The sequence below is a fragment of the Papio anubis genome, chromosome 7, assembly GCF_008728515.1.
Source record: "Papio anubis isolate 15944 chromosome 7, Panubis1.0, whole genome shotgun sequence".
In the NCBI taxonomy this organism is placed as follows: Eukaryota; Metazoa; Chordata; class Mammalia; order Primates; family Cercopithecidae; genus Papio; species Papio anubis.
Genome location: NC_044982.1, coordinates 126207946 through 126279570, shown reverse-complemented (window position 1 = coordinate 126279570; position 71625 = coordinate 126207946). Strand labels below are relative to the sequence as shown.

Genomic DNA, 71625 nt, shown 5'->3' with positions numbered 1-71625 from the left:
CCAGCGTGGGAGGAGGGGCCTCGAGTAGACCCCAATGACCCACCATCGCCGGCTCTCCAGGAAGTGCCTCGCTGGTGGCATCCAGAAGAGGTGCCCAGGTCCTGTGTCTCCCCAGGGCACACTGGGGTTTGCCACCGGGGTTAGGTTTCCTGGGGACTTCTCAATGACACTATGAAAACCTAGCTCACCTCCTTGTTGATCTTACTGTCAGACACTAGAAGGTTTCCTAGGGTACTCAGAAGTTGAGTTCAGACAATTACAATATCCTGGTCCTCTGGTGAAATCGTTAGCATTTGAGGGGCTGCTTTGCGGTTCCCTCTGTTGGGCTTGCGGCTCCTGCCTTTGTGTGTTTAACCTTTAAACAAGGGGGTCGGCAGGAGGAAGCAAGCTGCTCTGTCACAGCTGGTCCTGGCGATGCCGGAGGAGGCCCAAGCTGGAGCTTCCTAGTTAGCTTTGCCTTTCACCTAAAGAGGATTTCAGGTATAGGGCAGGACGCAGGGACCCAGCCAGCACCAGGAATAAAAGCCAAGTATCTACTCCATGCTTTTGGTTCTGGCTGGCCAGGGCATCTGACACCAGGGAACATCTTTCCTTTCACACTCTATTGTCCTGGGGCTTCAGTTACATTCTTGACTGAGAGCCCAGGAATGAGGCTAGCGGGCACTCCAGAAATTAACCTCAGAGAGGTGACTGCGTGTGTTTTTAGCCTACTCTCCTCCCTAACAATGGTGCACACCATTGGTGTTCCAGGTGGAGGGGTCACTACCCCCTCCAGTAGCTGAGCAAACATCCCTTAGCCTCACATCTGGGATTAAAAGGAAGCAGGAGGTCAGCTTCCCGCTCATTAGAGCTGGATTATCCTACGAGGGTTTGTATTGAATGCATTGACAAAAGCATGGCACCCAAAAGAATGAGAAACAGTGATAGAATTTTGCTATTTTATATTTCAAAAAAAGGCATTGGCTAAGTGTAGTGGCTCACGCCTCTAATCCCAGCACTTAGGGAGGCCGAGGCGGTAGGATCTCTTGAGCCAAGGAGTTTAACACCAGCCTGGGCAACATGGCAAAACCCCATCTCTACAAAAAATATAAAAAATTAGCTAGGTGTGGTGGCAGACACCTGTGGTCCCAGCTACTTTGGAGGCTGAAATGAGCCTAGGATCAACTGAGCCTAGGAAGTCTAGACTGCAGTGAACCGTGATCACACCACTGCACTCCAGCCTGGGCGGGCAACAGAGCAAGACCTGTCTCAAAAAAAAAAAAAAAAAAGGCATTGAAAAAGTCATTATTGGAAAAATATGAATATGTAGTCTTATTTCCACTTGTTTAATAGTTTACTGATGTTTTATCTTGAGTTACAAATCTCTTTGGTGCAAAGGATGTCTCATGCTAGCTGCACATCTCGCCGGTCTCCTAGCTCACCACCACAGAGAGTTGAGCCCTGCACAAGCCCCTGGTCTGTGCCCTTGACTCTCCCAAGGCCACCACCCCACCTTCCCCCACACTCAGAGCCATCAGCGTCACCACCACCACTGATCGTATGAAGACATGCCGACCACTTTTATACTGCATGTGCTATGTTGCAGATACTTTTGTGAATCAGCAACACTGATCAAAACCCGAGTTCAACCCTTAGTTCTTCCCAGTTAACAACTGGGGGATTTGAAGCAAGTTTCTCAGCCTTTCTGAATTTCAGTTTACTCCGCCTCTCTGAATGTCAGTTTCCTCCTCTGTAAGAGCCTGCCCCTTATAGTTGTGTTAAAGAATTAAAGCTATCCCAGCTACTTGGGAGGCCGACATGGGAGGACTGCTTGAGGCCAGGAGTTCAAGACTAGCCTGGACCATAAGCAAGACCCTGTCTCTACCAAAAAAAAAAAAAAAGTTGTTTTAATTAGCCAGGTGTGGTGGTGCATCTGCGTAGTCCTAGCTACTTCGGAGCCTGAGGTGGAAGGATCACTTGAGCCCAGGAGTTGGGGACTATCGTGAGCTATGATCTCGCCACTGCATTCCAGCCTGGGAGACAGTAGCTCTGACCCTCATCTCTAAAAAAAAAAAAAAGGAAAAAAAAGGCCAGGTATGGTGACTCACATCTATAATCCCAGCACTTAGGGAGGTCGAGGCAGGAAGATCACTTGAGCCCAGGAGTTCACGACCAGCCTGGGCAACATAGTAGACCTCATCTCTACAAAAAAAAAAATTAACAATTAGCCAGGCATGGTGGCATGCACCTGTAGTGCCAGCTACTTGGGAAGCTGAGGCGGGAGGATCGCCTGAGCCCAGGAGGTCAAGACTGCAGTGAGCCATGATTGCACCACTGCATTCCAGCCTGGGCAATGGAATGAGACCCTGCCTCTATTTAAATAAGTAAACAAACAAACAAATAAGAATAAAAGGTAAAACATGTCTGAGACCTGGTACATGGCGGACTACCTATAAATATTAGAATTATTCATGCTGTTTCTTCACTCCTGATCCGCCTAAAGAGAAGATAGAGTAGGTCCCTTCTCTAGGGAAAAGGAACCACAACCACCACCATCTCAGCTTGAGGGACTTGTAGCGAAGCTTTCCCCTGTGAAGCAACCTCGGGAGTCTCCAGCCTCCATTGCCCCACACCTTGGAAGGGAAGGGGCTTCTCTGGAGAGAGGTTTGTTCAAATGTCATTATTTTCTGAAATCATTGCCCAATTTTTCCTATTTTAGAGTCAGCCATCCGCTACGCACCAGGTGAGTGCGCCTGAGAAGCCCGTAGCTGAGCAGTCCTCGGGGAGTGAGATCATCTGGAAAGCCAGGGTCAGCCTGGAGCCTCCCTTAGTTTCAGCAACTCATGCATGTTAAGACAGGCCCCTTCCCCAAGCCCCCGTGGCTGCGAGACGGTGTGGGAGGGTGAGGAAAGGTGTAGAGGGGCACTCCCCACACTTTAATGAGCACAGGAGCCTGCCAGGGATCTTGTCCAAATGCAGATTCTGCGGTGGTGGGGGCTGGCTCCAGCCTCTGCATTTCTTGCCAGCTCTGGGTGTTGCCGGTGCTGCTGGCCTGTGGGCCACACTTTGAGTAGCAGGGCTCTGAGATATGATGTGGTATGTGACATGGGCATTACCCAGAGGGACTGTAGGTGTCACAGTGGTTGATGGCAAGCAAAAGAAACCAGTTCATTCAGCTTAGGATTCCCAGCCCTGGAAGGGAGCACCAACGGTCAGGCTCCAGGCCTCACACCAGCCTCAGCCCTGGGATGGTAAGGCCCTGGGAGGAGTCCCATCAGACTGTGTACAGTGAAAAAGAGGTCATTCCTCAATTCTACGTCAGAAAATCGGGGCATCTTAGGAAGGGGACATGAGCACGGTGTCCAAAACCCACAAATGCCCACTCCAGCGGGGATTCCTTGGAGCCAGGTGAGTGGGCGGAGAGTGAGATCTGGAGGTCCTGATGAGTCTGAGACAGCGCCACAGTGCAGTGGTATGATTGTAGCTCACTGCAGCCTCCAACTCACTGAGCAATCCTCCCTCCCGCCTCAGCCTCCTGAGTAGCTGGGATTACAGGCAGGCGCCACCACACCCAGCTAATTTTTTTTTTATTTTTTGTAGAGACAGGGTCTCACTATGTTGCCCAGGGTGGTCTCAAACTCCTGGCCTCAAGTGATCTTTCCACCTCAGCCTCCCAAAGTGCTAGAATTACAGGTATGAGCCACTGCACCTGGCCCCTTCTTAAATTTTGCAAGCTAGGTGCTTCACCTGACTCCAGCCCGGTTAGGGAAGAGTAGTCACACTTTGGTCTCCTCTTTACTCTTCCACCTGGGCAAGCTACCTCTGGGCCTCTATCTTTTCCCTCAAGCAAATGAGAACAAGGTAATAGTAAGAATGTTGCTTACCATAAACATCTTCAGAACTTATTCACCTTGAAATGGGTAGCACCTGACCCAGGGCCTGGCATGCTCAATCAATGTTTGTTCAATGAATGAATCAATTCCACCACTAACTGGAAAGGACCTTTCATTGTTTAACAGTAGTTGTCTCTCTCAGAGAGCAGAGGCTGTTCTTGCATCATCTTGCACTTAGTGTGTTCCTGGAATGTAACAGAGGTCAACAGAAGTCCACTGAACTTGATGAAGGTGAAACTCATTTCACCTGAAGGTAGAGTTAGTAGTTGTTTACAAGGTGTCAGATGAGGGATCGTCTCCAAATTATTTTCAACTCTTTTGAAATTCCTCTGTTAATAACTTATTCCTTTGACTTGCATTTTCCTTACCCACTTGTCTTGTTTTAAAATGCCAGTAGGGAAAGGTTACATTAACCAAAAACCAAACTTTAACTTCTTTGCATGTTTGCCCTGGGGAACCTCTAAATCAGAGTTTGGCAAACTGCGGTCTGTGGGCAAAATTCAGCCCACCACTGTTTTTGTACAACCTGAGAGCTAAGAATGGCTTTTTAATTTTTTAGCGGTTGAAAAAAAAAACTCAAAAGAGGAATAATAGTTTATGATATGTGAAGATTATATGAAATTCAAATTTCAGTGTTTGCAAATAACGTTGTATTGGAACATAGCTGCATTAATTCACTTACGCGGTGTCTGTGGCTGCTTTGGTGCTATGACGACAGACTTGAGAAGTTGTGACAGAGACCTCATGGCCCACAAAGTGTAAGATATTTGCTGTCTGGCCCTTTATAGAAAAAGTTTGTTGACTCTGAAGGGAAGCTGTCTCTTCTCCTGTGTTTATTCCATCAACTTGTTTTGGTATTTTTTAACAAAATCACTAGATAGAATCTCATTTTAATAGAAACGATCACTTAGAGAGATAAATAGATTCCCAGAGAGTTTATGTGTAAATAGAAGTCTTATTAATAGAATCATATTTTTACTATTCTGTTTAAAATTTTTTAGGTTAGAGAAATGAAAATGTTGTCTCTTCTAGTTTTGGAGGACAGGTTTGTCAGAAGCAGGGACTATGTTGCCCTAGAGACAGCTCCTTTTTATCTTGTCTTTTGATTTTGTTTTTGTTTTTGTTTTGTTTTGTTTGAGACAGGGTCTTGCTCTGTTGTCCAGGCTAGAATGCAGTGGTGCTATCGTAACTCACTGCAGCCTGGACCTCCTGGGCTTAAGTGATTCCCCCACCTCAGCCTCCTGAGTAGCTGGGACTATAGGTGCAAGCCACCATGCCCAGATAAATGTTTGTGTTTTTTGTAGAAACAGGGTTTCTCTATGTTCCCCAGGCTAGTCTTGAACTCCTGAGCTCAAGTGATCCTCCTGCCTTGGCCTCCCAAAGTGCTGGGATTACAGGCATGAGCCACAGTGCCTGGCCTAGTTTGTCTTTTACTGTGGGTCATTCTTGGAGCTCAGGCCTATCGGCACTGGTGCATATACTTAATCTCAGAGCCTCAGCTCACTGGAGGCAGACTGAAAGCAGGGTCTAGGGCAAGTACATCGAAGCTGTAGTTTTGAGTTATGACCCAAGCAAGGGAGAGACTTTTCCCAGGGGTAGAGAAGGACATGATTTACTGGAATAGTCCCAAGAATATGCCAGAAAATCATTTGTCTGCAGCTAAATGGTTTCCATACTGCAATGAGTAGGAGGAGTAAACAGGCAAGGATAGGAATTCCAGAAGTGGTTTTTCTCCCATTCTCCCCCACCCCCAAGTTTACTGGTAAATGTGTGATTTGTCATTTTGCCCCCTGCACCTCATATCCCCACATGTACTCTCTCCCCAAACTTATGGTTTTGTAACTGATCAACTTCAAGCAAAGTACACTTGGGCTGGGTTGCCAGCATAAGAATTTTCAAGTAGAGAAAGCTGGTGAAATCTGATCCTATGTGATTCCCCTGGTTCTATGGAATTCTAGACTTTCCCGGATTTGCCAGAGAGATTTTGTTGGTCTCACCAATATGAGCCTTGAGTGTTACAGCAGGGTAATGCATAAGAATTCCCGGGTCCATAGCAGCACGTGAGTCTTCTAGGGGCACTCTGCGTCGCTGAGAGCAATTTAAAGTCCATTCCACCGACGGGATGTGAAATGAGGGGAGTTCATGGAAGGCCTCTGCCTGCCCGCCTCTGTTGACAGTGAAGCTTTCAAACTCCCTGTTTCCATAGCTTAATGGAGTGTATGTTATGAAATGCCTTTAAACAAAGAATCCCCAATCTTTTCCTGATGTGAAGAAACTTTGAATTTTCCCAGAGTCATAAAATCAGCGATACTAGAATTGGAAGGGAGACCTCGTTTTACAGATATACGTAGAACTGAAGCCCAGATTGCACTTGCTGAAGCAAGTTGCCCAAGATCTGCAGCTAAGGGGCAGCAGGGTTCACGTTACACTCCAGGGTCCCTGACATCACATCCAGAGCATTTCCCCTTATGCTATAGTCTCCCCATGGCTGATCGGGGTGGGAAGTGGGGGCGGAACTACAAAGACACATTCTTGGTAGATGGGACCAAGTCATCCAAAAGAAGACAGGAGCTCCTATATGCCAGAGGGTGGAAGCACTGATGGCTGCCACCTCCGTCTCTGATACACACTATTGATGTTTATATATATTTTAATATATAAATATTCTATATGATATATTATTAAAACTATAATATATAAATTATATATTTATATAATAAATATATATAAATAAATATATTATATATATTTTATATAAATATATTATATAAAATATTATATATATAATATATTATATATAATATATAATACATTATATAATATATTATATAAATATATAAAATATATTATATAAAATAATATATAAATAAAATATATAATATATATAAATTATATATTTATTTGTATTTATATATTATATAATATATACCTATTATATATAAATATAATATATTTATATATATAACAAATATATATAAATAAATATATATATTTAGACAGAGTTTCGCTCTTGTCACCCAGGATGGAGTGCAGTGGCACGATCTCAGCTCACTGCAAGCTCCGCCTCCCGGATTCAAGTGATTCTCCTGCCTCAGCCTCCCAAGTAGCTGGAATTACAGGCTCTCGTCACCATGCCCAGCTAATTTTTGTATTTTTTAGAAGAGACAAGGTCTTGAACTCCTGACCTCGGGTGATCCATCCTCCTCGGCCTCCCAAAATGCTGGAATTACAGGCGTGAGCCCCCACACCCAGTGATGTTTCTTCATATTATGTAAAGCAGGAAACCACAGCTTCAGGACACTTGCCCTAGACCCTGCCAATTCTAAGCTGCCACTGGTTCTATGGGCTTTTCATTGCTTGCCTTATTTAATACAACTGCATGAGGAGGTAATATCCCCATTTTAACTGCTAACAAAATTGAGGCTCAGAAACGGGCACAGAGCTGGGAAGTGGTAGAGCTGGGATGGGAACACAGGACTGGCTAGGGGCAAAGCTCACTCTTTTTTTTTTTTTTAAACCATTTCATGCTGCTTCTCTGCTGAGAATGCTAATGAGATGCATTCTCATGAGGGGAAGAGGAGGCGGTCAGTTTGAGGATGAGTCAGGCAAGGCTTCCTAATCGACTGCCCATCTGCCCTTCAGGGAGCCCAGGGTTGAGCTGTGAGGTGGAAGTCCAAAGGAGAAAACAAGCTGCCCCCAGCTGAGAGAGCTGATCCCCTTTCCCCAGAGTGTGGCCCATGGCCTCACTTCTCCCTGTCCCTGTGATGCATAGGGCAGAGCAGTGTACTCATGCCCATACTGGCTGCTCCTGTATGATAAGAGATAAAGAGTGGATTGTATCCTAAACCAGGGCTAAGTTTTATGCTGTCCTTTTTCAAGAAGAAAAATAACTATTATATACTCTGTATGGTGTCACCTCTTAAGAAAAATCCCCCCAAAAAGGGTGGGCACAGTGGCTCACGCCTGTAATCCCAGCATTTTAGGAGGCCGAGGTGGGTGGATCACTTGAGATCAGGAGTTTGAGAACAGCCTGGCCAACATAGTGAAACCCCGTCTCTACTAAAAACACAAAAATTAGCCAGGCGTGGTGGCGGGTGCCTGTAATCCCAGCTAATCAGGAGGCTGAGGCCTGAGAATCGCTTGAACCCGGGAGGCAGAGGTTACAGTGTGCTGAGATCGCGCCACTGCATTCCAGCCCGGGTGACAGAGCGAGACTCCGTCTCAGAAAAAAAAAAAAAAAAAGAAAAGAAAAGAAAAGAAAAATCCCCCAAAAGGATTGGGCATTTGGACCCAGCACATGCTGACCACGCCAACAGAATCAGCCTTGTCATTCTTTCACTGGTTCATCTGGGTGTGTGTGTGTTGAGGGGGTGATGGGAGCTCATAGACCAGGAGGTGCCAGGTCTCTGTCCCCTCAGTAGCACCATTGTGCCATTAAATGGACTGTCACACATACATTTCAGTCCAGACACCCCTGCCCACCAGGACCATATTATCACTCTGTGGACCCGGACCCTGGGTACTGTAGCCTTCATGCATCCCTTTATGAAAAAAAATATTAAAAATCATACTTTACATCTGCATTGGTAAGAAGAAAAATAGATTTGTATTACATATTAAAACTTTGTATTTGACCTAAAAGTTATTTTTTTCTCCCGATTTTAAAAGAAATCGCATCATTTCCATGGGTCCTATTGTGGGCCCTGGGCACTGTGCCTCCTGTGGCTAATGGGGAAGCTGGCCCTCTTCCCACCCCGGCCCCTCCCCGCCCCACCCTCTGCAGCACTGTTTACTTCAACAAGCAGAGAGCTTCTGTTTGCTGAAGGAAATTCACAGCGCAGTGCATTTCTTCCCTGAAGAAAGCCGAGTAATAAAAGGCAGTCAGGGAGAAAACAGGACCTTGAGGAAGCCAGGACTGCAAGTCGAGAGGCTGGATCTCAGCTGGGGCTTTGCTACAGGGCTCCTCAGTTGTCCCATGGAGACAGAGCTCTGTCTCTCAGGGGTAGGCTGAAGGTCAAAGGAGCCCAGAGGCAGGATCAGAAGCAGTTGAAATAAAGCCAGAATTCACATTCATCTTATTACTTTCTTCTCTGTTTTTGAGACAGGGTATCTCTCTATCACCCAGGCCGTAGTGCAGTGGCGCAGTCATGGCTCACTGCAGCCTCAATTTCCCAGGCTTAAGCGATCCAGATGCCTGAGTAGCTGGGACTACAAATGTGCACCACTAAGCCCAACTAATTTTACTAGTAGTAGTAATAGTAGTAGTGGTAGTAGTAGTATTTGTAAAGACGGGGTCTCCCTGTGTTGCCCAGGCTAGTCTCAAACTCCTGAGCTCAAGCAATCCTCCCACCTTGGCCTTCCAAAGTTCTGAGATTACAGGCATGAGCCACCGCATCCGGCCTCATCTTACTACTTTTTTTATGGTGAGAACAGGCCAAAAGGCAAGCAAAAGCCTTGTCCTGAGAGATGGTGAGATCCCCATCCTGGGATGTGTCCAGCAGCAGTTCCTGCCCAGGAAGCTCTGGAAGGGATGGAGGCATCGGATAATGCTTGTGCAGAGATGCAGCAATGTTGCTCTGCAGATTCAAGGGCGATAGGGACTGCAGGCATTCCTGGCTGTTTGAAAGAGAAGCAGCCAGACAAGGGAAGTGGTTGATGTGATGCAGGCTCCCTGGAGAGCTGCCCTTGACAGGATGTGGAGTGAGAGAGGGTGGGCACTGGGAGGGAAAGGGTGGAGCCAAGCAGATGCCAGGAGCTTACAAGGTATGTAAGTGCCAGTTCTCGATGGTCCTCAGAATGTGTCCAGGTATCAACCTTATGAAATGTCCATGTAACAATGAAGGAGCTGGGCTTTGCGGTCAGTTTTGATACCAGCGGAAACTGAAACACAGGCAGATAGACACACAGGAGCAGGGAGCAGGGAATGAGAAAGAGGCTGGGAATGAGGTGAGGGGTGGGGCAAAATCTTGGGAAGGGCTCTCAGCAACCACCAGCAGAGCCATCTGGTCAGCAGGGCCCTGGGACAGGGCCTCTGGTCAATGAGCCTTTTTCAAAGGCCTGTGAAAATACGTGACATGCCAAAAAAAAAAAAAAAAAAAAAAGTTATTGTATCTAAAATATAAAGGGAAAAGTATGAAATTGAAAGGAATACATTTTAATTAAATGTCTATAAAACAAACAATGTCAACTTCATTCATGTTTAAATTTAGTGTTTCTGGATTCTCTGTTTGAAAATAATACTAAGGTTTGGTTTTCTCCCTCCACAAAACGTACTGTGCATGCACAGTGCCGGCCTGGAGAACATAGCCAGACATGTAGTCAGTGAGCAGCTAGAATTTCAAAAGCAAGATTAATAAAGTCTTTTTGATCCTTTCCACAGCAAAAATGTGACACTCAATGTGAAATATGGGCATATTCTAATGTGTTTGATATGATGTGGAATGTTGACTCCATAACTAAAAGACCCTGGGACCTGTAATGGTCTTAAACTGGCCCTGGAATTGGGGTCCAGGCTAAATTGAACCAAATCTCGGAGGAGTGAAATGAGGGCCCAGCTGATGTCTGGGTAATAACAAGATTAGATGGAACCTCAGAACCTTCCATCTGAACACAAGTGCTTTTAACCCTGAAGGGCTGTTCAGACAGATGAGCTTTTAGAGGGTGGACGTGAAGTTCTCTGGGAGGAAAAAGCACCTTTCAAGCGTGATGAACTGTTAAGTTAGGTCTCCACTAGGGCTAATGTAACTCAGGAAACAGAAAGTGAGCCAGACCAAGTGGGTGGTAAACGACTGCTTGACCGGGGGCTGGTGGCTGATGGCTACCACTCAGCAGCGGCAGGTCTCCTGACTGCAGCTGGGATGTGTCACCCACTCCAGCACTAAAATTCAACACTGATTGCCAATTCCCCTTTGAAGGGTATTATTTTCTTTAATGATTTCACTCTTCCACTTGAGAAAAGGGAGGAGGAAACAATTGCATTCTCCAGACACCTCTTGCCCCTCGTTCTCTGCCTTCGATCCTGTTCCCAAGCTTACGCCATTTCATACCCTCCCTGTCACGCCCAGGTGTGTACCCTCCCTGCCCAGCCCTCCCCAGCCAGGTTTCTTTGGCTGTGAGGCAGCAAAGGTGCCCAGCAGACAACCCTTCTGCCCTCTCTCAGGCTGCATTCAGAGTTGGGAGCAGAGAGGCCAGACGGAGGAGGATGCCACCCAGCCTGGCCGCACAGGGCCCAAGGTGACTGGGTGGACCCAGGCTTCCCTCTCACCCCACCCCAGTGGCTCCGGGCAAATGACCTCAGCCTGAAGCGACCAGTGAGGAGGCGTTTGTAGGGCCACTGGGGTCTGCTAGCTCCTCACTGGCAGATGACCTGGGGGAGGCAGTTTAATAGGTGTGTGTGCCCTTCTGTCATGCGTGTCAGTGACCAGAAAGGCAGAGACCAAAGAGCAAAGGTGAGCGGTGACCCTCTCCCAGCGAGCAGGCCTGGCCCTCCTTCCCCAAGAGCCGTCCCCAGCCCTCCCCTGCCCTCCATGACGGAGAGCACACGTGGCCACTGTGGTTTTCATAATAATGAACTCATGAGGAACTAAAATTCACCTAGCACTTTCCGGCTCCCAGAGAGCATTTCCATTTGATTTGGTAGTGACAGTGATGCTGGGAACAAAGCAGGACAGGCATCAGCACTGTCTCTGTGTAATCGGTGACAATGCGGTTCCAGGGTGCACTGTCTGTGGCTAAGATGTGGACAAGCCCAGTGAGATTCAAACCTGGGTCTTCTGACTCTAAGACCCATAGTGAGCGGGCTTCAACCCTAAGAACCAACGGTAAGCACCAGCTCTCACTGAGGAGACAACCAGGAAATGAGTGTGGATTTGGAGTTGGGATGCACACATGGTGAGTAGCCGTGACCCTAGAATCAGAATATCTGTCTCAAGAAGCTTTCAGGGCTCTTAGTGCACCCGAAGACCCAATCTGCTGAATCATTAATTCACTCAATTTAATCCATTTGTCAAATGATTAATTCACTGATTTTTCCAAATTTACTTGTTGTAGTCGTAACAGCTTGAACAGTAATGTTTTAACAGTGAAAATGTTGGCCAAACAAAAATCTGTAGAAATTAACATGTTTTGCACATGAAAGGCTACCTTCTGGGCAGAATTCCAGCCTTGAACTGTATAATTAGATTGTCTTGGGTACCTCTGGTTTCTTTACGTGCTTTTGAATGTAAGTGTATATTTTCAAACTTGAAACACTTGAAATATTTTTTTCATCAGTTTCTCAAAAGACATTTAAGCCTTAACTTGATTGAGGAAGTGTGGAGAAGTAGGTACACAGAAGAATCTGGCCCTGGAGGCAGCCCTGCCTGGTGTGTGAGCCAGCTCTGCCCCTGTCTTAGCTTTGGCACCTTGGTCAAGTGACTTAGACATATGTGATAGGAGCTCGGCCATATCGCTTACAAATACTAGGGGGAAAAAACACATCATAGCAATAACAAGGTTATTTCTAGGTGGTGGATTGTGAGTAACTTTACTTGCCTCTTAAAATACTTTTTATTATTTATTTATTTATTTATTTTGAGACGGAGTCTTGCTTTGTCGCCAGGCTGGAGTGCAGTGGCACCATCTCGGCTCACTGCAACCTCCACCTCCCAGGTTCAAGTGGTACTCCTGCCTCAGCCTCCTGAGTAGCTGGGATTACAGGCATGTGCCACCACGCCTGGCTAATTTTTGTATTTTTAGTAGAGACAGGGTTTCACCATGTTGGCCAGGCTGGTCTCGAACTTCTGACCTCAGGCAATCCGCCTGCCTCAGCCTCCCAAAGTGCTGGGATTACCGGCATGAGCCACCGCGCCCGGCTAAATACTTTTTGATGTTTTAAAACATCCGTTGAATAATTTTAAGTGTTCACTGTGGAAGAGGAACCACACCAGAGGGCTTCATATATGTTGTTTTAAACCATATATGTTGTTTTAAACTTCATATATGTTGTCATAAACCCACAAGATAGGTAATATTATCACTCATTTACAAAGAAACTGAGGTTCCAAAGCATTAAGTAACTTGCACAAATCCCACAACTCTAACGAGCCTGGTTTCCAATCTGTCTGACTTCAAAGCTCATGCTAATTTGTACTTTCTCTGGCTCAACCGGTGTCCTCCTCTATTAAGTGGGTGTAATATTTGTATCTTAAAATATGGTGGGAGGATGGAATGAAATGATAGGTATGAAAGTCCACCGCAAATGATAAAGCCTTCAACAAAGAATATTAATAACGGGTAACGTACACATAGTGTGCGCCCAGTACTGGGCTGTTCCAAGGGCTTTGTAGATACCACGTTCCCATAATCATCTCAGTGATGCTGTGAGGCAGATGGCCATTATCCCCATTTTACAGAAAGGATATTGAAGAACAGAGAAGCTAAGTAATATGCCAGGGTCAGACCACTGCACATTATACCAGTTATCCAGATGGGAGCCTTTCAATTAGAAATGACTCCCAAGTCACCTGTTTCCCAATCTTCTCCCCAACTCCTTCCCCAGGGATACACTGTACCTTACTAGGTGGTAGGTTGTCCACCTGGCTCAGCAGGAGGTCAGAGATGAGAGGTCAGACATTAGGTTTAGCGCTCGATGGCAGACATTAGGTTTAGCGCTCGATGGTATGCACAGACCTTGCTTTCTGAGGACTGCCTGGGACAACCACGCACTCCAAAGACACTGCTGCCACCTGCTGTTCACACGTTCTCCACCCAATGGCTTCTCCCCAGCACCTACATGCATGATCCTCTCAAGAACATTACCGTCTTTCCCAGACCCATTCTGCAGCCTGGGTAAAAGAATTTAAACTTTTGCTCAGTTTCAAATGCCAGAAGGGTAAACCCTGAGAAATAGAAGAGCTTGAATAAGGGAGCTGAGACACACTTCTGAGCAGTGTGACCTCAGGGCCCTTAGCCTCTTTAAGTCTGTTTCTTCATTTGTAAAATGAAGACACCATAATAACATGTGCTTCACGCAATTGTTTTTAAGATAAAATAAGATATTTTTTCCAATCTACAAGTTACTTTCCTATCAGAAAAAAAAATGTTAAATATGTAAAGGGAGCAAGGCAGGATGGGACACAATTAAACATCCTAAATACCTAAAATCATCTCTGCTTACATTACCGTTTTTAACAAATCTTTAACATTTTTTCATAATAAGGCATCTTGATTTATATTTTGCTACTGATTTTGAGCTTATCAAAGTAAATTCTGTCATTCTATTTGCATTTTATTGAGTATCTGAACCAGAAATGTGAAATGGGGAAAAGGTTACCTGATTTTTTTTTTTTTTAATGAAAAAAGGTTTCATAATTAAAATGGTCTCTTCCATCTGAGATTCTCAGAATATTTCCAAGATTCTGGTTCACAAGTTTCACATCACTTCTTTCAGGCAAATGGGCAACCTAAAACAGAGAAAATTGGAGTGGCCTTTTTCCACTGAAGTTCCCTTGGGAACTGACACAAATAGCAAAGCTAAGAGGCCTGGCTCCCGCTACGCAGCTATAAACATCACACCAGATTCTGTTTGCCTGAAAACTCCTTCTGACTGAGTCTAGATGCCAGTTGTTAGATGATAGTCAATTTGCATGTTGTAATATTCCTGGATGCTTAACTTATGTTGCTGGTTTAGAAGTTCAGTAAAACTGAAACTGTATTATTAAGTTCCAGTAAGAATGTGTAAACTATTTCAGTAGTATCCACCCTGCTGCATACCATAGACCTGGATATCATGGTTTAAAGGGGCAGATCTAGCTGCTCTCACCCTCTCAAGGGGAGGTTGAGTACCAGCTCATTCTCCTATGTCTTTGGTATGGACAAAAGGCTAACTGAAGATACTATCAGCTACCTGGATTTATCTTTCTGGTGACAAAACTTTTCCCTCTAAAAAAGTAGCCCTTGAAAATTGTCTTTCCTTTGTGGAAATAAAAATAGCATTTTAAAAGAATAGCATTTGATACCTATTAAATTAGTAAAATTTTATAATAAATTGCTCAATGCTGGAATGTTAGCAATGAGATAAAATATGTTAACGGCATCAAAATTTGTGGGGTCCTTTTGAAAAGCAATAAAAATATATTTGCAGGAACTCTAAAGAGTTTTTACGCTTTGAGCTAATAATTCTATCCTGGAGACTTTAGTTTTCAACAAAGGCAAAAAGCTATATTTAAGAAGCCAGTTGTTGTAGCATTATTTTTATTTTTTGAGACAGCATTTCTCTGTTGTTGCCCAGGCTGGAGTGCAATGGTGCAATCTCAGCATACTGCAACCTCCGCCTCCCAGGTTCAAATAATTCTCCTGCCTCAGCCTCCCAAGTAGCTGGAATTACAGGTGTGTGCCACCATGCCCGACTAATTTTGTATTTTTAGTAGAGATGGGGTTTCACTATTTTGGTCAGGCTGGTCTCAAACTCCTGACCTCAGATGATCCACCTACCTCGGCCTCCCAATGTGCTGGGATTACAGGTGTGAGCCACCGTGCCTGGCCTGTTTGTTGTAGTATTATTAACAGTAGAAAAAGAAAAACCTGGAGACAACCTACATCCTGACCCAAAAGGAATCATGATTAATTCAGTTCATGGAATGTTATTTCACCATTAAAATGATAAACACGGAGGCTATGTAGGAATGTGGATGCCTATCAAAGTATAATCACAAAAAGAAGAAAAAAGAAATGTGGAGAAATGCTTAAGTGAAAAAAGGGCAGAATACCAAAATGATATGTACATTGTAACTACAGCCTTCTTAAATTTAAGTGCTCCTGCCAACTAGGCTGTAATGGGCAAAAACACAGAGCCGTGTTAAGATGGTAGAATTCTGGATGATTTCTCTCTTTTTATTTCCAAATTCCCTTAATATGTTTTCATTATAAAAAGAAAACTGGGGGCCAGGCGCGGTGGCTCAAGCCTGTAATCCCAGCACTTTGGGAGGCCGAGGCGGGCAGATCACGAGGTCGGGAGATCGAGAGCATCCTGGCTAACACGGTGAAACTCCCGTCTCTACTAAAAATGCAAAAAACTAGCCGGGCGAGGTGGCGGGCGCCTGTAGTCCCAGGTACTCTGGAGGCTGAGGCAGGAGAATGGCGTGAACCCGGGAGGCGGAGCTTGCAGTGAGCTGAGATCCAGTCACTGCACTCCAGCCTGGGCGACAGAGCGAGACTCCATCTCAAAAAAAAAAAAAAAAGAAAACTGGCCTTTCAGGGTGTAGATATTCTGAGTTAACCTAGTTGCTCTACAGAGTACCTCTTTCTCCAATGGGGAGGCAGCCATGATCTATTTGGAAAAGCCAATGATTTCTCATTCTATCGTAGTAAGCTGCAAAATAAATCCATCAAGCACTACAGTGATCAAACATGATATATTGCAATTAGAAGAAGCAAGGCAGAAAAATATCCTCTATTAAAGAATCTTGTGCTTCTAAATTTTCAGTATGTTGATCTGGGTTGATCTGTGCTAAGGTGACACTTGTCCAGACTTGATGGAAGAATTATAAAGTGACTATGAAATATGTCAAGGCCTGTTTCAGTACCAACTTGCATGTGACTAGCACTTTATAATTGTATTTATTTATTTATTTAGAGACAGTCCCACTCTGTCACCCAGGATGGAGTGCAGTGACGCAATCTCAGCTCACACTGACATCCGCTTCCCAGGCTCAAGCAATTCTTATGCTCCAGTCTTCCAAATAGCTGGGATTACAGGCACCCGCCACCATGCCCAGCTAATTTTTGTAAATTTAGCAAAGACAGGGTTTCACCATGTTGGCCAGGCTGGTCTCGAATTCCTGACCTCAAGTGATCCACCCACCTTGGCCTCCCAAAGTGCTGGGATTACAGGCATAAGCCACCGCACCCAGCCTATAATTTCTTAAATGTTTTCACATCTTTTATCAAGTTTGAGTTTCCCAACTCTGTATGGAAGGCAGAGCATGTAGTATTTTATACATGGGGACACTGAGGCTTAGAAAACTAAGTGATTTGCCCAAGTTCACACAGCTAGTAAACAGCAGAGCTGAAATTAAACGTTAGAGAGCTGTCTGTCATAAGGGGACATGAGTAAACACTTTCAGTGAGTGTTGGCATGTAGCATATCAACTCTGAGCTACATGGATTATGGAGAAAATACTGATTGACTTTTTAAGCCCGGAAAGGAATTTTTTTTTTTTTTTTTTTTTTTTTTTAAGACGGAGTTTCTCTCTTGTTGCCCAGGCTGGAGTGTGATGGCGCAATCTCAGTTCACTGCAACCTCTGCTTCCTGGGTTCAAGCAATTCTCCTGCCTCAGCCTCCCGAGTAGCTGAGATTACAGGCATGTGCCACCACACCCAGCTAATTTTGTATTTTTTTAGTAAAGACGGGATTTCTCCATGTTGGTCAGGCTGGTCTGGAACTCCCGACCTCAGGTGATCTGCCCGCCTCGGACTCCCAAAGTGCTGGGATTACAGGCATGAGCCACCGTGCCTGGCCCAGAAAGGAATGTTTTGTGAGGTATGAATGGTTAGTGTGCCTGGGGAGGCCCATGCAATGGCGTGTTGGAGAATCTGATAGCAACATGGTAAGGCCAGAGTGTGGTACAATTGCAGGAAGATGACTCAGGACCTCGGTACCCACAAACAGGAGGCATCTATGAGAGGGAGGCAGAGGTATGCAGTGCCTGATGGAGACTTTGGGAGGAAGATCTAAAGGTGGACCTAGCCTTAGATCTTTGGTCCCGCAGTGATCAAGAGAGCTCAGAGGAAAACCTTTCAAACTTAGACTGGGGCATAGAAATAAAGGGAATAACTCTTGAGATGGTTTCTAAGAAAGAACTAAGTAGCCACACATTGATAACAACAGTCATATTCCCAGCCTCCCTGTGGTTCCTGACATGGCTCTGGGCACCTATGCTTGAGCCAGCAAGCTCGGGCTTCCCACACTGGGATCTGCAGACTCACCCCCAGACACCTATGGAGTTTCAAATTCTGTCTTTCCATTTGATTACCATTTAAAATTACATTCATGGTTGCAGGTTCTGGGTCCTCTGGCCAGCCGCTGAGTACCATAACATGGTTTCACAATCTACATTGGCACTGTGTTTAGATGGGATTGGAGCCAAATAATGCTATTTGCATTGTCACAGGCTAGAGGGAAAAAGAATAGAGGTGGACTTACTATGTAAACAAGTAGAGGCCAAAGGACGTCACAAAGCATTGTATGCCAAATGTTTTCCTAATCACTCAAATGGAAAACTGGTGGATACGCAGAGTTAACATACAGTCCATGGGGTATAGGCATGGAACATGCTCAAGAAAAAATATCTGCCCACAACCCCCAGAGCGAGGTGCAGACGCCAACCAAGCAAGCCAGAGTCAGGATCTGGTTCCTGGAGGCTGGAATCCAGGGAAGCCAGAGAGGAGAGAGCCAGAAGGTGAGTGAGTATCCATATTCTTCAACAGCAGTCCAGTGCTAAGACAGGGCATGAGGACCAGCTCCACCGGAAACCAGCCAGCATCTTAACTGGGCAGGAAGGGAAGTGTGTGCTGGGCAAGTGGGGCACGTGACAGAGTGGAACTGAAGTGGCCGTCACTTGCCCTTAGGCCAGCAGGTAAGATTGGGGTGACCCATGTATTTTATGGTAAGGAACAAAATCATTACCATGGCATTGTCTTTTTTTTTTTTTTTTTGAGACAGTCTTGCTCTGTTGCCCGGGTTAGCGTGTAGTGGCCCTATCTTGGCTCACTGCAACCTCCGCCTCCCAGATTCAAGTGAGTCTCATGCTTGAGCTTCCCGAGTAGCTGGGATTATAGGCGTACGCCAACACGCCCGGCTGGATTTTTGTATTTTTAGTAGAGATGGGGTTTCACCATGTTGGCCAGGCTAGTATTGAACTCCCGAACTCAGGCGATCCACCCGCCTCGGCCTCCCAAAGTGCTGGGATTTTTTTTTTAACACCTCCATCCCCTCAACCCCTCTCTATCGTGCAAAGTGCAGCCAAGGTCGAGAATCCTAGATGTTAATGATGAAGCCGGAGGTGTGGCTGGGGTCACTGCGCAGGTGTATGTAGATCTCCACAATGAGGCGCAGGGGCATTCCTTAGAAGTGCATTGGGTATTAACAGTGATTAAGCATTAATTTGCTTTCCTCATCCCTTCCCCTTCTCATAATGTGTAATTGAACGAAAGTAATGGAGAGTTTGGAGCACACTGGCCAGGCTTCCTGTCCAAGAGCCTTCAGCCTCATCCTAAGGTACACACTCCTCTCCTGCACTGTGTGCTGGGAGGCTGGGTTTCTAGCCTTTGGGTAGCAGAATCTGACTGAATGTTCCAAAGGGGTCCACTCACTTTAACAAAGGACTTTTTTTTTTTTTTTTTTTTGAGACAGGGTCTTGCTCTGTTGTCCAGGCTGGAGTGCAGTAGCACAGTCTCAGCTCACTATAATATCTGCCTCCCGGGTTCAGGCAATTCTCATGCCTCAGCCACCAAGTAGCTGGGATTACAGGCATGTGACACCACGCCCGGCTAATTTTAGTATTTTTAGTGGAGATGGGATTTTGCCATGTTGGCCAGGCTGGTCTCGAACTCCTGGCCTCAAGTGAGCCACCTGCCTTGGCCTCCCAAAGTGCTGGGATTACAGGCTTGAGCCACTACCCCCAGCCACAAGTGACTTTAATTAAGAGATCCAAATGGTGCCACCAGGACACTTAGGCCCAGAGATTCAAATGTGAAATCCTGGAAATTCTGTCTCAACAAAGCAACCAAGTGTCTTGTTATTTAAAAAAAAAATCACATTGTGGCCAGGCGCAGTGGTTCAGGCCTGTAATCCCAGCACTTTAGGAGGTCCAGGCGGGGGTATCACTTGAGGTCAGGAGTTCGAGATCAACCTGGCCAACATGGTGAAACTTTGTCTCTACCAAAAATACAAAAATTAGCTTAGTGTGGTGGCGCACGCCTGTGGTCCCAGCTATTTAGGAGGCTGAGGCCTGAGAATCACTTGAACCCAGGAGGCAGAGGTTGCAGTGAGCCAAGATCATGCCACTGCACTCCAGCCTGGGTGACAGAGTGAGACTCCGTCTCAAAATAAAATAAAATATAAAAAAATAATATTGGGGGAAAAGTGTTCATGCAGATTCTTATACCAGAGAATCTATTCTAACTGAAAAGGGAAAAAGGGCAAGGATTCCAAGACATGCCTGTTAGAGACATCCAGCCTACAGCAACGAGGCAGAGATTGCTCTGGACTGCGTTGACTTTTGCACCCAGAGTTATTTGGTTTGACAGACTGCCAAATCCTGAAGTTCAAAAGACCGTCACAAGTGGGGAAAGGGGCCAACATTCTTGGGGTTGGATTCCCAGAATTCTCCAAATATGAGTCTCCATAAGTAAGCCTCTCAGTCTAAGGCTCCCTCATGATGGTGGTTTGGTTTTAGAGATAGTCCCTCTCCCCACTGCAAAGAATGTTAGGGGAATTCTGATGATAAAAGCATCAACCATGTCGGCCACCTACGAACTTGAACTTAGATATGTAAACTTCTCCCAGAAACCACCAACATAGTCATGTCTGAAGTTCACAAGGATGGAGCAACCCCCTCACACTGAAGGCAGCTGTTTTCATTAGGCCTGTCACAAAATACACAAGAGCTAGCATTTCCTCCTTTTAAAAATGTTTCATTGCAGACCAGGCACGGTGGCTCACGCCTGTAATCCCAGCAATTTAGGAGGCTGGGAGGGTGGATCACTTAAGGTCAGGAGTTCAAGACCAGCCTGGCAAACATGGCGAAACTCCATCTCTACGAAAAATACAAAAATTAGCTGGGCATGGTGGTGCATGCCTGTAGTCCCAGCTACTTGGGAGGCTGAGGCATGAGAATCACTTGAACCTGGGAGGTGGAGGTTGCAGTGAGCTGAGATCACACCACTGCACTCCAGCCTGGGCGACAGAGCGAGACGCTGTCTCAAAAAAAAAAAAAAAAAAAAATCAGACTACTTAATAGTAACTTACATATGCTGTGAAGCTTGATTCCATCTTCGAAACTTTCCACCTCTTGCCTCGTATTCAAACTGTCACCATCTCCTGTTAGATTTTTACCGCCAAACTACCTCTGAGAAACCAACCACTCCTCTTCTTCTCCATTGTTACCACCCCAGCCAGGTCACCTTCATGTCTCACCTCTGTTACCAAAAGAACCTCCTAACTGCTCTCCCTACACCAATCCTGTCCTCTCCTCCCTCCCCATAACAGCTGTTCACCACGCTACAATCAGGAAGATGGTTTCAGCACACCTGATCCGTCCCCTCTCTCTTCTTGCTGAAAATCTTTGCTCTTAGGCTAAAACTCAAAACCCTCAGGTTGGCCCCTGCCTGCCTATACAACCCCCCTTGACCTTTCCTCCCCATCTGTCTGTCTCTGCCTGCAGCCACAGCCACCTCCCAGCTCCCCGACTCCTCCCTGTCACCTCTCCGATAATCACAGTTCAAATGGCACTTCCATAGGGAAGTCTCCCTTGAGGACCCCCAATCTGGGGCAGGTCTGTTTTAAATTTTCATTAACCTTGTTTCTGTCTTTAAGAGCAATTAATCTTCATTTATAATTACACATACTTGAATGTGAAGATGTGATAACAGAAAATTCATTTTCTCTACTGGCCTCTAGGCTCCCTGAGCCTTACCCAGAGCCTGGCGCATAAACAGGTTCTTGCAGAATGTTTGTAGGATGATTTTTCAGAAAGGTAAAAATTGACTAACACAGAAAATTGAGAATCAGTTTTTTTTTTTTTTTTTTTAATTTTTTTTTTGAGACGAGTCTCGCTCTGTCGCCCTGGCTGGAGTGCAGTGGCACGATCTCAGCTCACTGCAAGCTCCGCCTCCCAGGTTCACTCCATTCTCCTGCCTCAGCCTCCCGAGTAGCTGGGACCACAGGTGCCTGCCACCACATCCAGATAATTTTTTGTATTTTTAGTAGAGACAAGGTTTCACCGTGTTAGCCAGGATGCTCTCGATCTCCTGACCTCATGATCCACCCGCCTTGGCCTCCCAAAGTGCTGGGATTACAGGTGTGAGCCACTGCGCCCGGCTGAGAATCAGTTTTTTTAAAAAAGGTCACCACGAAGGAGGTATTCCCCAAATTTTGAGACACGATTACTAATAAAACTCAGTACATAATGGATGAGATTATTTCTGCACAGAATCCAGAAAGGAAAGTCCTAACAAGTTATCAAAAAGACAGGAGAAGGGCAGAGCAGAGCAGACTTTGGAACCTGGGATGTGTGGCCAAAAGTCAGAGAGGTAGGGAGAAAAGGGCAGGGAGCTGTGAGGTACTGGATAACACTGGGTCAAATGCTATCACTGGGGACTGGTTTGTAACATGATCTGTCAGAGAGGTTAATGGATGGGCACCATTAATGGGAACCCAGGATGGGACAGGTCCCATCAAGCAACCATAAAAGATGACTTGTAACTGTATCAGAGATGGAGAGTTGGGAGTAAGTGGAGCAGTACCTGACAATCAGCACTGGAGTCCATCTGACAAGAGTCTACAGTGTCTACAAGAAGGGAAGCCTGAGTGTCAGAAGTTTCCTCTCCTTGTTGATTGGATGGCAGACTGAGGCCCAGCTGCTTTGCAGCCAGCTGATGACCCGTTCATGGAGGTTGGACACACCCCTGTACTCTGGTTTCAGGTTCCTCAGCAGTCCCTGCCCATAGGCTGGCTTAACTATGATCCTGCTATGGGAAGAGAAAAAAACTGACGGAAGGAGATAGGCTGAAGAATGGCTCCCTCCAGATGTCCATGTCTTCATCCCTGGAACCTGTGAATACATTACTTTATGTGGCAAAAGGGACTTCGTGGCTGTGATTAAACTAAGAACGTTGAAATGAGGAGATTCTCCAGGATCGTCTGGATGCTCCAAATCTAACAAGAAGGAGTCCGGGTCGTCAGAGTCATAGAGGCTGGAAGCTGCTATGCTGCTGGCTTTGAAGGCAGGTGAAGGGGCCAAAGAATGAAGATGGTCTCTAGAATCTGGAAAGGGCAATTAAACTGATTATCCCCTAGAGCTTTCAGAAGGAAGGCAGCCCTGCCCACACCTTCATTTAAAACCAGTGGAACTGATTTCAGACTTCTGACTGCCAGAATTGTAAGATAATAAATGTGTATTGTTTGAAGCTACTAAGTTTGTAGTCATTTGTTACATCAGCAACAGAAAACTAATACGCTAATGAGCATAAATATCTGGTCAACAGATCAGTCAGTACCCAGATCATTCATGAGCCTCTGGAGAGTCTGGTATCTGTCATTCAGTCCCCTGGGCCAGATTACTGCTAGGAGGTCACCAAATCAAGTTTCTGGATCTGCTAAGCTGAGTCCTCATGTAGCTGACCTCAACCTCTCCAAGGTCCTTCCACCCTGGGAAGCCTGGCCTGGCCTGAGGAACGGCTGGCTCTTCCTCATGAAAACCACACCGACTGGTCACTGATCACTCATGATTTGTGGGCTGTCAGGTGAGGTTTGGGAATACAGCATAGACTTTGGTACCAGGGAGGCCTGGTTCACAGCCCCTCTCTACCAGTCGTGTGATCATGAATGAGTTACTTAACTTCCTTCAACCTGGAAAATGGAGGTGATATCTCTCTAGTGTATAGTTCTGTAAGGATCGACAGAGACAATATGTACCTAATACCAAACACAGGGTCAGGCCTAGGGTAGGCTTCCGATCAAGCTTGCCCCTTCCTGCTCACATACCCATGAGTCTCACCATGCTCATCTCTTTGTATACTGGACACTTCAGCTACTTCCTCTTCCGTGTTATAAGCCCCATGGCGTCCCTGTGTTCTGTTAGCCCCCTGGCTACAAGTCAGTGACCTTACCCATCATCTTCCTAGTGGCCTGCTGACTTAGTTGGGGTTTCCCCACAAGTAGAACCTGAGACAAGGATTCCAGCTCAGGTAGTGTGTGGGAGATGAGCCTAGGAAACACCACTGAAGATGTGAGACAGGGAAAGGAAGGAGACAGTGAAGGATGCAAGATCATGCAAGTTACCTACATGGCTGAAGCTTGATCCCCTCGGGGAACTCAGAAACAGTTATCCCAGAAGGGCAAAAGTGCTGAGGCATTTTACACCTACGCCCATCCATCTTTATTTTTTTGAAGGGGACAGCAATTAGTCCCCAACACTTCCTGCCTGCTGCACTCATGGACAAGACAGGCTCCAGCACCAGAGTCCTCAGGCAGGCACTGGCAAGTGGAAGGGCTGACATGGGGAGGTGGGAGCCACAGCTGCCACATCTGAGGAGTGTCACTTTGGCTACCTGTCTCCCTGGTCACAGCTTCCCCTGGCCTTGCCTATTCCTTGACCAGTCATGAGCTCGACCCGCCTATTGCATTGTTCAGACCTAACTGCATCCTAGTCTCTAGCTCCTCCAATTTGCAAACAGATAAATGAAAGGAATTTGTAAAAAGATTTTATTGTATATATTTAAGATATATAACATGCTGCTTTGATATACGCATAGATAATGAAATGGTTTGTGACGAGAAGGGAGACCATTTCCTCAGCAAACTAACAGCTGCTGTCTCTGGTCTGGGCCTTCTACTCTACCTTTAAATATCCCGCATCGCTATCTCCATTTTGCAACTCTTACAGCTCCAGTCTGCATATGTCAAAGGCTGATCAGGTTCAATAAAATTTTTTTGTCACCTTTAAAACCTCTAATTCTTTCTCCCAGCTAATCACATAAAAGTTACAAGCATCTCTGGGTTATCATTATGGCCCTGTTATCATTACCTGAGAATGTTTGAAAAACATCCCACAGAGAACTCTAACTAAAAAAGTCTGGAAAACAAGAGGGTCACCGTATCAAACACTTGTTTATCACAGGCCGGGTGAAGCGCTGGGAGACGAGATTATTAGATATACCCAGGACTCAAGATCCAACTCTGACACCCTAGATGCTGTTCATTAGTAAGAAATCGTTATGGAGGGCCTGCTAGATGCAGAGTGCTTGTGTTGGGTTCCATCAAGAACAGAGAGAGGCTTGAGAAGCTTCCAGAAAGAACTTCTCTTTCCTAAAACAATGCTGAACCTATTCCAACTTCCACTATTAGGAAGTCTTTTTTCTTTTCTCTCTCTCTCTTTCTTTTCTTTTCCCTTTCTTTCTTTCCTTCCTTCTTTTCTTTTCTTTTCTTTTCTTTCCTCTTACCCAGCATCATCTTCTATAGTGAACCTCTTGCTGAGAGGTTTAGAATTTTTGTACTATGTGGCTGAAAGGGACCTCAGAATGCATGCTGGTTTACAGATACAGATCCTGACATTCGGAAGGGAAATCATTAGCCTGAAGTGAGCCCACCTCATTGGTGGTAGAACAGGGCCTGAAATCCTTGCCTCTTGTCCCTAGTGCTTCCCTGCTTTATCCTTTAAACTGTTACTAGGTCGGGCGTGGTTGCTCATGCCTGTAGTCCCAGCATTTTGGGAGGCCGAGGCAGGTGGATCATGAGGTCAGGAGTTCAAGACCAGCCTGGCCAAGATGGTGAAACCCTGTCTCTATTAAAAATACAAAAATTAGCCAGGTATGTTGGTGGGCACCTGTAATCCCAGCTACTCAGGTGGCTGAGGCAGAGAATTGCTTGAACCCGGGAGGTGGAGGTTGCAGTGAGCCACGATCATACTACTGCACTCCAGACTGGGTGACACAGCAAGACTCCATCTCAAAAAAAAAAAAAAAAAAAAATTGTATATAAGGCAGCCAGCACATAGCAGTCACAAAGCAGTCTAATAATAATCATGAGCTGTCACCATTTGTCTCCCTATAGGTGTGACATGGCTTAGTCCAACTTAAGGTCCACTCCTGACTTGAATTCCATTTTCCAGACCCCTGATAGGTTTGGTTCTCTCCAGCTAAAACTCAAGATCTACAAATGAAAATCTTCAGAGAATTCAACTTAGTAGCAGACTGCTAGAGCTACTTTGTAAAGCAGTAATTATAACCAATTGATTTCACCATTTTTCTATAAAAAGTGCAGTTTGACACTCATTCATATGAAGTTTTCAATACATGTTTGTTGAAACTTACCATGTGACCAGCATTGGGCTCACCCTGGAGAAAACTAAGTCTCTAATCTGAGGGAACTCACAAATCATTGGCAGAGAAATCTCAAAGAACAAACCCAAAAAGTCTAGTACAATTGTAACATGGGGCTAAGTGTGACAATAGAGGAATGCAGGGCACAAAGAGGGAGGAAGACACTGTTTGCCAGGTGGACGCTGGAGGGAAAAACGTTCCAGGAAGAAAGAAAGCCTGTCCAATGCCCTGGAGGCATTTAACAGCCATCTATTTTAATAGAACTGAAATCGACTCACAGCGGGATAGAGATGGGGTAGGAGGGAGGAGCCTGATTCTGAGAAGCCCTTTGTATCAGGCACGTTCTTAGATGCAAATTCAAAGACCACTCTGGCCAGTTAAATAGAAAATGAATTTATTAAAACATATGGGGTGGGATGGCTGCATATTTCATCTCCTCATTTGAGAGGGAAAGTGGAGTTATTTTTAATTATGCCAGGATTGCAAGTGTAAAGGACACATGAACGGAGTCTTTTAAGATTCGGGTGCTCCTAGAAGCTGGGACATTGAGAGCGGCCTTGCGACTGATCCAGTGGTGGGTAAAGTGGGGCAGCCCTGCCATGCTATGAGAGCCCCTGCCGTTTACTGCCCAGAGAGTTGCATGTCTCATCCAACACCCTCAATGGCATTGCCAGCTTCTGAATATGTGCACCTCTGATTGGTGAGGCCTGCTTCACACACGTGCTGCCAAGCGAAGGGAGACGGACTGGGAAAGCAAATTCCTGATGGCACCACCTACCTGCTTCAGCCGGGACCTCCCTGCAGCTTTGAATGGCACCCTGGTCAGCTCCTGGACAGAGGCCGTTGAAGTGGACTTGGCAGGGGAAATAGTACCTGAAGCAACCAAATGTTCACTTGAAATGACACTGTTTTGATAGCTAGATGTGACAGATAAGGTGTTGGACCAGATGGAGATATCACTAAAATCCCCCTCTACCCAGGTGGGGAGGGATTTGGCCAAGCAAAGCAGGTAGCAATTACTGGGAAAACCAAAACCTTCGATGTTTATACTCCAGTGGATTGGGAGCTCTTAAACAACCAGTTACAGTTGTTAACTGCCCTCTTGGGGCTATGAAAAACCCAGACCTTCCAGGGTCAGAGGCCTGGCCTCCCTTCTTGGCAGAAGAGGAAATGAAGTTCATTCCTTTGTGGTGAACCTGATTCTGTAAAAACAAACCCCATTTTTTTCTCAATAGGTTATCCTACCACATGTCCAACCATAGGAGTCTGGAGTTTCTCTTATTGGTTAAGCTTTAGAGCATTTTGAATAGGAGTTAGATATGGTTATATTTGAGTTTCAGAACATTCATCCTGGTTCATATTTCATCTTTTTTTTTTTTTTTTTTTGAGACAGGGTCTCACTTTGTCACCCAGGCTGGAGTGCAGTGATGCAATATTGTCTCACTGTAGCCTCAACCTCCTGGGCTCAAGTGATCCTCTCACTTCAGCCTCTCAAGTAGCTGGGACCACAGGCGCACACCACCACACCTGGCTAATTTTTGTATTTTTTGTAGAGACGGGGTTTCACCATGTTACCTAGGCTGATCTTGAACTCCTGAGCTCAAGCAATCTGCCTGCCTTGGCCTCCCAAAGTGCTAGGATTACAGGTGTGAGCCACCATGCCTGGCCATCTTTATTTTTTTAATTAAACTTTTCCACAAGTTTATTGCTAGCACGTAGAAACATAATTGATATTTTATGCTTATATTGTATCCTAAACCTTGCTGGACACACATTTTAATTTTAGGAGGTGTTGGGTTTTTCTTTGCCTTTTAAGATTTTTTTTTTTTTTTTTTTTGAGATGGAGTCTTGCCCTGTTGCCCAGGCTGGAGTACAGTGGCGTGATCTCAACTCACTGCAACTTCTGCCTCCTGGGTTCAAGTGACTCTCGTGCCTCAGCCTCCCGAGTAGCTGAGACTACAGGCATGTACCACCATGCCTAGCTAATTTTTGTATTTTTAGTAGAGACAGGGTTTTGTCATGTTGGCCAGGCTGGTCTCAAACTCCTAGCCTCAAGCAATCTGCCTGCCTCGGCCTCCCAAAGTGCTGGGATTAACAGGCATGAGCCACCGCGCGTGCTCCTTTAAAATTGTTTATGTAAGCAATCATGGCATCTGCAAATAAGGACAATTTTATCTCTTTCTTTTTGATCTGTGTGCTTTTAATTTTCTTTCTTGCCTTATTGCACTCGATATCATTTCTAGCACCTTGTTGAATAAGAATGATTAGAGTGGACATACTTGCTTCGTATGTCTTTCCCACTAAACATAATGTTAGCAGATTTTTTTGTTAGATGTTCTTTATCAAGTTGAAGAAGTTTTTTTCTATTCCTGTTTTTCCAAGAGTTTTTTCGGTCATGAATGTGTTTTGCATTTCATACGTTCACATAAATTGATATGATCGTGTGATTTTTCTTTTTTAGCTTGTTAATGTGGTTAATAGCATACACTAAACTGAGATATAGTAAGACAGGACTTGTGGCTAGAAGAAGCTATAGAAGAACATTCCTTCTTCTAAAGAAATCGCTGCAGAAAGAGATAAGGTACTACTTGGGAGGACGAGGCAGGAGAATTGCTTGAACCTTGGAGGTGGAGATTGCGGTGAGCTGAGATGGCACCATTGCACTCCAGCCTGGACAACAAGAGTGAAAGGTAATAAAAGGTCTGTTTGTAACTTCATATCTTTGGTGCGGTGTGGAGCTAGAATTCCAGAAGCAATAGATTTTAAAACAGCTTTAGGGAAATGAGTGGAGCTGAAATGAGACATAAAGAAGGGAGATGGCAAGAGAGAGAAAAGAGGAAAGGAGAAAGGGAAAGGAGAAAAACATCTCTAAAGGGAAAGGAGATGCCTGCTGAGCGTCTACTGCGTGCCCTGCGCTGTTCCAGAAGTTGAGGATCCAAAACATCTTCTAGGCTCCCCAAAGAAGTCCCAGTCTGGTAAGGAATCTGACAAGTAGTTAAATGATACAAAGTGTTAACTGTCGTTAAGGAAGTGTGCACACTGAGGGGCAAGATGGTTAGGGCGAGAACGCCCATGGGACGGGAACTAGGAAGGCTTCTTGGAGGTGACGCTTGATCTGAGGGTAAGCAAAGGAAAAAAAAGGAAAGAGAGACAGAAAGATAGGAAAAACAACGAAGAGACAAGAAAAGGCAAAGGAGGAAGGGCTCGATGCGATCGGCGCTCGGGTCGTCAGGCGTCGACTGCTAGGGTCTGACCGCGGTCCCCGCCCCCGTCCCGCCCCCTGTCCTTCCCTCCGCCCCGAGCCGCGGCCGGCCGGGTCTGCGTGAGTTCGGTGGCGGCCGGCTGTACAGAGACGCCATGTACCGGCTCCTGTCAGCAGTGACTGTCCGGGCTGCCGCCCCCGGGGGCTTGGCCTCGAGCTGCGGACGACGCGGGGTCCATCAGCGCGCCGGGCTGCCGCCGCTCGGCCACGGCTGGGTCGGGGGCCTCGGGCTGGGGCTGGGGCTGGCGCTCGGGGTGAAGCTGGCGGGTGGGCTGAGGGGCGCGGCCCCGGCGCAGTCCCCCGCGGCCCCCGACCCTGAGGCGTCGCCTCTGGCCGAGCCGCCACAGGCGCAGTCCCTCTCCCCGTGGTCTCCGCAGACCCCAGCGCCGCCCCACTCCAGGGGCTTCGCCAGAGCCATCGAGAGCAGCCGCGACCTGCTGCACAGGATCAAGGTGCGGCCACTGGGGCGGGGGACGTAGGCGGCCGGGGACCCACCCCTCTCGGCGGTGCTGTCGGGGGCTGAGTGGACCCCACCCGGAGCGGCGGGGTGCCCGCGATCGGCTTCCGAGAAAGACTTCCCATTTCCCCACCGCCAAGCCATGGTCAGACGCTCTTGGGGGTTCCCCAAATCTGGGCGGAGGTCACCGCCTGTCTCGGGGACCGCCCCTTCCCCCTAGGAGGCGGACAGGCACATCCCTTGCTGTGAGTGAGTGAGCATGGCCTGGGACGAGGTGGGCGGGGCCCGGCTGGAGGGGGCGGGGCCCAGACTCTGGGGGCGGGGCCTTGGAAGGTCTTCGAGGAGTGATCTGGGCTTTTTTCAGCAGGCCTCTAACTGTCAGTTCTTTCCCTTCGGTCTTAGGATGAGGTGGGAGCACCGGGCATAGTGGTTGGAGTTTCTGTAGATGGAAAAGAAGTCTGGTCAGAAGGTGGGTTCAGAAAATTGTTGTTTTGTTCTGTGCCAGTTGGTAAATAAAATATTGTTTTACTGGTTAGAGTGGATCCCATGAAATGCTATTGCATTTACTTAAAACGATGCATACTGTGGAGAAAACATCTAACATAATAAAGAGTCAGGTGCTTTAAATCACAGTAAGGCTTAAAATGTGACTAATAAATTGGAGTCATAAAGATGGCTTGCTTCTATCCACTCCCACTTTTCTCTTAGGACTGAATTTATTGGTCTGAAAGTTGTGTACAGTAGTCCCTCCTTATCCTTATATATTCCAAGACCCTCAGTGGATGCCTGAAAACGTGGATGGTATTGAACCCTGTATATTCTATATTTTCTCTTACATATATATACCTATGATAAAGTTTAATTTATAAATCAGTCATAGTAAGAGGTTAACAATAATAATAAAATAGAACAGTCACAACAATACTCTGAGTGGCATGCAATTTAAAACTTAAGAATTGTTTATTTCTGGAATTTTCCATTTAATAGTTTCGGACCATGGATAACTAAAACTGAGGAAAGCGAAACCACAGATAAGGGGTGACTACTGTGTAGAACAATCCATTAACTGAGTACTTGTAGGTAACATTTATGGGTAGATAAAACTCAGAATTTGTGAATTTTTGTTTTTTAATTAAGTTAACAATTTGTTGAGTCCCCTCTTCTGTAAAAGGCAGAGTACTAAGTACTGGGGTTATACACTATTCCTTGTCTTTAATGACTTTTCAGTCTACTTTCTTAGACTTTTTACCAGGCAGAGATGTCAACTATTTTTTTCAAACAAAAGGCAAGAAACTTAGGGAGAGGGATTTCTATTCATTTTATGATACTTTTATCAAGGAATTATTTTTCATAACTTCTCTGTTGCACAGAAATTGATCTAATTGGTCATCCTAGGTTTCTAGGAGTTGTACTTTTAGAAAATGATGTTTCAGGCCGGGTGCAGTGGCTCACGCCTGTAATCCTAACACTTTGAAAGGCAGAGGCAAGTGGATTGCCTGAGCTTAGGAGTTCGAGAGCAGCCTGGGCAACGTCGCAAAACCCTGTCGCTACTAAAAACACAAAAAATTAGCCAGGCATGCTAGTGCGTGCCTGTAATATCAGCTACTCAGGAGGCTGGGGCACAAGAATCGCTTGAACTTGGGAGGTGGAGGTTTGCAGTGAGCCGTGATCATGTCACTGCACTCCAGCCTGGGCAACAGCGAGACTCTGTCTCAAAGAAAAAAGTTTCATATGCCATTTAAAGGCAGTAAGTTGATGGAAGCAGTAGGGGTTTGAATTTGAAGAAAAATGAGCCAGTCGACGTGGTGCACGCCTGTAATCCCTGTGCTTAGGGAGGCCGGGGAGGAAGGATCACTGAAGGCCAGAAGTTTGAGATGAGCTCAGGCACCATAGTGACACCTGTGTCTCTATAAAAAAAAATTTTTATTGTATTATTAATTATTTTTATTTTTTGGAGTTTCACTAGTTGCCCAGGCTGGAGTACAATGGTGCAATCTCAGCTCACCACAACCTCCGCCTCCCAGGTTCAAACAATTCTCCTGCCTCGTCCTCCCAAGTAGCTGGGATTACAGGCATGCACCACCACACCTGGCTAATTTTTGTATTTTTACAAAAATTAGAGACGGGGTTTCTCCATGTTGGTCAGGCTGGTCTCGAACTCCCGACCTCAGGTGATCCGCCTGCCTCGGCATCCCAAAGTGCTGGGTTTACAGGCATGAGCCTCGGCGCCTGGCTTAAAATTTTTTAAAAAAGGAAAATGATTCTTCCTTCAAGTATAAGTATAGTCTGATCATTATACCTAATTTATGATAAATCTCGTAATCAAAAATTACATAAATGTCAGCTTTATGGACTTTATGCAAATATTTTTTAGATATTTACAATTATACAATTTTATAGTCATTGTATTCCTTTTATTTCTTTTCAGATCTTGGTTTTCTGTCTTTTATTTATTTATTTATTTTTTGGACAAGGTCTCTTTTTTGCCCAGGCTGGCATGGAGTGGTGTGATCTTGGCTCACTGCAGTCTCAAACTCCTGGGCTCAGATGATTCTCCCATCTCAGTCTCCCGAGTAGCTGAGACTACAGGTGTACTCCACCATGCTAGGCTTTTTTCTTTCTTTCCTTCCTTCCTTCCTTCCTTCCTTCCTTCCTTCCTTCCTTCCTTCCTCCCTCCCTCCCTTCCTTCCTTCCTTCCTTCCACTCTACCACGCCAGGCTTTTTTCTGCTCTGCCCTGCCCTGCCCTTTTTTGTATATTTTGTAGAAATGCGGTTTCTGCCATGTTGCTCAGGCTAGTCTCGAACTCCTGAGCTCAGGTGATCCACCTGTCTCCACCTCCCAAAGTGCTGGGATTACAGGCACTTTCTCTTTCTTGGTTAGATTTACACACTTGCAACCTGTGAGAACATGGAAACCAAATTTAAAATTTTTTCTGGAAAAAGCTTTAAGTTAGTACGTAATTTTTCTTCTGGTTTGCAGCCAAATTAAATTGATGGTTAGCTAGATTTGGTTTGTGGGACATCTTTTCATACTTTTTTTTGAGACAGGGTTTCACTCTGTCGCCCTGGCTGGAGTGCAATGGCGTGATCTCAGCTTACTGTGACCTCCGCCTCCCAGGTTCAGGCGATTCTCCTGCCTCAGCCTCCCGAGTAGCTGGGATTACAAGCATACGCCACCACGCCCAGCTAATTTTTGTATTTTTAGTAGAGATGGGGTTTTTCCATGTTGGCCAGGCTGGTCTCGAACTCCCAGTCTCAGGCGATCTGCTCGCCTCGGCCACCCAAAGTGCTGGGATTATAGGCATGAGCCACTGCGCCCGGCCCACACTTACTTTTATTGAGTGGCTATTTCAAGGAATTTGGTGGAAATTTACTCAAAAGTCAAAAATAAATATAATCTGAAGAAGAATAATGATGTTTTCTTTAAATAATAATTTATTTAAAATATGGAATAACTCAGTTGTTTAGATAAGCTAAGAAAAATTTGTATCTAAGTCATAGAAAATTGCTATTGCAAACAGGGTACAATTTCACTTTAGTTATAAGGTTAAATTGTTAGACTTACCAGTATACTAAGATTTTAATCCTTTACATGTCCAGTGTTAAGTAACTTATAAAAGTGGAGTATCTTTTCTTTTAGATAAACACAGCATGTTTAAAGATAGTATTATTTCAGTTTTTGAAGACTTGTTTGACCATGAAGCCTTTAATAGTGACTTTTTACTTTTTTCCTCCAAAGGTTTAGGTTATGCTGATGTTGAGAACCGTGTACCATGTAAGCCAGAGACAGTTATGCGAATTGCCAGCATCAGCAAAAGTCTCACCATGGTTGCTCTTGCCAAATTGTGGGAAGCAGGGAAACTGGATCTTGATATTCCAGTACAACATTATGTTCCCGAATTCCCAGAAAAAGAATATGAAGGTGAAAAGGTAGTGAAACTCACAGTTCATTTTACTAATGGCATGTTAAATGGTTTATGCTAGAATTTATATTTAAAATGTTTCATAGGATTCTTTGGCTTTTTAGTTATTGTTAATGTATTAGGTTTTTTTCATCAAGATGATAATCAGGTAGGTATTTTTCTGAAATTTGAGGCTAAGGATTTGTACATGACATTTTCCCAGCAGCAGTTCAAAATGGAAAATATTACTGAGACATTATTCCAAGGTAACTAACTTTCTGTTTTTCGGGTTAATACTGTAATTGAATTTTCGTGTTTTTACAATTAGGTTTCTGTCACAACAAGATTACTGATTTCCCATTTAAGTGGAATTCGTCATTATGAAAAGGACATAAAAAAGGTGAAAGAAGAGAAAGCTTATAAAGCCTTGAAGATGATGAAAGAGACTGTTGCATTTGAGCAAGAAAAAGAAGGCAAAAGTAATGAAAAGAATGATTTTACTAAATTTAAAACAGAGCAGGAGAATGAAGCCAAAAGCCGGAATTCAAAACCTGGCAAGAAAAAGAATGATTTTGAACAAGGCGAATTATATTTGAGAGAAAAGTTTGAAAATTCAATTGAATCCCTAAGATTATTTAAAAATGATCCTTTGTTCTTTAAGCCTGGTGAGTGTTCATCCCTTCTCTTAACAAAATCATCATTACTGAAATGTTAATTTTCAGGAAATCCAAAATGATACCATCCTGAGTGCATTCAGTGAGGCTAATGTTTGTGATATGGGCTAGTCTGGTGCTTGTGTTTTTATCTGTAGTTTCTAACAAAGCCTAGCATCCAGGCAACTCGTTGTTTAAATTTTGCCTCATTGGAGACTACCCAGTCATTTAGAGGATTCTCAGTATCAAGATGTTCATGCAAACTTATGGAGAAATGTTGGAATAATAGTTCTCTAAATACAACCTGGACCAAAATAGACATGTTAAGGTATTGCTGATATTTTAGTACTTGGTTAGAATTTAAATTGCTCAGCTTATTTTGTGCCTTTATTTCTTAAAGAAATGAGCGTTCATCAATAATTTTTCCCAAAAAGCTGATCTATACAAATAATTATCTTTGTTTTATTTTTTGATTTGGTGCCTATTGAAGCTACTTAAAATCTAAATTTACCATAGTATAAATTATATACTTATATTCTATTTTCATTTTAAAAGCTTTTAGTTGAATAGATATTATATAAATATAACTAATAAGAGCAAATAAAATATATTTTTGGATTTTATCTTAAAAATGAAGTTCCATGCTGGGCACAGTTGGCTCACGCCTGTAATCCCAACACTTAGGGAGGCAAAGGTGGGAGGATTGCTTGAGCCCAGGAGTTTAAGACTAGTCTGGGCAACAAAGCAAGGCCCTGTCTCTACAAAAAAATTTTTTTAAATAGTCAGGTTCAGTGGCCTGCGCCCGTAAGTAGTCCCAGCTACTCAGGAGGCTGAGGCGGGAGGATCCCTGAGCCCAGGAGTTCAAGGTTGCAGTGAGTTACGATCATACCACTTTACTCTAGCCTGGGCAACAGCAAGAGCAAGACCCTGTCTCAAACCAGTTTGAGTTTGTCCAGAACCCAAAATGATATAAAGTTATTTATTTGAAATACTATATATATTTGAATATGTATTTAAATTTAAATATGTATTTGAAACAAGGTTAGTGTGCCTACATTTTATTTTATTTTATTTTATTTTATTTATTTATTTATTTATTTTTATTTGAGATGGAGTCTGGCTCTGTCGCCCAGGCTGGAGTGCAGTGGCACGATCTCAGCTCACTGCAACCTCCGTCTCCTGCGTTTAAGCGATTTTCCTTCTTCAGCCTCCTGAGTAGCTGGGATTACAGGTGCCCGCCACCACACCTGGCTAATTTTTGTATTTTAGTAGAGACAGGGTTTCACCGTGTTGGCCAGGCTGGTCTCGAATTCCTGACCTCAGGTGATCCTCCCCTCTTGGCCTCCTGAAATACTAGGATACAGGAGTGAGCCACTGCTCCTGACCCATATATTGTATTAAAATAAGAACATGTTTGCCCATTTATGCCCTAAACAATGAGTAGAGGTAGATTAAGAACAAAGTTGACTCAAGAAATCAAATTTGCTTTGCTTTTCTTCCTCTTCCTCTTTTGGTGTCACTTTGAAAGATTTTTGTTTTGTTTTGAGGTAGGATTTATTTGCTTACTTTATTATCAGAGAAAGGAGCAGATTTATGTGAAATGTTAAGTGTGCTGATCATAATTTTATTCTTGTGTTAAGGACTTGGAATAAGGACAATTGCAAAGTTAATTCAATATGTTGATGTGTTTGTCCTGTGTTCTTTTTCTAAATGCTGCAGTAAAATATTCCTGTTTTAAAGGTATGCTAATTTTCAGTGGGAATATATTTTATGTAGTTTTGAATAATAATCAAGCATTTTCTTTTTTTCCTCCTTGCAATGATGTCTCAAGGTAGTCAGTTTTTGTATTCAACTTTTGGCTATACCCTACTGGCAGCCATAGTAGAGAGAGCTTCAGGCTATAAATATTTGGACTATATGCAGAAAATATTCCAAGACTTGGATATGCTGACAACTGTGCAGGAAGAAAATGAGCCAGTGATTTACAATAGAGCAAGGTAAATGAATACCTTCTGCTGTGTCTAGCTGTATCACATCTTAACACTATGTTATTAATTAAAAGTCACATTTTCTTTGTTTCCATTCCAAAATCAACTTGCCACATTTTGGGAGCTTTTCTACATGTCTGTTTTCCCATCTGTAGAGTGAAGGAAGTAAAACATGTTTATAAAGTACACTAAGACCCTTTGATGAAAGACAGCAATACTATTAATAATTCAAACATGACTAATGAAACCAAAATTGCACCCACCCTGAGCATCTGTAATTTGCTCTTTAACCATTCCTTTTCTTATGTTTTAACGAATGCTTTGTTTACGTGTTGTTAGTTTTTAATGGCTTTCATACTGTTTTGAAATAATGTTATACTTACAGAAAAGTTGCAAGAGTAATACAAAGAATTCACATATCCCCTTTACTCAGATTCCCTTAATGTTAGTTTACCCCATTTGCATTGCCTTTCTGTCTACACGTGTTTATTTCTGAACCATTTGGAAATAAATTGTAGACGTGATACCCCTTTACCTATAAATATTTAAATGTGTATTTTCTAAAATCAAGGACATTCAGGGCCGGGCGCGTTGGCTCACACCTGTAATCCCAACACTTTGGAAGGCTGAGGTGGGTGGATCACCTGAGGTCAGGAGTTTGAGACTAGCCTGGCCAATGTGGTGAAACCAACCCTATCTCTACTAAAAATGCAAAAATTAGTCAGGCATGGTGGCGGGTGCCTATAATCCCAGCCACGCAGGAGACTGAGGCAGGAGAATCTCTTGAACCCAGGAGGCGGAGGTTGCAATAAGCGAGATCGTGCCATTGCATTTCAGGCTGAGTAACAGAGCGAGACTCCATCTCAAAAAAGGAAAACAAACAAACAAAAAACCAAGGACATTTGGGAAATTAACATAGATACAATGCTTTTATCAAATCTACAGGCCTTACTCAAATTTTGCCAGTTGTTCCAATAATGTCCTTTATAGCAAAAGAGCAGAAAAACTTTTTCTGGTCTAGGATCTAATCCATGATCTCACATTGCATTTACTTGTCATTTCTATCAGAAGTCACATGACATCAATTTGTCCCATTATTGCTGATGGTATTTTAATCACTTTTTGAGGTGGTGCCTGTCAGGTTTTTATAAAGTTACTATTTTTACCTTATAATTAACAAGTATATTTGGAGGAGATAATTTAAGATGATGTAAAAATCCTGTTTCTCATCAAACTTTCTACTAGTTTTAGCATCTATTGATGATTCATGACTGAATCAGTTATTACAGTGATGGTTGTCAAATGGTGATTTTCTAATTCCATCATCCATTCTATATTTATTAGTTGGCATTCTATTATAAGAAGGTGCGGGCTGGGGGCGGTGGCTCACGCCTGTAATCCCAGCACTTTGGGAGGCTGAGGCGGGCGGATCACTTGAGGCCAAGTTTGAGACCAGCCTGGCCAACATGGCGAAACCCTGTCTCTACTGAAAATACAAAAAATCAGCCAAGTGTGGTGGCAGGCACCTGTAATCTCAGCTACTCGGGAGTCTGAGGCAGGAGAATCTCTTGAACCCTGGAGGCAGAGGTTGCAGTGAGCCAAGATCATGCCACTGCACTGCAGCCTGGGTGACAGTAGACTCTATCTCAGAAAAAAAAAGTGCTTTCCCTGCTCTCTTATTTATTTATTCATACTAGTATGCATTCATGGATTCTTAGTTTAGTCAGTGAGTTATAATCTGTCACTGTCATTATTTAATATATTGCTTTTAAAATAGTATATGAAATATTAAAACTGTAACAGTAAATGGTTATTAGATTGCTTACCTATATGTGTAGTTTTTGTTTTGTTTTGCCATACATTTGTAAATATTTATTGAGCAAATACTACATGCCACATATTGTACCACATAGTAGAGCTAACCTGACATAGCTCCTGCCCTCCAGGAGCTTAAAGACCAACATCCAGCAAATAAATCAATTAAGTACATAAATTTTCTTTCAAAAGGAATACATGTTATGAACAGGCACAGTGGCTCACACCTGTAATCCCAGCACTTTGGGAGGCCAAGGCAGTAGGATTGCTTGAGCCCAAGAGTTTGAGACTAGCTGGGGCAACGTAGTGAGACCCCATCTCCACAAAAAATACAAAAATTAGCCAGGCATGGTGGTGCGTGCCTGTCGTCCCAGTTACTCGGGAGGCTGAGGTGGGAGGATTGTTTGAGCCCAGAAGGTAGAAGTTGTAGTGAGCGGAGGTCGCCCCACTATACTCTAGTCTGAGTAACAGAGCAAGACTCTGTCGCACCCCCCGCCAACAAAAAAAAGAATATGATTAGGTAACATAGTTATCAGTGGGGCCACACCGCCCTTTAGATATGTAGCTAACATGGTAATCCCCTCCTTTTTGTAATTATTATTTTAGATTCAGGGTGTACATGTGCAGGTTTGTTACATGGCTATATTGTATAATGCTGAGGTTTGGACCTGTCACCCAAATAATGAACTTATGAACTTAGTATCTAATAGGTAGTTTTTCAACCCTTGCCCTCCTCCCTCCCTGCGTCCCCCTTTTTGGAGTCCTTGGTGTCTCCTGTTTCCATCTTTATGTTCACGTGTACCCAGTGTTTAGCTCCTACTTATAAGTGAGAACATGTGGTATTTGATTTTCTGTTTCTACATTAATTCACTTAGGATAATGGCCTCTAGCTACATCTATGTTGCTGCAAAGGACATGATTTTGTTCTTTCTTATGTATGTGTATATATTTTTAAATGAATGATTTTCTGCTTGATTTTATGTGTGTTGATAGTGAACATTAAAATGCTCTTCTTATTTGGATTATGTAGACCTCTCCTACATGCCATTAATAAGGGTAATTAAGATTCTGGGGGTGGGGCGAGGTGTCTCACACCTGTAATCCCAGCACTTTGGAAGGCTGAAGCGGATGGATCATCTGAGCTCAGGAGTTCAAGACTAGCCTGGGTAACATGGTAAAACCCCATCTCTACCAAAAGTACAAAAAAATTAGCCAGGCATGGTAGTGTGTACCTGTAGTCCTGACTACTTGGTAGGCGGAGCTGGGAGGATCACTTGAGCCTGGGAGGGTGAGGCTACACAGAGCTGTGATTGCACCACTGCACTACAGCCTGGGCGAGAGAGGGAGACCCCGTCCCAAAAAACATTTTTTTGATATATTATAAAAATACAAAATAGTATCTAACTAAAGTAATTGAATACTTAAAAACTATCTGGGTGTAGACACTATTTTACAGTGAGGCATCCTTAGGTACTTTTAGTAAGATTTAAGATTTAAAACATTTAAACCACATTTTCTCTCCATTTTCTTCTATAGCTTTTATATATAAAATATCAAGTTCAAGTTACTTATGTAAATTTGAATTGGGTGTTCAAACAAAATCCTAGGTGAATTGCTTAAGCAGACTTTAATATAATTTATGGAGAGGCTTTTAGAACAGATTTTGACAAGTTAACTAGAATTTTTACCCTTAGGAGTGAAAAATGCTATGATTTTATATAATTTCATATTTGATTCATTTACCACTATAATAGGAAAGGGTTTAGTCAGCTTTTTAGCCTTTACAAATTTTACAATTTAATTTATGCTTTCTGTTATGGAGACATTTTCTATGACTTAGAGTTTTAACTTTAATTTACATAATCTAAAATAATTCAGGCCAGGTGCTGTGTGGCTCATGCCTGTAATCCCAGCACTTTGAGAGGCCAAGGCAGGAGGATCATTTGAGGCCAGGAATTTGAGACCAGCCGTGGCAACAGACTGAGACCCCATCCCTACAAAAATTCTTTAAATAAGGAGGCGGGCGTCGTAGCGCACGCCTGTGGTCCTAGTTAATCAGGAGGAGAGAATCACTTGAGCCCTGGAGTTTCAGGCTGCAGTAAGCTATGATCATATTCTGCACTCCAGCCCGGGTGACAAAGCAAGATCCTGTCTCTAAAAATTAATTAATTACTTGGTTAATTGAATAAAACAAGCACAAGACTATATAAAAGTGCTAAAAAATTTACATGTTCGGTTGAGATGAGACAGGATTAAAATAATGTGAACCAAATACAGATTTCTTGTCCGAACTGGTATACTTCAAAAATCACACATGGAAGTATTGAATTTTAAAATTACAAACATTTGAGCTTATTTTGTAGAGAAAAATTTGAGACACAGTGTTAGCAAATGCAATAAAAATTTGTTTGACCTTTTAAAGTAATTTGGGATTTTTATTATTAGAGGAAAAAGTATTTGGAAAGCAAATACTTGATAACTTTTCAAAAATACTTTGTTCAGAAAGAACAAAGAACACTCATGAAAGGGCAGTTGTGTCAAATGTTAGGAGGGTGAGTCAGAAGTTTACAAAATGGCCAGTTGAGTTATATCTTGATTATTTATGGTCAGAATTAATTCAATTCGTTAAGTATTTGTATTTACTGAGTTTTATCTGTTTACTCCTCTCTCTTCCTACCATAGTGGTATTCAAACTGTAGGTTTGTATGTCCAATTATTGAGTTGGAAAATCAGTTTAGTGGGTTGAGTAGCAGGATTTCTTTTTTTTAATAGAACAAAATAGAATAGAATATGATAACGTACATCGCAGGTAGTAAAGGTAAATATAAGCTTTGGGATAAAGGCTAGGCTGCTGCATTAAGGAGACACCAAAATGCAGTGGCGTGAGGAAAACAAAAGTTTAATTTTCCATGCAGCATTCCTAAGGTGAACAGTTCTGATTGGTTCCCCACAAGCCTTTAAGAGGCCAGAGTCATCCATCTTACTGCTCCTCTCTCCACAGTGGTGTCCCTGTCTGTACACCTGAAGCTCAATCATAGCCCCGAAGGTGCCCCAGCCTCCTGAAAAGAGACAGGGTATGGAGCTTGTACTCAGGGCCTTAAGGTCCAGGCTTGCAAGTGTCACACTTCATTTCTGTCCACCTTCTGTTGGCAAAAACTTAGCTATATGGTCAAACTTTGCAACAAGGGAGGCTGAGAAATGTAATTTCTAGCTGAGCAGGCATGTGCCTTGCTTTACTTTATTACTAAGGAAGAATAGAAGAGTCAGTTTTGTGAGCAAGCAGCCATCTATGCCACTGGCCACTGTGTTGCTCCATAAAACTTCTGTTTTAGAAGGGTGTGATGTGTGTATGTGTGTGTGGGTGTGTGTGTGTTTTCATTCAGTCGAAAGGAGAAATGTATTCCTCACTGTGGGTTGAGGTTAAAAAAAAATGTTTGAAAGCCATTCAGTGGAATATATCAAACTAAAATTTTATTATATTTTTTACTAGTAATTTGTGAAAGGAGTTTTGGGATAGAATTTTGAAGCTTAATTAGTAATAGGAATTTTACAGTTATGGTGTTTTATTTTCCATTTTATTATTTGATTTGTTAGAAATGTAGCACATTTAACAAATCAACTATTACTTTTACCTTGCATATTTCCATTAGTACATGCTTTACAAATGGTTTAATTGCACTTTATAAAGAAATAGATGAAATGGTGGCTTTTTTTGGAAATTTTTTTAGTTTTATGTTCCTATCTCCATACTAGTTTTGTTCAATCTGTTGTATTTAAATCATAATTTTTTAATTATCAGCTTATTTAAAAGGATTAAATATGCATTGCAAATCAGTCTATGGCCTAAAAGAGATTTCTTGGGGACCCAAAATAAATTAGGTTAGCAACAAGCAATGAATTTTAATTTTTTAAATGGCCTGTGGTTCTCAACTACTTCAGACTCTTTGTGTTTATTATTTTTGGATCTAGCATTATATTTTACTGGAAAGCACAGGAAAAATGATAAATACCATTGGGAGGTCGAAAGGGGTGTATTGCTTGTGCCTTGGTGTTCAAGACCAGTCTGGGCAACATGGTGAAACCCTGTCAGACAATACAAAAAAATTAGCCCGGCATGGTGGCATGAGCCTGTAGTCCCAGCTACTTGAGGGCTGAGCAGGGAGGATCACCTGAGCCCAGGAAGTTGATGGTGCAGTGAGCTGTGATCGTGCCACTGCACTGTCACCTGATGATGGAATGAGACCTTGTCTCAAAAACAAATGACAAATACCAGAAGTTGTCAGTTGAATCTAAAAAAAGTTTCTCTAGTAAAGATGGCATAGATGCATGACCTTACTGTGATTTAGATCTAGACATTTGAAAATTTGAAAATGGATGTCTAGCTCTGTATATAAGGGAGAGAAGGACATTATGTCCACTCATCGAGCCTCTTTTCTAAGCTAGAAATGAAGGCTCTGTGAATGTGCAGAATGCAGAGCAGCTATTGTTTCCTGTTTTCTTGATGAGTAATTAACTTGTGACTTGCGCAAGAATCAAAATTGCCATATGATGGTGAGTTAATTTCATTTTCTTTTTTTTTTTTTTTTTTTTTTTTTGAGACAAGATCTCACTTTGTTGCCTTGGCAGGAATGCAGTAGCACAATCATACCTCACTGCAGCCTTGAACTCCCTGGCTCAAGTGATCCTCCTGTATCAGCCTTCCAAGTAGCTGGAACTACAGATGTGCACCACCACACCTGGCTGATTTTTAAAATTTTTTTGTAGAGATGAGATCTTGCTGTGTTTCCCAGGCTGATCTCCTGACCTCAAATGATCCTTCCTCCTCAGCCTCCCAAAGTGTTGGGATTACAGGCGGGAGCCTAGCTCATTTTATTTTCTATTCTTTGAAAAAAGGCAATGGGTTTCTATCTCTAGTGTTAAGGGTCCCTATCAGCTCTGAGATGCTTTTGGTTTGGTGTTTTTGTTTTGTCTCGTTTTAATTCGTAGTAGTTCTCAGTGGTTCTAAAGGGTAGTTGATTCATTTTAGTTAGATAAAATGGGCTGCTGAAATAAAAGAGGGCACTAAAAGAAGGAAATATTGTTACCTAGGAAAATGTTTTATCTATTTGCTTTATTTGTTTTATTTGATACAGTATCTGTTTGGGTCTCTGAAACTCAACTCTGATTCTTTTTTGTAATAATTATTTTAAAGGAGTTTAAAGGCACCAGCTTTTGGGGGGGAGTTCGGGGAGTAAAAGAAATCTTTTCAAAGATATAGACAAAAATAAAACCTTAAAGTAAAACTTAATATATATGTTTGTATTGATTTGTTTTATGGTACCATTTTGCAGGGGAAAAAATGTTTCCAGCTTTGTTATGTAGTCTACTGACTTGTTGGGTATAACCATAAACCTGTTTATAATATCCTGACTAAGGCTTTTTAGAGTTACTGTTTCCAGGAGTAAATATTTCTCTTCTTTACCATTTCTTTGTGTGTTTATGCACATGTTGAAAATAGTACCACACGGTGTCTGTCACCTGTTCAAAGGATCTCACCAGAATCCCACCTCACAATAGCACTGAAATTCTTTCGCTCAGATTTGAGTCACAAGATCACACTTAGCTGTAAGGGAGGCAAGAGAATTGTTTTTAACTGGGTATGTTGTTGTCTTGAATAAAATTGGGATTTTCTTAAATGGAACAGTGGGAACATTGATTCTGTTTAGGCGCATAACTATTGATTCTGTGTAGCAAATATACTCTGTATAGGCAAGTACACTAAATAACTGTGTAAGTGAACATCACAAAGGAGCCCATTGACTGTTCTTGCCACTGAGAGACACTCAATTTGTTGATGGGGACTCCTCAGTCAATGCCTCAGCTTATTATTAGAACTTGGCCATTTTTTTTATGTGTTTGGCACAGTGTTTGCAACAAAAATTTCTGATTTTATAACTAGATGGGATGAAAACCAAATAAAATGAATGTTTTCTGGAGTGTTTGCTGTATTTTTTAATGTTTAAAATTTTTAATATCAATTTTTATGGGTACAGAGCAGCTGTATATACTTACGGTGTACATGAGATGTTTTGGTACAGGTGTGCAGTGCATACCAATCACATCGTGTAAAATGAGTTATCCATCCCCTCAAGTATTTATCCTTTGTGTTACAAACGATCCAATCCTACTCTTAGTTATTTTTAAATGTACAATTATTATTGACCATCATCACCATGTTATATTATCAAATACTGGATCTTATTAATTATTTATGTTTCTTTTGTACCCATTAACCATCCCACCTTCTCTCAACTTTGGCTGCATTTTGACAGTATGGATATGGCCTTTACCTTCTATTTCTAAAGTGTCTTCTAGAATTAAGAATTGTTCCGTATCAAGCTCTTTTTCATGCCTTTAGCTGACAGACTCTCTACTAGTAGTTCAATCCAAATGTAAACTAAATGTTAAAGTGGGATTGTTTTTATAATATGCATTTGAAATTCTGTTGGTTTTCAAACGTCTTATAACAATACATACCAAGTGATGAATATTGTCTCTAAAGACATTTGAGAAGCATTTTGAAAATAAGGCTGGGCGCGGTGGTTTCATGCCTGTAATCACAGCACTTTGGGAGGCGGAGACAGGTGAATCACTTGAGCCCAGGAGTTCAAGACCAACCTGAGCAACACGGCAAAACCCTGTCTCTACAAAAAATACAAAAATTAGCCAGACAAGGTTGTGTGTGCCTGTAGTCCCAGCTGCTCAGGAGGCTGAGGTGAGGGATTACCTGAGCCTAGGATCACACCACTGCACTCCAGCCTGGGTGATAGAGTGAGACCCTGTGCCCCCACCCTTGAAAAAAAGTATTTTTAGTTTATAAGTTTGTAGATGTAGATTTCTGTGGTTATATAACATTCTTGTGCAGAATCTGGAGATTCTTATAAATAAGTATGAAGAAGCTGTTTGTCATCTGGCATCGTCCCATCAGTTAGTTACAAAAATGTTTCAGCAACTTAGTCAAGAACTTGTGTCTATATTCTTTTAAGCAGAAATATTTTAGGAATTTGAAATAGTAAAGTTTATCTTTCAGCTGAACAAAATTATTTTCATAAAAATGTACTCATTGGTCCTATGTGAAAAGGAACTAAGAGGTTAAAATCTAGAATTTGCTTATTAAAACTAGAATTCTAAAGTATAGAAGTCTCCATATTTTAATATTTAAAGGAGGAATAACTGAGGAGTTCTAGTTTCCAGTCTTAATGTAAGTGGTTTGAAATGCTTTTTTTTTTTTTTTTTTTTTTTGAGACGGAGTCTCGCTGTGTCGCCCAGGCTGGAGTGCAGTGGCGCGATCTCGGCTCACTGCAACCTCTGCCTCCCGGGTTCACGCCATTCTCCCGCCTCAGCCTCCGAGTAGCTGGGACTACAGGCGGCCGCCACCACGCCCGGCTAGTTTTTTTGTATTTTTAGTAGAGACGGGGTTTCACCATGTTAGCCAGGATGGTCTCGATCTCCTGACCTCATGATCCACCCGCCTCGGCCTCCCAAAGTGCTGGGATTACAGGCTTGAGCCACCGCGCCCGGCCTCTGAAATGCTTTACTGTTAAAAGGAAGTTACAGAGCTGGGCGCGGTGGCTCACGCCTATAATCCTAGCACATTGGGAAACTGAGGCTGGCAGATTACATGAAATCAGGAGTTCCTGACCAGCCTGACCAACATAGGGAAACCCCGTTTCTACTGAAAATACAAAAAAAAAAAAAATAGCCGTGCTTGGTGTTGGGCACCTTTAATCCCAGCTACTCGGGAGGCTGAGGGAGAATCGCTTGAACCCGGGAGGTGGAGATCACAGTGTGCCGAGATTGTGCCACTGCATTCCAGCCTGGGCGAAAGAGCGAGACTCTGTTTAAAAAAAAAGAAAAAATCGGCCGGGAACAGTGGCTCATGCCTGTAATCCCAGAACTTTGGGAGGTGGAGGCGGGCAGATCACCTGAGTTCTGGAGTTCGAGAGCAGCCTGGCCAACATGATGAAGCCCCCGTCTCTACTAAAAATACAAAAATTAAAAAAAATTAGCTGGGCATGGTGGTGCATGCCTGTAATCCCAGCTACTAGGGAGGCTGAGGCAGGAAAATAACTTGAACCCAGGAACAGTGAGCCGAGATTGGGCTACTGCACTCCAGCCTGTGCAACAGAGCAAGACTCAGTCTCAAAAATCAATAAATAGACCAGGCGCGGTGGCTTACGCCTATAATCCCAACACTTTGAGAGGCCAAGGTGGGCGGATCACTTGAGGTCAGGAGTTTGAGACCAGCCTGGCCAACATGGCGAAACCCCATCTCTACTAAAAATACAAAAATTAGCCGGGTGTGGTGGCGCACACTTGTAATCCCAGCTACTTGGGAGGCTGAGGCAGGAGAATTGCTTGAACCCAGGAAGCGGAGGTTGCAGTGAGCCAAGATCGCGCCACTGCACTCCAGCTTGGGCGACAAGAGTGAAACTCCGTCTCAAAAATAAATAAGTAAGTAAATATACAGAAAAAAATTAGTTGGGCATGGTGGCAGCACGTGTAATCCTAGCTACTGGGGAGGCTGAGGCAGGAGAACCAATTGAGCCTGGGAGGCAGAGGTTGCAGTAAGCTGAGATTGCACCACTACACTCCAGCCTGGTCAACAGAGCGAGACTCCGTCTCAAAAAAAAGAAGTTACAGAAAGCTGATTATTGGCTGGGCACAGTGGCTCATGCCTGTAATTCCAGCACTTTGGGAGGCAGAGGCGAGTAGATTGCTTGAGGCCAGGAGTTTGAGACCAGGCTGGACAACAGTGAGAACTTCATCTCTACCAAGAAAAAAAAAAAAAAAAGAAAGAAAGAAAAAACTTAGCCAGGTATGGTGGTACACACCTGTGGTCCCAGCTACTCAAGAGGCTGAGGCAGGAAGATTGCTTGAGCCCTGGAGGTTGAGGCTATAGTTAGCCATGATTGTACCACTGCAGTCCAGCCTAGACAATAGTGCAAGACTCTGTCTCAAAAGAAAAGTGGAAATTTATTTCTCAGTGGAAAAAAAATGTGTTTCTATTATGTAACTTCTTTTAGATTTAATTTGACTTGGTTGGCTGGAATTACAAATATAATCAGGAGTTGGGGCAGAAAGTAACGAGGGCCTAAAATTTGAGAGTTGCCATAGGAATGGAAGGAAGGGAGAAGGGTAAGACACAAAGCAGAGATTGAATAAACAGGATTTAGCATCTTACTGGATGTGAGAGTTTAGGGCAAGAAAGTCATTAAAAGTTGTATAATGAAGGCTTTAATGGAGAGAAAGAAATATGACAGACATGTTGATTTTGAGACAATGAGAAAACCACCTATCAAGTCATTGGTTCTCTAAAGAGCATGCTAAGATCCCCTTTAGACTTTTTTTCTTTTTTTAAATCTTCAGACACAAACCTGTGGCCACTCCTTTCCTAACTGCCAGCCCTACTTCACCCAATATTATGACTTGTACTTTTAGGTTACGTATAAGAATCTTGAAAAAAGAAGAAAGGATTCAAACTAGGGTTTGCTAACTCCAACCTTTCCCACTGCACCAAGAAACTACCATGTCACATCATTATATACGATATGTATATGGTTTTATTTTTAGAATTTTTTTTTTTTAGATAGGGTCTTGCTTTGCTGCCCAGGCTGGACTCAAACTCCTGGGCTCAAGCGGTCCTCCTGCCTCAGCCTCCCAAGTCACTGGGATTACAGGCACGGGCCGCTGCACCCAGCTTATATGGTATTTTTATCCAAGAAATCTAGTCATCTTACAAATAACCTTATTCCTAAACATCCCAATATGCTTTGGATGTTTACAGTGTTGGTTATAAAATTCACTTGTGGCATGATTCAGCATTAACCACAAGGACAAGGAATATCTACCAAATGATAAGTGTCTCCATATGCACAGGGCAAATATGTCATGTGTTATATTAATTTTTGCAGGTATTAAAAGTTTGATACACTCAGCATGGACAAGCCATACCAATAGAAAAAAAACCACTTTCTATGCTTTAATTCAAAAGGTAATTAGACTACCTTACTTAGTATCTGTGTGTCATTAGGACCTGAATCATACTGAAAATTAGTGGTTAGTTTATAGTTTCTAAGAATGTATGATCATTACATTGAAATACAATCTGTCTCATGTACACATTTTTCTATCATGTGTGAAGTCAGTGGTTATTAAATTTTTAATGATCATTTCTTATTTCCTTTTAGATTTTATGTTTACAATAAAAAGAAACGTCTTGTCAACACACCTTACGTGGATAACTCCTATAAATGGGCTGGTGGTGGATTTCTGTCTACAGTGGGTGACCTTCTGAAATTTGGGAATGCAATGCTTTATGGTTACCAAGTCGGGCTGTTTAAGAACTCAAATGAAAATCTTTTACCTGGATACCTCAAACCAGAAACAATGGTTATGATGTGGACCCCAGTCCCTAACACAGAGATGTCTTGGGATAAAGAGGGTAAATATGCAATGGCGTGGGGTGTGGTGGAAAAGAAGCAAACGTATGGTTCTTGTAGAAAGCAACGACATTATGCTTCACATACTGGAGGGGCTGTGGGTGCTAGTAGTGTCCTACTGGTCCTTCCTGAAGAACTGGATACAGAGACTATAAATAACAAGGTTCCCCCAAGAGGAATCATAGTTTCTATCATATGTAACATGCAGTCTGTTGGCCTCAATAGCACCGCTTTGAAGATTGCCCTTGAATTTGATAAAGACAGATCAGACTGATACTTTAACACCACAGGTGCAAAATGAGTTATTTTGGGGTTTTTTTGAAACATTAAAGTTCCAAAACATGAAATTTTTAAGAATAAATTTGAAATAGAGTATAATTGAATGCAGAGAATTATGTACCTCTAATTGCTTAATTTTGTAATGGTCTTTTATTGTAGAATTGGTTCTTTATACTCAGGGAAGTAATTCTATTGTTTTTACTTTTTGAAAAAAAGTGTTAACTCTTGAAATAAAATATTCTGATAAAATATGTACTTTCTGCATGTGTAATACAGAGAAAATATCATTCAACAGGAGCCTCCAAATATCTGAGGGTTTTTTTTTGAAATGGATTCTTGCCGTGTTGCCTAGCCTGGAGTGCAGTGGTGTGATCTTGGCTAACCACAACCTCTGCTTCCTGAGTTCAAGCGATTCTCCTGCCTCAGCCTCCCAAGTAGCTGGGATTACAGGCACCCAGCACCATGCCCAGTCAATTTTTGAATTTTTAATAGAGACAGTGTTTCGGCATTTTGGCCAGGCTGGTCTTGAACTCTTGACCTCAGGTGATCCATCCGCCTCAGCCTGCCAAAGTGCTGGGATTACAGACGTGAGACACTGTGCCCAGGCCAAATATCCTTTTAATAGGAGAGCAGTAACAAAAGCATGAGAAATAGTATATTATCTACTACAGCTTAAAAGAAACGTTCAGGGAAGGAATCGGGAAATCGGGAGCAATATAGTCATGTGGGTCTGGCGCAGTCTCGAATGAGGTTGCAGACAAGGTGTTATGATCATCTAAAGAATTCTCCAGGGCTGAAGGAAAGGCTTCCACATGGCTTGCTTGCATGACTGCTGGCAAGAGTCAGTCCTCTGGCTGGTGGGTGGCAAGGGGGCTCAGTTTGTCAACACATGGACCTCTCTGTAGGGCCGCGTGAGTATCTTAATGTCATGGCAGTTGGCTTCCCGCAGAGTAAGTGATGAGACAGAGAGTGCCAGGCAGAAGTCACTCTTATAAACTAGCCTCAAGTCACATACCATCACATTTGCCAAATTCCATGGGTTACATGGGGCCTAATAAATGTTGGAGAGTTTATATCGATTGTGAATATAAGGAGGTAGGAATCACTGGGTGTCAACTTGGAAGTTGGGTACCAGAGTCTGACCTGTGGTCCCCAGTGATTTATGTCCTTCCCAAAGCAAAATACTCTTACCTCCTTTCAAATCCTCCAAAAGTTTCACCTTAGTATAGCATCAGCTCAAAGCCCAGTATCTTATCATCTAAATCAGGTCAGGTCCAAGTGTGAATGAGGGCTCCTTGGGATGAGTTCCTTAGGTACAGCAACTCAAGTACAGTTTCTTGTAAGACCTGTGAACTTTAGTTATTTGCTCCCCACATGTGTAACATATAATAGCACAGCAAATATAGGACAATTGCTAGATACCGTCCTCTTCAAAAAGTAGGGAAATGGAAGACATACAGGAGACTGGCAATACTGAAATTCAGTCAGACAGAAGTTGGCAACTCTGATTAGTACTCAAGCCTTCAGAATAATTCTTACCTCTTGGCTATGTTCTCTGGGCTTTTAGTTCTGCCTTATGAGTTATACTTTTTTCTTTTTTTTTTAAGAGACAGGTGTTCACCATGTTTCCCGGACTGGTCTCCAACTACTGGGCTCAAGTGATCCACCCACCTCAGCCTCCCAAAGTGCTGAGATTATAGGCATGAGCCACTGCGCCCAGCCCTTGAGTTATACTTTTTTTTTCTTTTTCTTTTTCTTTTTGAGACAGGGTTTCCCTCTGTCACCCAGGCTTGAGTACAGTGGCACAACCTCGGCTCACTGCAGCCTTAGCCTCCTGGGTTCAAGCTATTCTCAGGGTTTCCCTCTGTCACCCAGGCTTGAGTACAGTGGCACAACCTCGGCTCACTGCAGCCTTAGCCTCCTGGGTTCAAGCTATTCTCCCGCCTCAGCCTCCCAAGTAGCTGGGATTACAGGTGCGTGCCACCACTCCCAGCTAATTTTTATATTTTTAGTAGAGACAGGGTTTCACCAGTTGGCCAGGCTGGTCTTGAACTCCTGACCTCAGGCGATCTGCCCCCCTCGGCCTCCCAAAGTGCTGGGATTACAGGCTTGAGCCACTAAGCCTGGCCACTTCCCTATACCTTTTTTCATGAAAGGTAGCATATCTTTCTAGCTGAGTGGTTTTCTCAGTCTGCTTTCCACTTGTAGAAGTTTGGAGACCCAAAGGCCTTTTTGTACTCTCTCTGTCCTTTCAGTCTAAGTTAACAGTGACTCTGCCAATATAATATTTTATTTCTCTAATATTTGAATTTGTTTTAGCAACCCTATTAGCTGACAATATAACATTTAAAAATGTTAAGAGTATCCTATGAATCTTACTGGGGTTTATACCAGTAGACAAGGTACCCCAAAGTCCCTTAAGAATAGCCCCTCTCTAACTTGGGGCTTGTCTCTGCCGAGATAATGGGAAGAACTACTTACGCTAATAATCTAATGAACTCTTGTTTAAATAGTTCTCTGAAGCACCATGTTGGTTCATTTTGAGGTCTTGAGAAAGGATTGTATAGTCATGCCCTCAATTTCATCTTTAGACTATGTTTTCCTGGAAGTGCCCTCAATTTTATCTTTTTCTTGAAGCCATTTCTTAATTTTGGCATCATTTGCCATCTGAAGTCTGGCAATTTTTTAAACCATCAAGTATTAATTCTTTATCAATAGTTCTTCCTATAGCTTATCTTTCTCTTGCATGTTAGTATAAGCAACAAGAATTAAGGAAGCACTTCAACACTGTGTATGGCTCTCTGCTCCTTCTCTTGCCCTGTGACATCCGGGCTCCCCCTTCTCTTTCCGCCATGGTTGTAAGCTTCCTGAGGCCCTCACCAGAGGCGCATGCCAGCACCATGCTTCCCGTACAGCCTGCAGAACCGTGAGCCAAATAAACCTCTTTTTATAAATTACCCAGCCTCAAAACAAACAAATTTAAAAAAGAACACTGTATATGGAAATCCCATCAGCTAATCACCCAGTTCATTAGGCACATTTTCTATTTTCTGAGTTACTCCTGGTGACAGTGTTGCTAAATTTTCTGTCAGTACTAAACAAGAATCCCCTCCTCTAATTGCCAATAAGATTTCTGTTACTTTTCTTAAGACTACATATGGAGCCTCCTCAAAGGCCATACTTCTCAACAATTTCTTCAAGGCTCTTCAGGTTTTCATTAACACTCTCCTCAAAGTCCTTCCAACTTCCATCCACTGCTTTGTTCCAAATACACACACACACACACACACACACACACAAAATTCAGATATAATTCACAGTCCATATGCCATAAAATTCTTTAACATGTACAGTTCAGTGGTTTTTAGTATAGTCACGAGATTATACACCCATTACCACTATCCAATTCATTTTCACCACAAGAAGAAACCTCATACCCATTAGCATTTGTTCCCCATTCCTCTGTCCTTCAGCCCCTGATAACCAGCAATCTACCTTCTATCTCTTTGGATTTGCCTGTTACGGATGTTTCATATAAATGGAATCACACCATATCTGGCCTTCTGTGTCTTGAGCTTTTTCCTGTAGTATAATGTATATTAGTTATCTATTACACATAACAAATTACCCCAAAGCTTATTGTCTCACCGTTTCTGTGTTTCAGAAATTTGGGGGCAGCTTTGCTGGGTGTTTCTAGCTCAGGGTCTGTCGTGAGTTTATAGACAAGATGTCAGCAGGGGCTTTAAGCATCTGAGGGAAGGCTTGACTGGGGCTGGAGAATCTGATTCCAAAATGATTCACCCATGTGGCCATGGGCAAGAGGTCTTTGTGGCTTGCTGGCTTTGGGCAAGAGTTTTCAGTTTCTCACCACATGGCGCTCTCTTTAAGTTTGCTTGTCTGTGCTATGGCTTCCCTTTAGAGCAGGGGATTGAAGAAACAGGCGAACACCTCAATGTCTTTTCTAATTCAGCCTTGGAAGCTATATGCCATCACTTATGCCAAATTCTGTTGGTTACAGAAACCAACCCTGATTTGGTGTGGGAGAGGACCGTACAAAGGAGTGGATACCAGAAGGTGGGGATCATTAGGAGCCATTTTGGAAGCTGTAGTGTTTAACATATTGGGGAATTTTGTTCTAACAGCCATATATCATGTGTACTAGAGATTACCGGTGTGCCACTGAACTCAGGAAAATTCAAAAAGAAATCAAAATTTTTATACACTCTAATAAAAGAAGGGCTTTTCTTTAATTCTGAGCCCTAAATCTGCTTCTTCACTTAACACTTGTTATACAAGTAAATGGATATCTCTGAGTTAGTTGAAGTAGAAAGAGAGCAGCTCTCTAAAACAGATCCGTTTCATCTCCTTCTTTCTTTCTGACTTCTGATCTCTAGGTCCTGTATTTATGTTTGTCAAATTTTCAATCCATGCCCTTAGATAAACATAAAAATGTCATGCCTTCCTTTAATGTTATTTTAACATTAAATATGTAATGTTTCTTTAATGTTAATGTTTCATCTTATTTGGAATTTATTTGTTTTTTAGAAACAGGATCTTGCTCTGGCATCCAGGCTAGAGTGCAGTGACGTGATCATAACTCACTGTAACCGGGCTCAAGTGATCTCCCACCTCGGCCTTCCAAAGTGCTGGGATTACAGGCATGAACCACCATGCCTGGCCCCCATTTGGAATTTTTATTTATTTATTTATTTATTTATTTATTTATTGAGAGATAGGGTCTCACTCTGTCACCCAGGCTAGAGTGCAATGGTACAATCATGGCTTACTGCAGCCTTGACCTTCCAGGCTCAGGTGATCTTCCCACCTCAGCCTCCTGAGTAGCTAGAAATGCAGGTGCATTCCACTATGCCTGGATAATTTTTTGTATTTTTTGTAGAGTAGGGTTTTCACCATGTTATCCAGGCTGATCTCAAACTCCTGGACTCAAGCAATCCTCCTGCCTCAGCCTCTCAAAGTGCTGGCATTATAGGCGTTAGCCACCGTGCCCGGCCACCAATTCTTTGATGGCCACGATTTCCTCCCATTCCATTATGCATGCAACTTTGCAATGTGATTTTGCTGCTTTTTCCAACCAGAGGTGGAGCTCTTTCTCCACTCCCTTGAATCTGGTCTTGCTTTATGATTTGCTTTTTGACCCATTGAATGTGGTGGAAATAATGTTGCACAAGTCCCACCGCATAGGCTTTAAGTGGTTTTCAAGCTTTTGTCTGCCACCCTCTGAGAACACTACCCCAAGATTGCCATGTAAAGAAGCCAGACTAGCTTCCTGGAGGATGGGAGGCCACATGGAGGGGAACAGAGATGTCCCAGCTGACAGCTAGCACCAGCTGCCAGACCTATGACTTGAGCCTCCAGGTGAAGGTGGCTGTGTAAGTGAACCTAGGTGAGACCAACAGAGTAAGCGGCCAACCCATATAATCATGAGAAATAGTAATAAGTCAACATTTTAAGCTATCAGATTTGGGGGTGACTTGTTTTGTAGCAAAAGTTAACATATCTATGCTCCAGTGTGGTGGTAAGGTGGATAAATAACTTTAGGGAAAAAATGGAACATTAAAGTACTGGATGTTGAATAGACATGACTGCTTTCCCCTTTAAAAAACACACAAACTATTTTTTTTTTAAGATGGAGTTTCACCCTTGTTGCCCAAGCTGGAGTGCAATGGCGCGTTCTCGGCTCACTGCAACCTCCGCCTCACAGGTTCAAGCGATCCTCCTGCTTCAGCCTCCTGAGTAGCTGGGACTACAGGCACATGCCACCACGCCCAGTTAATTTTTGTATTTTTAGTAGAGACGGGGTTTCATCGTATTGGTCAGGCTGGTCTCGAACTCCTGACCTCAGGTGATCCACCTGCCACGACCTCCCAAAGTGCTGGCATTACAGATGTCAGCCACCGCACCCGGCCCACACAAACTATTAACAGAGCACTTACTGTGGGAAAGGCATTTTGCTAAGCACTTTGTATATGCTATCTCATTATACCTTCAACATAATTCTATTAAGTAGAAATACTATTTTTCCCAAGGTCACAAACCATTAACTAGCACTTGTTTCAAACCCACACATATCTGACTCTAAAGCCTGTTTTAACCATTATCGTGACTTCCCATAAAAAGCATCTCTAGGCCAACGCAGTAGCTCACCCCTGTATTCCCAACACTCTGGGAGGCTGAGGTAGGCAGATCAGTTGAGCCCAGAAGTTTGAGACCAGCCTGGGCAACATGGTGAAACCCTGTCTCTACAAAAAATACAAAAATAAATCAGGTGTGGTGGCATGGGCCTGCAGTCCCAGCTACTTGGGAGGCTGAGGTGGGAGGAGGATCACTTGAGCCCAGGAGGCAGAGGTTGTAGTGAGGCGAGATAGCACCACTGCATGCTCTAGCCTGGGCAACAAAGCAAGACGCTGTCTAAAAAAAAAAAAAAAGTCATCTCCAAAAATTTACCAATCCAATAACAGTCATATTTAACGGCATGCAATTTTATTGATGCAGTCTTCAGTTTAAAAGTTTGTCACATAAAAATGAATAAAAATAAATATGTGTTGTTATTTTAATTAGTTGGCTACAAATAAAGAAAAACAACTTCAAATTAACACAAAGACAAGATAAAGAAAACATAGGGTCATAACCTTACACACCCCTCTGTTCTAAATACATAGCATGATATCTAAAATGTGTAATGAGAAAATTAAAAAGACTTTCATAGCCACAAAAACACTGAACAGGGCTGAAGCCGAGGGTCTGCCAGGCTCTGGTTCAGAAGGTTGTAGCAGCTCCAATTTCTGTTCCTGTAGAATAACTGAAACTAACACTGCTTCCCTAAGATTTCAAATGAAAGCTTATTAACTGAATTAGGAATATTCTGCCTAATTCTTTGAAAGGTGAGGTTTTGCTAGGCATGAAAGTGAGCGTAGACCTGGTAGAGTAGCGGGGAAGCAAGCCAGAATCGGTAGAAAAATCAACGGAGAAAATTTGCTATTCTGGCATCTCCTTTGAAACAAAATTCAAAGGCTATGTCAATGTCGATAAATAGCAAACACCATGACCTGATGTCATTTTCTTTTCTTCCTTAGGCGCAGTCTTGCTCTGTCGCCCAGGCTGGAGTGCAGTGGCACGATCTCGGCTCATTGCAACATTCTCCTCCCAGGTTCAAGCCATTCTCCTGTCTCAGCCTCCTGAGTAGCTGGGACTGCAGGCGCCCGCCACCACGCCCAGCTAATTTTTATATTTTCAGTAGAGACAGGGTTTCATCATGTTGACCAGGATGCTCTCAGTCTCGACCTCCTGATCCGCCCGCCTCAGCCTCCCAAAGTGCTGGGATTACAGGCGTGAGCCACTGTGCCCGGCCCCTGATGTCATTTTCTATGCCTGTAGTTGTGAAAAAGTAACTGTAAACTCCTAAAAGAATACAAGGTCATTATTCTGTAAAAGTTATCCTTTTCTTTGTGAAATGCAACAACGTACTCTATTCCTTCCAAAGATTTACATTTTTTTCCATGGAAAATTACAAAGATATGGGAGGCCGAGGCGGGCGCATCACGAGGTCAGCAGATTGAGACCATCCTGGCTAACACAGTGAAACCCCATCTCTACTAAAAATACTCTTAAAAAATTTAGCTGAGCATGGTGGCACGCGCCTGTAGTCCCAGGTACTCGGGAGGCTGAGGCAGGAGAATGGCATGAACCTGGGAGGTGGAGCTTGCAGTGAACAGAGATCGCACCACTGCACTCCGCCTGGGCAACAGAGCAAGATTCCATCAAAAAAAAAGAAAAGGGAAGGTAAAGGTAAAGGGAGGGAAGGGAAGAATTACAAAGACATAATTTAAGAATCTCAGTTTCCAAATATGGGGTAGAATTTTACAACTGTATATTCTGTGGTAGCAGAATAATGGCCCTCTAAAGATTCCCATACCCTAATCCCCAGAACCTACGAATATGTTATCTTACATAGCAAAAGAGATTTTGCAGATGTAATTAAGAATACTTTATTTGGCTGGGTGCAGTGGTTCACACCTGTAATGCCAGCACTTTGGGAGGCTGAGGTGGGCGAATGGCCCGAGGTCAGGAGTTCAAGACCAGCCTGGGCAACATGGCGAAACCCCCATCTCTACAAAAAATAAAAAAAACTATCTGGGTGTGGTGGCACGTGCCTGTAGTCCTAGCTACTCGGGAGGCTGAGGCCATATCACTTGAACCTGGGAGGCAGAGGTTGCAGTGAGCTGAGATCACACCACTGCACTCCAGCCTAGGCAACAGAGCAAGACTCCATCTCAAAAATAAATAAGAAGTGAAAACACTCTAAATGTCTATAAACTGATGAATGGATAAACATTGCATATTATTATACAGAATACTGTCAAAAAAAGGAATGAAATATTGATTGATACATGCAACAGCATGGACAGCCCTTGAAAACATTATGCTAAGTGAAACATACAGAAGCCACATAGCATATGACTCCATTTATATGAAATAATATTATATGAAATATTGAGAAGCAAATCCATGGGGACAAAAGTAGCTTAGTGTGGCTACCAGTGGCTGAGAGGAGGAAAGAATAAAGAGTGAATGCTGATAGGTATGAAGTTTGTAAGGTGATGAAAATGGTCTGGGATTAGACAGTGGTGATGGTTGCACAACCTTGTAAATATACTAAAAACTACTGAACTTTACATCACAAATGTTGGATTTTATAGTATCTGAATCATTATCTCCAGAAAAATAAAATAAAAAGGAATTAGAGCTTTATCAGATGACTTACAGGAACAACCAGGCACAAAACCATTTGTCATCTCATCAGGCCAAAAGCCAAGAATTTCATTTTATTTTTAGCTATCTTTTTTTTTTTTTTTTTTTGGACAGAGTCTCGCTCTGTCACCCAGGCTGGAGTGCAGTGGTGCGATCTCGGCTCACTGCAATCTCTGCCTCCCGGGTTCATGCCATTCTCCTGCCTCAGCCTCCCAAGTAGCTGGGACTACAGGTGCCCACCACCATGCCCGGCTAATTTTTTGTATTTAGTAGACATGGGGTTTCACTGTGTTAGCCAGGGTGGTCTCGATCTCCTGACCTCGTGATCTGCCTGCCTCGGCCTCCCAAGGTGCTGAGATTACAGGTGTCAGCCACCGTACCCGGCCTATTTTTAGCTATCTTTATGTAACTGGTTTTTCCATTTATGGAAGGCTTCCCCTAAAAATACACTCATTAAATTTATGGAAGTTTTCCTTTAGAAATATATTTACATTAAAATATGAAGTCAATATAAATAATAGTATTTAAAACATTCAGTATATAATAATGTATGTGGCTGACCTGAAGTTTGGGAAAGTCCCAGTGTCCTATTCAGCACTTTTCAAAACCAGTAATACCATCTAGATTAGTAATAAAGTAAAACTTAATAGACCATTCGTTTCCCAACGCCAAGTAAATCCTTAGATGTGTTCTTTTTTTGAGACACAGCTTCACTCTGTCGCCCAGGCTGAAGTGCAGTGGTGCGATTTTGGCTCACTGCAACCTCTGCCTCCTGGTTTCAAGCAATTCTTGTGCCTCAGCCTCCCAAGTAGCTGGGACTACAGGTGTGTGCCATGACCAGCTAATTTTTGTTCTTTTAGTAGAGAGGGGGTTTCACTGTGTTAGCCAGGCTGGTCTCAAACTCCTAACTACAAGTGATCTGCTGGCCTCCGCCTCCCAAACTGCTGAGATTATAGGCATGAGCCACTGCACCCAGCCCTTAGATGTGTTCTTTAAAGTATAATCCTTTTTTAAAAACTACTTCCAAGGGAATTTTCAGGGGTTAGATGAGTCCTCATCATAGGTTTGATTCCTTGTCATCAAAAGCTGTCATCCCCACTGGCTCTCCTCACAGCCAAGTATCCTAAACTGTGCAAGCTGAAGTATCTTGGAGTAACTGAGGAAAAACATTGACACTGACACATCTTTTGTATAAATTACTAGTTCCAGGTACTTCCGTTTCAATATGATATGGCACTACCTTCCCTTTGATGGCATCCTATCTTTGTGAAGCTGGGCTTGGAGCCACTGCTGTGACAAAAAGCACCATGCAAAAATCAATGCAGAAGAAATAAGGACAATGGGGTCCAATCTGATTCCCATTTTGAGAAATTGTACGGAGCCCAAAAGGCACACACATTCCATTAGTAACTGTGATGATTTAAGGATGAGATAAAAATTATCACATCAGGCTGGGCACAGCGGCTCACACCTGTAATCGCAGCACTTTGGGAGGCCAAGGCAGATCACCTGAGGCCAGGAGCTCATTACAGCCAGGGCAACATAGCCAGAGCCCCATCTCTACAAAAACATTAGGTGGGCGTGGTAGCACATGCCTGAAGGCCCAGCTACGCAGGAGGCAGAGGTGGGAGGCTTGCTTGAGCCCAGGAGTTTGAGGTCATAGTGAGCTACGACCCTCCAACCTGGGCAACAGAGCCAAGACCCTGTCTCTATTTTTTAAAAAATCATCACATCACTTTTGCTCGTGTATAATTTTTTTTCAAATGGCTACTAGAGTTGTTAGAACATAAGTTAATAAACGTAACTGTTAGGTTTTTCTTTTGGCCAAGGGACAACCTGAAAAACATTACTGAGATTCTAACGATGTCAGAAACCAAAAGTCTGAGAATCTCTGGGTCATCTACTTCTATATATATATATAATATATGTTATGTATATATGTATATATAACATACATATAAATATATACATAATAAAAATATATATAATATATATGCATTTTTTTTTTTTTCTTGAGATGGAGTTTCACGCTTGTTGCCCAGGCTGGAGTGCAATGGCGCGATCTCAGCTCACCACAACCTCCACCTCCCAGGTTAAGTGAATTCTCCTGCCTCGGCCTCCCGAGTTAGCTAAGATTACAGGCATGCACCACCACGCCCCGCTAATTTTGTAATTTTAGTAGAGACGGGGTTTTTCCATGTTGGTCAGGCTGGTCTTGAACTCTCGACCTCAGGTGATCCACCTGCCTCAGGCTCCCAAAGTGCTGGGATTACAGGCATGAGGCACTGCACCCAGCCTTCCTTGTACAAGTATATACACCCCAAACTTGCCATCATTCTTCAGTTCTTGTGCAAGAGTTCTCTGATTTAAGCAGTATGTAAAAGGATCAGTCACTCACATTAGAGGCCTACCTGTTGATAGGAAATGCCTGTTTTAAGTACCTGCCATAAGGTAACAAATCAAGTAGAAGCAGAGTAGAAACCGGACTATCTTCCTAGTCCGATGAGGAGTTGTACAGTGAGTGGATACACTCCCCCTCTCAGCAACCCAGGATTACTTCATAAACTATGAACATGACAATGAGGCACCAGAACTACTCAACACACATCTGTAGTCTCTGGCCCCTATCTGGGCCAGAGAATTCAACACCATCTACTATCCCCAACCAGGACTTCTGCGGGCAAATCATGCCACTTCTGATCTCTCCTCAAATTTTCTACCCTAAAAAGGAGCTTCCAATAAATAACTCAGACCCCAGCTAGCAGTTACTGTCCTAAATTATATAGTAGTATAAGGCGGCCACATAAATTCAAGGCATTACACTGTGATCGTTACTGTGTTAAATACGTATTTTTTTGAAGCTATTCTTTTTAATTATATTTTAAGTTCTGGGGTACATGTGCAGGATGTGCAAAATATGTACTTCTTTAAGATGTTTTCATAGGTACAACAGCAGAACTACATTTAGAATTCACAAATAAAAGACTTTACATTTGTAATCCTTTAATCCCATTCATAGCAATTTGGAAAAGGAATGAAAACAAAGTATTTAGGGTTTCTACTCTTGAAAATGAGACACAAATTAGCTGGGCATGGTGGTGTGTGCCTGTAATCCCAGCTACTTGGGAGGCCAAGGCAAGAGAATCGCTTGAACCTGAGAGGCAGAGGTTGCAGTGATCCGAGATTGCACTACTGCACTCCAGCTTGAGCGACAGAGCAGGACTCTCTCTTAAAAAGAAGATACAAACTAATCAGAATAAATTTAAAAATGTTTAAACCAAATTCATATACACCGTATATATAAATGTATGTCATACTTAACATATATTTAAAAAAGAAAAAAGAACAAGAGGGGATTTGTCCATAATCAAAACTTTATTGAAAAACGGACACCAAAATAGGAGATTACTGTTGTATACCTTACAAAACCAAATGTAATTACATTATCTTGGTAAATTAATTAGAATTATGGAATTTATGATAAGGCTTTCTGTGAGATAACACAAAATTCAGGAAGCTGTTTGAATCATTAGTGTTGCTTTCTTCTAAATGAACACCCTGCAAAAGAATCATGAGAGTATATTAAACAAGTGCATTCTACCTTTGCTATAATTTTAATAACAGAAAGTACTTTTAAATAAAATACAGAAGTTTTAAGAATATTGGATTAATACTCATATACAGATTATTTATCCTCTTATACCAGAAATTTGCTATAATACATCTATCATATCTGAGTTTACTCTGGTATGACTAAGTGTCACTCCTATTTCTTAAATGCTATGAAGTGTACTTAAGACCATGAGCCTGAATTCAACAGTGACGACTGTTTCAAGCAAGCTGTCAGAAGATATACTCTTCATTTTTAGGAACTATTCTGAATACTTTTCTCAAGAAAATAATTTTGATTAGAGGTATTTTCAGACCTATTAGGAAAACTCTAGAACAGATACACCCATTAAACCATCTGTCAGCATATGGGCACTAAATTCCAAAATCATGACATGAAATAAAGGTTTCAAAAATCTCACAAGTATACCTAGTACTATTACTCTGAAAATATCATGTGCTGACTTCATATTTAGATCTCACCAGGTCACACCAAAGAGATGTCCGATTTGCTGCCAATCCACTTGAACTCTTCCAGGGAGAACATGGAACTTACAGCTCCCCAAAATATCACAAGCAAATTTCTAACATCATTATGGAATGGTAAATTTACAAGTATTACTATGGAAACTATATACACAATTTTTTTTCTTATTGCACTAAAGTGAAAGAAGAATTAAAATTAGGTTTTTATATTAATCATTGCAGTTGCTCATAAAAATAAAAACTCTGGTATTTTAACTTATACATTAGCTATCTGTTGCTTAGCTGGCAATGATAAAAAAAAAAAATTATTATATGTACTAAATACAAAATTTTGTAAAAGAAATTTTAAAACTCTATATGGTTTTAAAAATCCGTATGTCCTGTCCGGGGAGGTGGCTCACGCCTGTAATCCCAGCACTTTGGGAGGCCGAGGCGGGCGGACCATGAGGTCAGGAGATCAAGATCATCCTGGCTAACACAGTGAAACCCTGTCTCTACTAAAAATACAAAAAATTAGCCAGGCTTGGTGGCGGGCACCTGTAGTCCCAGCTACTCGGGAGGCTGAGGCAGGAGAATCGCTTGAACTCGGGAGGCGGAAGTTGCAGTGAGCCGAGATGGCGCCACTGCACTCCAGCCTGGGTGACAGAGCGAGACTCCTAATCAAAAAAACGAAACAAAACAAAAAAACCGTATGTCCTATAACATGTAGTTGTTCTTTTGCTTCTATTCTGATTTAATTTATTCCAAGTTAAGCAAACTAAGTGAATAAATATAAAAGAACTGGTGTTCTAAACTAAGAAAAAATAAGTCAATGGAGTTCCCTGCAAGGTCAAGAGTATAAATATATCCATTTGAACAGGATATTCTTTACTGAAAGCACACAACCAAAGATAAGTTATTTTGGTAATCATTAAGATTTCTTTAAACTTTTCAGTGAAGATAGAGACATTTATACTCATAAATCTCATCACTGGGTTGGAGAATGCCAAATGATGTACCTTCTGTGAGTCTGGCCTTTCCTCCTGTAGGCTGGCACAACACTGTTGAACAACCTACACAAAGAACCACTGTCTGAGCATGGCTGAAAACCGTGGTGATCTTGTAGCAACCTTAAAAAAAAAAAAAAAAAGGCATGTTAAAGTGAAAAGCAGAGGAAAACAGCACCTGTTCATTTCCGGTAATATGTAAAAAAAATTAGGAACTTTAGTGCTATGAAACAGCAAGCCATATGTGTAACATAAACTTTTTTAGCAGCGACACAAAATTTTTAAAAACAGGTAAAAATCAATAATATATTTTATTAAACTTAGTATTTCCAAAATATCAACAGACTTTTCCTTGTATCATGAAATAGAAAACTCATCATCTGACGAGCTTAAAGACTAACTCAAATGGCATATCTCCTTTGAATGCCCGTTTTCACTTACCCCGAAATGTTTCTACAATGGTTTCAGTACATTGATTATGAAAATGTCCCTGACATTTCCAATTCTGTAATCCCACGTCTACTCAACAGAGGGTTCTAATGTATCTTACCCATACACACCACACTAGCAATCCCTACAGAAATTTTCCTTAGTAAAGGAATTAAGATTTCAAATTTTACCTGGGCATTTTACATCCATAAAGTAAGAATTTGGACTTTGTACGAGGCGTTTCTTTTTATGTTTTTTCTTTTCCTCTTCCAAGGATGGATGTAGTAAATCTCTAGCCAACTGAACAAAGAAGCATATTATTACTATTAGTTTTAAACCACAATGCTGGCACATTTAACCATACGTAAAATATACATGCAAAAACCGGAATAAAGGTCATCCTCGGCAGAAGCAACACTTCAGATAGTAAAGTTATTTTTCGAAACCTGTTAATAACTTTCATCAATACTTTCCGTAATACTTGTGTTCTCCAAGTCCCTGTGAAAGTGCTTTCGGGCGATCAGGAAACATATGGTAAGGCAAACTCTGTCCTTTACTCAACTGCGTAATGAACTGTCTTCAGGGAAAACTGCGCGAAGTCGAGGTGCTAACAAAAGAAAGTGACCCCGACTGTGGACTCGCTTAGAGTAGAAACTGCTGAAGTAGACCAGATAACGCCAGCGCCCGGGTGATTTTTGCTCCTGGGGCTCAACAAGCTGATCTGACAGGAATTCTGGCTGAGCGACCGTCCTTGACGGAATTCATATATAAAGCAACAACGACGACAGTTTTTTTAAAAGGAAAACAAGTAGGAAATCGCTTTCGAAAGAAGGCAGAGGGGGCGAGAAACACCAAGCACTAGGAAAGCAAAAAGACCCAAAGATCACAGCCTCAGGGACACCCATCAAAAACCAAGACGGCTCATAAGCTACCCAGAGAGCTGTTCCCCTCCCAGCCACCGCCTCTGAATTGCAGCCCACGCCCCTGCAGGGCCAGCCGCGCCGCGCTGACCGGGCAAGTCACTACATGCCCGCCACGCGCGAAGACGCTGCGCAACCGGAGCCGCCTCGCCACTCTCGGACACTACAGGCCCGGGAAACAGCCGGACTCATCCGTCCCATAGGACCCTCGGTAAAGAAGCCCAAAACAAACCCGGAGCCCGACGTAAACAACTTACAGGCATGTTGATCCTCTCGCAAGCCCAGCCCTCACAGACTTCTCAGCGTACACCGCTGGCAAGCTGCACGCGATCTGCTCTCGGCATCAACTTCCGGGATAGAGGCGGCTGGGAGGAGCAGCGGGGCGGGCCTGTCCGCTCTAGGCCCTCCTCTCGGTGGTAGGCGGGGACCCTCAAGCCGGGTCCACTGGTCCAGGGCGCAGGGAAGATCCGGGGATGGTGCGCGTTCGAGGGTGCCAAGTCCCGTGGGTCTAACGGGTTCGTCGGCGAGGGCCGCGGGCTCTGCGATGCCTGAGGCCAGAATCTGACGGGGGAGCGGCCTCGGGCTTAGGCCATGGCGAGGGAGCGCCGGTGACCACCCTGGCCGGCGCCACTCCGAACCCGGCTGGCCCTCAGCGCCGGCCCCGGCCCCCTGGCCCGGCCGCTCTCGCTTGGCTCTGGGGGTGGGCACACGCGGCGATGACACTATTCTCTTCTTTTGTATATTAAAAAATACAGTATGATTAACCATTAATACGTGCCAGAAAGATTATGAAAGAGGCTCGTATCCTTTTGGCTTCCCTTTCCAAGGCGGAGATTTCGAAGTTTTCTGCGGGGTGTGGCGGTGCCTTAGGTTTGCGGCTGTGCCTTAGGTTTGCTTTGTTCGGAAAATAAGTTTTTATAACAGCACGGATTCGCTGCTGTGCCTCGGTCACTAAGAGACCCACCCCTTTCTGTCTTCTGAGGATTACACGTACTTTGCAGAGTGGACAACTCGGGGGCCTGAGAAAGGCGAATGTCACCGATGACAGAACATGAGTCTTTATCATTATTATTATTTGAGACAAGGTCTCGCCCAGGCTGGAATGCAATGGTGCCATCACAGCTCACTGCAGCCTCGACCTCCTGGGCTCAAGCGATTCTCCCGCCTCAGCCTCCCGAGTAGCTGGGACCACAGGAAGACGCCACTTTGCTTTTTTTTTTTTCTTAGAGACAGGGTCCTGCTATATTGCCCAGGCTGGTATCCAACTCCTAGACTCAAACAGTCTTCCCACCTCAGCCTCCCAAGTAGCTGGGACCACAGGCGCGTGACAGCATGCTCTATTTTTGAGGAGGAAACTCTATGCTTGAAAGATGGGTGTCATGGGCGACCAAAAGGCAAGAAAGACACTTGACCAGAAAATTGGCCTAACTGGATTTTTTTTTTTTTTTGGCAGAGTCTTGTTCTGTCGCCCAGGCTGGAGTGCAGTGGCACAATCTTGGCTCACTGCAACCTCCGCCTCCCAGGTTCACGCAGCCCTCCTGCCTCAGCCTCCCAAGTAGTTGAGATTACAGGCGTCTGCCACCATGTCCGGCTACATTTTGTGTTTTTAGTAGAGACGGGGCGGGGGGGGGGGGGTGGGTGGTTTCACTATGTTGGCCAGGCTGGTCTCGGACTCCTGACCTCAAGTGATCCGCCCACCTTGGCCTCCCAAAGTGTTGGGATTACAGGCGTGAGCCACTGCATCCGGCCCTAACTGGATGTTCTTAATCACCTTATTTGTCTTTGCAAAAAGGATACATGTATAATATACATTTTGGGAAATGCAGAAAAATAGAAGACAATTTACCATCTGGAGATAAACATTTTTAACTTTTGACCAATATCCTTCCTAATATTTTTTACTCACTTGGATATACGTTTATTTTGGGTTTTGACTTAACCTAATTGGGATCATCTTGTGCATAATCTTTTGTAGACTTGAGTTTTCCTCCCACTTACTATAAAATGAGCATCACTCCATGTCACTACATTTTTTTTTTTTTAAACAAGATCTCACTGTGTTGCCCAGGCTGGAGTGCAGTGGCATGATCTTGGCTCACTGCAGCCTCGACCTGCCAGGCTCAAGCAATCCTCCCACCTCAGCCTGCTGAGTAGTTGGGACTGCAGGTGCAAGCCATCACGCCTAGCTAATTTTTGTATTTTTCATAGAGATGGGGTTTTGCCATGTTGCCCAGGCTGGAATATTCTACATTATGCTTCTTAATGGGCATGTAGCATTTGTCCTGTGACTATATATATATTCATTTCAGCCATACATGAAATTGGGCATTAGGTTTGGGTTTTTAAATATTTGATACTTAAAAATTAATAAAATATTGGTAAATATTAAATATTTCTTGCGGATAAGTATATAGAACGATAGAATTGTATACACAGAATAATGGCCCCCAAAGACATCAGTGTCCTAATCCTCAGAACCTTTAGTTACACGGCAAGTGGAATAAAGTGCTGATTAGCTGATTTAATCCAGAAACATTATCCTGGATTATCTGTGTAGGTCCAGTGGAATCACAAGGGTTCTTGAAAGTGGAAGAGGAAGACAGAAGAGTGAGAAAGAGATGTGGTAATGGAAGAATGTCTGAGAGGTGCTATGTTGATGGCTTGTAGATGGAAGAGAGCCATGAGCCAAGGAATGTGGGCAGCCTCTAGAAGCTGGAGAAGGCAAGGAAATTGACTCCCTCCTGGATCCCCCAAAGAGGGACACAGCCCTGCCAACATCTCAACTTTAGCCCAGTAAGACCTGGCTCAGACTGCTATCCAGAACTGTAAGATAATAAATTTGTCTTGTTGTCTGTAATTTCAGCACTTTGGAAGACCAAGGCGGGCAGATCACCTGAGGTCAGAAGTTCAAGATCAGCCTGGCCAACATGGTGAAACCCCATCTCTACTAAAAATACAAAAATTAGACGTCGTGGCACACACCTGTAGCCACCAGCTACTCGGGAGACTGAGGCAGGGGAATTGCTTGAACCTGGGAGGCAGAGGTTGCAGTGAGCGGAGATGGTGCCAATGCACTCCAGCCTGGGCAATAGAGCGAGACTCCATCTCAATAAATAAATAAATAAATAAATAAATAAATAAATAAATAAATTTGTGTTGTTTTAAGCCATTACATTTATGGTAATTGGTTACAGCAACAATAGAAAACTAATGCAATAATGAAGATGCGTGTACCCACTACCTAGCTCTGTCAAAGCTTAACATTCAATACTCCCCCCCAGCAACTTTTCATTATTAACACTACAATAACATTCTTGGAGATACGTTTTTGTGTTTGTCCTCATTCCCTTAGGATCAATTCCTGGAGGAGGAATTGCTGAGTCATACGTTATGCACATTCTAAGGTTTGTAATATAAACTGCCAAATTACCCTCCAAAAAAGCGAAACCAATTTATATTCCAGATATAAATGTATGTGAATGTCCCTTTCTTTGCACCCTTGACAATACTGGATATTATGTTTTTCCCTATCTCAATCCAGAAGAACTATTGTTTTGAACTAATATTTTGTCATATTTCATTATTGTAATTAATATTTTCCATATGCTTATTGTCGATTAGCATTTTTCTGGGTTTTTTTCTTGTGTTTTTGAAAACAGGGTCTTGCTCTATTGCCCAGGCTGGAGTGCAGGGGTGCAATTATGGCTCCCAGCCTCAAGGAATCCTCCTGCCTCTGCCTCTGCCTCTGCCTCTCAGAATGCTGGGATTACACTGTGACCCACTGTGCCCTGCCTAATTTTATTTTTTGATGATTTGTTTTAATCATGCGGAAGTTTTTAATGTTATATATTCACACACACACACATATTTCAAATCTATTGCTTTTTTCCTTTTTGCTATTGTTTTTAGAGAGGCATTGGTCACCGTAGGATTAACTGAATATTTGCCCTTGCTTTCTTCTAATTCTCTTGTTATGATATTTATTCTTTAACTTTTTAATTAAGTTGGAATTTATTTTGGCACTTCATGTATCATAGGTCTCAGAACAATTTCTGATTATTAGGCCTAGTGATGGCTTCAGTTCTTGTTAACGAATGCCCATTACAGTGTCAAAACCCTCCAGCCTCTGACACAGTCAGAGGCAGCCTGAGAAATCAAATGTTCAAGGTCCAGAAGACCTGGACTGTAATTACAACTCTGCCTTCTCCTCCTCCAAAGCTCAATTTCTCCTAAAATGTTTTCAGGCCCCTGCACTGATGGCAGATGCAGGGCCCTGGAGTCCCTTTGCCTTGGCAGCCTGCTCTCAGGGATCGTGCACCTGGCTTTCCAAAGAACTGTAAAGCACCAGTCAAAATCCTGTTTACTGTCCTGGGAACTTTCCAGCTATTCTAGCTAGCCAGGTCTAAGTAGGCGCCACTGAAACCTCCCATTTGGCACTGGCTCCCTTCACCTCAGAAGGGTGTGGCCATCTCTACTCCCATCTCCCTTTACCAAATTATTATTATTATTTTTTTTCAGATGGAATTCCAGGCTGTAGTGCAGTGGTCCAGTCTCAGCTCACTGCAACATCCACCTCCTGGGTTCAAGTGATTCTCGTGTCTCAGCCTCCCAAGTAGCTGGGACTACAGGTGCACGCCACCATGCCCGGCTAATTTTTGTATTTTCAGTAGAGATGGGGTTTCACCATGTTGGCCAGGCTGGTCTCGAACTCCTGACCTCAGGTGATCCGCCTGCTTTGGCATCCCAAAGGGCTGGGATTACAGGCGTGAGCCACCGTGCCCAGCCTCCCTTCACCAACTTCTAGTGCTGGGAAAACACACAGGTGTTCCGGCAGGCTAAGCCGGGAACCCAACGAGTGCTAAATTTCAGGCCCCAAGTGCTGCTCTAAATAAATCAGATCCCCAGCTTTCCCCTGGACTGAAGTTTTTCATGCCTATGCCCTTTTTCCAGAAAGATGATCAAGGGGTTAGTTTAGTTTTGCTTTTAAGAAATTCAGGCCAGGCGCAGTGGCTCACGCCTATAATCCCAGCACTCTGGAAGGCCAAGGTGGGTGGATGATTTGAGGTCAGGAGTTCAAGACCAGCTTGGCCAATATGGTGAGACCCCGTCTTTACTAAAAATGCAAAAATTAGCCAGACATCAAGGTGTGTGCCTGTAATCCCAGCTACTCAGGAGGCTGAGGTAGAAGAATCATTTGAACCCGGGAGGCAGAGGTTGCAATGAGCTGAGATCGCGCCACTGCACTCCAGTCTGGGCAACAGAATGAGACTCCATCTCAAAAAAAAGAAAAAAAAAATTAGAGTTTGAGGTAGAGGTCCTAAAGATAACTTTTCTTTTTTTGAGTCAAGGTCTCACTCTGTTGCTCACACTGGAGTGCAGTGGTGTGAAACAGCTCACTGTCGCCTTGACTTCCTGGGCTCAAGCGATTCTACCTCAGCCTCCAGAGTAGCTGTGACCATAGGTGTGTACCACCACACCTGACTAATTTTTTAAAAATTTTGTAGAGACAGGGTTTTGCCATGTTGCCCAGACTGAAGATAACTTTTCTTTTCTTTTTTTTCTTTTTTTTTTTTTAGATGGAGTCTTACTCCGTCATCCAGGCTGGAATGCAGTGACATGATCTCAGCTCACTGCAACTTCCACCTCTCAGGTTCAAGCAATTCTTCTGCCTCAGCCTTCCCAGTAGCTGGGACTATGGGCATGCGCCACCGCGCCCAAGCTAATTTTTATATTTTTAGTAGAGACGGGGTTTCACCATGTTGGCCAGGCTGGTCTCGAACTCCTGACCTCAGGTGATCCACCCGCCTTGGTCTCCCAAAGTGCTGGGATTACAGGTGTGAGCAACCATGCCCGGCCTAAAGATAACTTTTCATACCCTTTTTAAGTATTTTTCTGAGATACTCCAAGAAACCTGTGTCATCAGGAAACTAAAACAAGACTGCATTCTTTTTTCTCTTCCTTCTATTGTCCACCTGTTGGCAGTTATTAAAGTGCTTGTGGCTCATTCTCAACACACTCCTGAAATCAGCAGCAACTTCTGCAAGTGTGCATCTTTTCTGCATACCAGTTCTCCAACAGGACCACACCCATGGCCCCCAAAGTGCCAACTGCAGAGTTGCAATCTATCTGTTATTCATGAGGATGCTTCATGAAACTCTCTTCAGTCATCCCTTTTGAGTGGCCATCTGTGATCTGCCAGGACCCTGACACAAGGATCCCCTGTCAGGATGTGGTCCTCTTTTAGCCTAGAAGGCTTTGCAGTTGAGGTCCATCTGCTCCTTGTCATCAATCAGACCAAATCACCGCAGAAACATCCTTTGTCCCTGACTGTGGGACCATTCAGTTTTAACGGGCTGTGGCTCCTCCTGTTCTATGCTTGAAATGGATATGGGAATCTTAAAGGAGACAGCCTATAGTCCTAGCCATGTAGATCCTTGCCACTTTGTGGACCAGCCGCCTACAAACTTTTTGGAAATAGAGACTCTCAGGCTCCGCCCCTGACCTACTGAGTCAGAATCTGCATTTTTAACAATGGTGATCCTTGTGCACATCCCTGTGTGAGAAGCACTGGCCTAGATATATCACACTGCCATTCTCTCTGGAGTCTTTCTGCCTCCCTGCTGGGGCTGTCAGGAAGCCAGAACCCAGATTTCTGCCACTCCAGGGTAACAAACCAAGAATTTTTCTCTATATTGGAACAGGAAAGCACTCTTCTACTGCTTCTCCAAGATACTCTATTCATTCCAGCAAATCTCACTCTCTCTTACCATATTTAGGAAAATTTTAAGTCAGTGATACCCAAAGTTGGTTGCTTTTTGGAATCACCAAAGGCAGGTGAGGTCAATTAAATTAGAGTATTTAGGGGTGGAACCCAGGCGGCAGTATTTTTAAAACTCCCCAGGTGATTCCGTGAACAACCAGGGTTGAACTTCCTGCTATAAGTTGTCTGGAGGGCTTAGAATTTGTAGAAGCAAAGCCCAGAAAGTACTATACACTTCTAATGCTTAAAAGGAGAGTGAGGGAAACATGCAGGAGAAAAAAATCATTAATATTTCAAAATAGCCATTCAAAATAGCCAAGCTTGGCAGCCAGGTGAGATCTCCCAGCACCTGTCCTGCTTGCCTTGATGATCAGGTCTCTTCATTTCTCCTACCATTGCTTCCTGCAAACCTTCTCACTATCCACCCGAGGCTCCAGGGAAGAGAGTGACTGAGACGCACGGTGTTCTCTCAAACTTCATTGTAACCCACGGTTCATAGTGTCAAGTTTATGAAGGTGCTGAGGCCAGCATAAATTTATGCAAATAAAATCTTTCCCTTTTCTGAACTCTTATTGCCTACCTTTACCACTTGTCAATAACTACTGCTGTCTTGTATGAACTTCTAAAAAAATGCTCTTATACTGCTATTTCACTTTCCGTGTGTCATACCTTGTCTTCCCCAAAAGTCCTTTGGCTTTTTTTTTTTTTTTTTTTCTGAGATGGAGTCTCACTCTTGTCACCCAGGCCGGAGTACAGTCACACGATCTCAGCTCACTGCAATCTCCACCTCCTGGGTTCAAGCAATTCTTCTGCCTCAGCCTCCTGAGTAGCTGGGATTACAGGCATGCACCACCATGCCTAGCTAATTTTTGTATTT

The 71625-nt window shown here is 43.2% G+C and overlaps 2 protein-coding genes across 5 annotated transcripts; one reads left to right on the top strand and one right to left on the bottom strand.

Annotated features, from left to right (window-relative positions):
* Nucleotides 1-29242: 29242 nt before the first annotated feature.
* On the top strand, nucleotides 29243-49040 carry LACTB (lactamase beta). Of its 3 annotated transcripts, none has more exons than XR_002523084.1 (6): nucleotides 29243-29666; nucleotides 30074-30140; nucleotides 33411-33601; nucleotides 33902-34238; nucleotides 36062-36223; nucleotides 48259-49040. XR_002523084.1 is itself a non-coding variant. In XM_003901028.3 (6 exons), exons 1-6 carry the CDS (start codon nucleotides 29310-29312, stop codon nucleotides 48782-48784), a joined length of 1644 nt encoding a protein of 547 aa, XP_003901077.1. In that variant the 5' UTR covers nucleotides 29243-29309; the 3' UTR covers nucleotides 48785-49040. The 3 variants fall into 3 exon arrangements, 2 of the variants coding, with proteins under 2 accessions (XP_003901077.1, XP_021796321.1); XM_003901028.3 differs by having other exon boundaries at nucleotides 36058-36223; XM_021940629.2 differs by lacking the exon at nucleotides 48259-49040 and having other exon boundaries at nucleotides 36062-38030.
* Nucleotides 49041-60914: 11874 nt separating this feature from the next.
* Nucleotides 60915-64643, bottom strand: RPS27L (ribosomal protein S27 like). 2 transcript variants are annotated; one of them, XM_003901029.5, is made up of 4 exons: nucleotides 64246-64643; nucleotides 63260-63368; nucleotides 62652-62762; nucleotides 60915-61116 (listed from the first exon to the last, which is right to left on the bottom strand). In XM_003901029.5, the coding sequence occupies exons 1-4, from the start codon at nucleotides 64249-64251 to the stop codon at nucleotides 61088-61090; spliced, it is 255 nt and encodes an 84-aa protein (XP_003901078.1). In that variant the 5' UTR covers nucleotides 64252-64643; the 3' UTR covers nucleotides 60915-61087. The 2 variants fall into 2 exon arrangements, with proteins under 2 accessions (XP_003901078.1, XP_009208616.1); XM_009210352.4 differs by lacking the exon at nucleotides 60915-61116 and having other exon boundaries at nucleotides 62266-62762.
* Nucleotides 64644-71625: the final 6982 nt, after the last annotated feature.

Bases quoted from the DNA above. Each gene is read 5' to 3' on its own strand.
- LACTB (XM_003901028.3), top strand. From the start codon at position 29,310: ATGTACCGGCTCCTGTCAGCAGTGACTGTCCGGGCTGCCGCCCCCGGG. The intron at 33,602-33,901 runs GTAGTGAAACTC...TTTTACAATTAG, and splicing joins AAGAATATGAAGGTGAAAAG to GTTTCTGTCACAACAAGATT. The intron at 36,224-48,258 runs GTAAATGAATAC...ATTTCCTTTTAG, and splicing joins GTGATTTACAATAGAGCAAG to ATTTTATGTTTACAATAAAA.
- RPS27L (XM_009210352.4), bottom strand. The intron at 62,763-63,259 runs GTAAAATTTGAA...TTTTTTTTTAAG, and splicing joins TATGGATGTAAAATGCCCAG to GTTGCTACAAGATCACCACG.